The following is a 72,089-nucleotide window of genomic DNA, read 5'->3' on the forward strand; positions in this document are numbered from 1 at the left end:
TTGCTCATGTTTTTCGAGAATGATATATAGTGGCTGACGCTTTAGCTATAAGTGATATTTACAGAGATAACATTATAAATTTCGAAATGACCCAGAAATTAACAAAAAGAATTAGAGGTTTAACATAATTAGATAAGGTGAGTCTTGGCAATATTAGAATTTGTCGTTATTTTGTAAATAGTTGCACGTTTGAAACTATCTTGCATTCATATAGTTAATGACATATCCAAAAAAAACCTGAGTTTGGGAAGGGGCAACTCTTGAAGGGAGGGGAGTTAAACCCTTGAAGATTCAACCATTTCTTACATTTATATATTTGTTACGGCATTTTAAGTTTTTAACTAATTCTTAGTAATAATAATAATAACTCTCTATTGCTCCCTAGATCACCGCATATAGCGTCCTTAGATATGCATTTTACAGCCTGTGTAAGGCTTGTTACGTCCCCTTATTTATTTTCATTAATTTTAATAAATGGTTAGGGGTCTACCTAACCTCCATTTGGTAAAAAGATAATAATAATAACAATAAATTGGCCCCAAGGCCTACTGATTTACACGCATTTTATTTTCATGTTTATTGGTTTTCTTGATTAATTAAGTCCGAGGTCCACAATCCGAAGTCCGAAGTCCAAAGACCAAAGTTCCAAGTCCAAAGTCCGTATAGTCATACGTTTTCGTCAAGTTACCTTACTCACGTGAGTTTGGTAGGATAGGTTGAGTAAGGGATCGTCCAAACCTTAGGGCTCGAAAAAGGTTCACAAATGGAATTACAACTTTTGCTGAGTAGGATTTTTAAGTTTTTTTTAGTTGGTTTAATTAATTTTACAGTAATGCAATTAATGTAAATTACTACGGTGATTTTGATGTAGGTAAACAAAGATGGAGAAACAGGGAGAGAGTTAATCATGCTCATGCAAGAATCGTTTTTCAACAGTTTACTACCACATCACTACATCTCTAATTCGTCTCGTGTTCGGAGACAACGTCGAGTATTGATCCCTAGCGCATGCCCACATCTTTAGGCCGCATTGCACTAGCATAAGGAGTTTAACTAATATCTCATTTCTGGTATATTATTTCGGCTCTTGGCTCGATTTCACATCAGCTAGACAAAATGGAGAGCTGTCTGACACCAGAGAGTCGCGCGCGAGACATTTTAGGTCGCGCACGAGACTCTTCTGGAGCATCAGCACTCCAAATTGGTACAGTCTCAGTCATTTTGGGACCGAATGTCTAATCTATGCCTAAATCCTAAGTAGTGATTCTAGAATATTAAAGAGTCAATCCGGATTTTTACACGAAGCGAAGATAACCCTCCCCGAGGGGATTAGCTCATGGTCATAGAAGGAATAATAAAACTTGTTGTATACATTAAGTAAATAAATGCAGGACAGGAATTAAACTAGAAAAGAAATTACTGTTATTAAGGGTAAAATAACTTACAATATTTAAGCTGCTGGAATGAAAATGACAGAATGTAAGTACTGAAAGAAAAACGAACTAAAGCTAAGCGGATGATAAAGCATGCACTACAACAAAAGGGGTTTTTTGCAACGCATTCTTTTGCAACACCAAAAAAATTGTTGCTACAAGTCACCAATTGCAACGCCTCTAGGGGCTGCTAAAATTACACCATGTTATGAGTTTGAATTTATCAATTGCACCTCATGCGTGGCAACTAATGTAATTAAATTTTTAGAAAAAAATAAATGCAATTTTTTTATTGGGACTTTATCAATTAGGACGCCACTTTCGCTACTAATGTTACAACTTATAATTTACCGCACCTCCTTCGTTGTTATAAGGTTGTACCAATCTAAAAGAGGTATTTGGTATATCCCTTTATTGTGACGAGAATGGTGTTGCTCTTGGGCATTCTTAAGAGCGGGGTATTTTCATTTTTTGGCGCTCAAACAAAAAACTAAAAATTGAAAAACCCTAAACACTTTCTTTTCTCAAACTTTTCCTCCAACCACCAAAGCAACAAAATTGACCACGCTTTATTTCTCTCTCTCTTTTTGCGGTGAGTAAGTTTTTTTTTCTATCTCTTTTTTCGCTTGAGAAGCTTCAAATTTTGGGTGTATTGCAAAGCCTAATTTTGGTTTTATGTTTCCTTCAAAGCTTCAACTTTTGGGTTGAGCTTCAAAAAATTTCAGGTTGGCTTAATTATCTTTGGCTCTTAATTAATTTATTAGGTTAGATGCTGAAATTTCTACTAGAGGAAAAAAGTTTGATGCTTTAATTTTTCAGGTTCGTATTCTTCTAATTTGTAATTGTTTGATTATAGATGGTTTTGATTCTTTCCCAAATGGTGTTGTTTTGATGTTCCTTTGTTTTTCCCCTTTTGTTATGTTTCCTTTGTTTCCCCCCTTTGTTTTCCCCTTTAGTAAAACATAGCTTTTGTTAGTGGAAAATTTGTTGTTATGCGCCATTTTAGTGGAAAATTTTCCTTGATTAAGTGTTGTCAATTAAAGTAATTAGATATTACTTCCAAAGTTCTATGTTCCATAGTTGCTACTAAATCTGCTACCGACTTTATACAAACTCAACCTTTTTCTTTTACCATTTTTTGCACAAAAGTAGGATTTGAACTTTTTTTCTTTACCATGTATTGTATACAAACCTTTAAGTTAATAAATACATTATAATGGAATGTTTGTGCCATTTGTTTGGTGGAATTTGTTTCACCTTGTTGTAGTTGTAATCAAGTGTTCCCTCACTTCTATGAACTATGAAAAATATCACTAGACTGTGTCCAGACCTTTGAGTGTGTACTTGTTAATCTTTAGAATAGGAAAAATATCACTAGATTGTGTCCAGACCTTTGAGTGTACTTGTTAATCTTTAGAATAGATAAAATTCAGTCTCGTTGTTCCTTAAATTTTTGTGTGGCTGTACTATAAGTTCTGGGTTGATAGTTACATTATGAGATATTCTACTGGGTAAATGTTTGGGTTGATAGTTACATTGCCTTATCGGTAGTTCATTTTGTTATGTGGATGTAGTGGTTGGATTGGTGTTAAAGTTCTGAATTGTGCGTAGGTTAGTTTATACTTGACATTGGGTAGGTTGCTTTTATACTAAAGTTCTATGTATGTCCAGTAGTTGTAACCTAGAATGTTTTAAACACACACAAATGATGCTTGCTTCATTTTAAATGCTAACACATCCAAAGCCAGCACTACTCTAGATCTTCTTTTGGCTAGTCTTAGAACTTGCCTCAACATTTAATTTAGACTATTCGTGTTTTGGTGGTTCCCATGTTGTGTTGATGTGGACTTTTGGTTTTCTGATTTCTTTCCCCATGTTTATGTCAGTAAATAGTTCTGGTAAAAACTAAACTTATAGGTGAGTAGTCCAATCTTCATTTTCTAGTGGTAGAAACTAGTGTTAAACTTATAGCTAGGTGAGTATAAGCCCTAGTCCCAGTTACATTTTCTGATTTGACCTTTTTTTTTTTTTTTTTTTTTTAAACTTGACTGAGGAAGAACTGCAGAGTTTCTCCAAACCTGATGAGGTAGGTTTGTCTTATTAGTTCTAGTGTGTTTTGCTTTAGTGGACGAGCTCCTAATCCTTATAGTAAAATTATAGGTGGTGATATTCTTCATTGCACGTACATGGAGTACCAGTTACGTATGTTGAGGATGCTCGAGATCCATATAGAGATCAAATGGAGGACTGCATCAAGCTGATCATGCAGGAACTGAAAGCTAGAGAAACTGCCAATAACCATACTCTTGCTTACCAAGTTACTAGGACATCTAAGTTTTAACTCTATTTTTGATGATTTCTTTTGAAAGTATTTTATTTCATTTCTTCTCACTGCAAACTAAAATGAATTTGATTATTCATTTTTTACTTCCTTTAATTAAATCAAAGCATTTTTGTTTGTTGGAAAGCACACACATTTTGCTTTTTCTTAGACATTGTTTTTACTATCATGCAAGGGCCCTTTGTTTTTGCCTTTTCTTAGATTGAGCTTAAGAAAATTTCACTCATAGCATCGTACTTCTAAAAAAAAAAAAAAAAACATTATGTCTCTTTGAGGACTTTAGTAACTTATCCAAATAATGTACAAACTTCTTCAATTTTGTGAATGGAAAAACTATCCTCTGAGTTGTATTTCTTTCATCAATTATCGAGAAGTAAGTTTTCTGAATTATAGATTTGTTGTAAAATACAGGATCCCAGTGCTTTTACTCAGATCTAAATGTTATAAGCTACTCTTCTAAGCTAACTAAGTAATAACTTCTTGTGGTTTATGAGCAACATACTGTGGTACTATACCTTTATGAATTTCTATTTCAGTTATATAATCTAGTAACTTATATACTAAGGGATTCTGATTTTCAGAGTCGATTGAGTTGGTCATGTACAATGGTTGAAGCGTTATACTGATGAGGTTCTTGTTGATATGGGACAGAACGGTGTAAAAAATCTCCTTGCAGTGCCCGTAAGGTATGTTTCTATGCTTCTGGATAACATGAGAGTTGGTGATCATTTTTAGTTCTAGTTAATGTTAGTTGTTAGCAAAGTGTTGGTACTGAACGACATTCAGATACATTTTCATGCAGACTTCATCGCGTCCTTCCGCGTATAGGTGACTATTTATACTTTTAAATTGTAGCAGTAGTGAGTTAGAACTCAAATAACTATGACCATGTTCTGTAATTATATTCCATAACAAGTTGGAGAGGAGCTCGAACAGAGATGAGCTTGTCTGATAAGAACAAGATGTGCAGTAGAGTCTATTACCACATTTAATGGAGGTAAGTCAAATTTGAACTGTAGCAAGTTTTGGTGCAAAGGAGGAGGGCTTACGAAGCTAAAAAACATAATGAAGAGCTAAGAACTAAAGTGGAGGAGATGGAGGCATGTCAAGCTAGGATGGAGATTTGGATGCTGCAGTTGAGTGTCGGTTCTCAATGGTACGTAGCTTGAGAACTTTAACAAGTAAAAAATATGGATATCTAATTTTCTGTTATTGCTCTATTATATTGATGATGCTCTTTGAATTGGATATGATGCAGTTTTGAGGCTAGTATTCAAATTGTTTAGGTTTTGGTGGAATGATGAGGGTACCATGAAATGAATAAAATTGTTATATAGTAAGTAGTAAGCTATTGATAAGTACTCTTAGATTCTTTTTGGTTGCCCTTGGGATTTTCGTGGATACACTACGTTTAATGGGGACATTGTTGTTAGTAATACAAGCTGTTGGAAGGATATTTTCAGTAGCTTATCAGGAAACTAAAATGAATATTAACTCTCAAGTTTGATTATGAGAAAGAGCTTGAGTTTTAGCACTCCCTCGCAACTTAAAGACCGAGGTACAAATTGTTACTTATCCTTCCATAAGGTTATTCCTCAAATATTAACTCCTTGAACTGTAGAATCTAACATTACCCTTCCTCTCCTTGTTGTCACACAACCAAAATCAAAGTTTAGCTATAACTAGAACTATGCTAGAGTCAACTCAGAATGCGGGTTGGTTTCCTTCTTCACTTCTATTGTATTTCGATATTTCTGTATTGATAATCAATATCAAGTGGATTGTTTGTACCTCTCCATGTGATTTTATCAACTTCCCCTACTTGTAACAGTTGAATTTGATGAGGCGTAATGACGAGATGAATTGACATAGTAAATAAGACTTGTAATCTATAAGCAGGAATTGGGTGGTCCAGTTTAGATATAACGAACTTGTATATTATAGGTGCATAGGTTTGAGTTGGTAAAAAGGGATTCACATGCATTGCTAACTTGAGTGTGTATTAGGTTTATTAATTAATGATGTTTCAATTAAATATATTTATGTGACTTTTTTTTATTCATTGTACCAGATTGGTCGAAACTCGAAAGTAGTAGATTGATGAAGAAACTTCGAGTGGATGTGGCTAAAAGCTATAAACACCTTTTTTGCAACGCTCTAGATGCAGCTGAAGACTTAAACCTTTTGCAACGAACAAAGTGTAGTTAAAAGGTTGCTATTTACGACGCCTCAAAGTATAGGTAAAGGTACACTTTTTGCCACGCTTGATGGTGTTGTTACAAATTATCTTTTGCAACGCCAGGCATTGCTAAAAAGTTGAAATATTTTTAATATCAATTAAATTTAAAAAATAGAAGTAGCAACGAGGATACAATAGTAGCAATGACCAATGGCGTTGCAAAAGACTGGGAGCTTTTGCAACGCCATACATTGCGTTGCAATTTATCTTTTGTGACCCACTTTTTAAATACTGGCCTTTGACGCGTGTTTACGTTGCAATTGGTCTATTGCAACGCTTTTTAGGACTTTTAGCGACGGTATATGGCGCTGCAGAAAACCCCTTCTGTTGTAGTGATGAAAATGCTGAAGGGGAAATAATGAAAGTGACCCCCTCATATATATAGGCGGATGTCTTGTGAAGCCTTAATTGAGTTTTGTTCGTTAGCTAATTGAATTGTTCAAAACTTTGAGAATCAAAGTTTTGTTTTCATCTGTTATAACTTTTGTCTTTTACTTATTAAGTTTTAGTCCTTTTATGTTTTGTTTTAGTCTTTTTTAAAATTTCAATTCAATTCAAACATTGAATTGGTGCGTGTCTTTCCTCTTACAAGGTGGCACCAAATTGAACCCATCACTTGCCACCCCTATCTTGATTTCGTCATGCCTTTGGGCCATGCCTTTGGGTCCACTTAGTAGTGTGTCTAGTGGCGCCGATTTTTGGGCGTTTTACGACTTTACGCCCTTAGCGAGTTCGTTAAGCCCGGTCGCTAGGGGCAGCTTCACTAGCCAACGTCGGCATCTAGATTTATCCGATTTGAGCCGGAAGTTTGTTGCTTCTTTATATGTGGACCCGCTTACGACCGGTTTTGTTCTTTTGGAAACTTCGGCTCTAGTCAGGCTTTGTTGGGCTTCACGGGAGTTGAGTGGGAATCTTCAAATATTCCAGTATTCCCATACTTCGATGCATGTTTTATCATTATATTCATTTTAATTGCGAAAACCTGCAAAAGTACGAAAATATTATTATTACATGATTATTAAACACATAATCTACCAAAATGCTATGTCTCTCGGGGTTTAATATTACAGTTTTGGGTGTTTATCACACCACTCCCAAACAACACTTTGCTTGTCCTCAAGCAAAGAAGAGACATTAAAACGATAAGTGGTCAAAAATGTGTTGTCCTAAGTTAAATCTCATTTCGCGAGTCTTGGTTGCATTGACCGTATGCAACAAGGCCTTGAACCACTAGGAATTCCCTAGTGGGCGAGTTATAACCTCGTGAGAGTTTTCCAGAGAAGATACTCACAAACTTCATTTATACTACAACGACTTAGTAACAAAGGCTTGTTTCCTTAATTAATCTCAGGTATCTAGACATCTCACTAGCGGGGGAAACAATGATTTAATTCTTTCGAATTTCAAGTTAATATACATACAATAATCAAAACATCTACGTATGAGCATACATACAGTTATCTTATAATGAAATGTATGAGCAGGGCCGTTTCTGGATCCTTTGGATAACGTCCTTAAGTAGGTTCTCACAGGTATGTGTCGAAACACAATTTCTCTCTTATTTTTCCACTCAAGCTTTCCTATCTCCAGTGTGCAGTGGGCACACATTTCCTCACATACTCAATGACAGTCAGAAGAGCCGAGGTCGAGAAGTCACAACTACTACTTATTATCATACTATCTTATTCCTAATTGAGCTAGAGGTCTTTATTAGGTGTTATGGGGATTAGGTGGTAGTGTAAAAGAAACTGGAATGGAAAATTAAAAAATAATAAGTATGAAAGAATAAGGTCTTCGAGATATTTATACTAGAGAATCCTTATTTTTTTTTCACCGCTTCTAACATGGGTTTCCATACTTGGATTTTTCAAGCTTTTGTATTCCCTTTTGATTTGATTTTTGGGGAATTCTAACCTTGATATTTCTTTTGATTTTTAGAAACATATTTCTATTTTCTTTTTTATTTTTAGTTTTTAAAACAATGTAACGATTTTGATTTGTGACAAGATTTTTCTCTTCATTTTTCTGCACTTCATCCTATTTCTCATACTCATCATCTAGGTAGGCTTATTTATTTGTGGTTACTAGATGGGTAATGATTTTTTTGGTGAAGTAGAAAGGATTAATGAAAGGTTCAGTGGGGCGACTAACGGTAAAAAATTTTTCACAGGTGTGATTTTTTGGCTATATCGATCCAAAGAAGGCCTAAATTCTCGCCTAGGATTTGGGTAGTGATCAAGTAAGTAGATGTGTGAACTTCTCTATTCAGAAGAACTATTCCTCTGTGTCATTACTCATATATCACACATTTTGAGGCTTTTGGTTAGATTCTTACAGGATATAGAAACTAAGTTGTCTAACCGTGGGTCCCAGAAACTTACTGCTGTGTACATTAAATGATAGTCAATGCATGAATGCTCATAAAAAGATGTAAAAACTATTGCATACATATTAAATTAAGTTTCTAAGAACAAGTCCTAATTCTGATGCTAGGGTGAGATTTCTAAATATTTTTCATCATAGAAAGGGAAACGAGAATTTGTCACTAAATACGTTTATTTAGATATCAAGTAAACTATATACAACTATGCATGCCTAATTTTTGCGAAAGGTTCCCACCACCCCCAAACAGTCGGACGCTGTGTCCTCAAAGTGTTCAGAGGAAGAAAGAGTATACCTGAGAGGCTTTGAGCAAAAATATAGCTGACATCTTCCACATAAATTTATTGTAACACACTATATATATCATAAAAGTAGAAGCACACTGTTAGAGTAGCACACTGTTAGGTTATTTATTTATTTCACATCAAAGCGTAAAACAAATATGTACATGCATCAACTCACATTACCCCAACCTTGGCGGGGGATAGTCCATCCTTGCCTCGTCCCTCAGTAGAAATGTCATTCCTTTGCATCCCACCAATCTATCATAGCTTTCCGGACTTCACTCCACTTCCTCTTCTTTGCATTGTCTAGATGAGCTATCATTTTATCATCATTAGGGAAAGAAACGAACTTTCTTAAGATACCTTGCGGCGTCGCCATGTCCTAAATCGTAAAGAATGAATTATCTTGTTTGTTGGACACATAGAGTTAGACCTTTACCCAAATCTGAAAGGTGGCCGCGAAACCGAGAGGAAGTCGTCCTCACTATCCTCGCATCTTTAATGGCGGTAGGGTGATATAGTGTTGCCGAAAAGACCGAGCCTTCTTAAGATTCTCAATTACTAGGTTTGTAATGTCAAAGGCGGTATGTTGCTGAGCCAATGCATGGAATGTCTTACACGCTGACTTTGATGCAGTGGAAAAATGCCAATCCCCCATGATGTTCAGAAGAATAAATAACATGGCGGTTCCAACATTCATGGTCCTTGGCTAGTGGAATAGTGAAGTCCGGCCATCGGCCAGCTTCGGCACGTTCTTTGACGTGGGCAAGGCCATCGTCATACCGGGCAGCAAAATCTTCCCTAGAATAGTCATTAAAGTCATTCTCTATCATGTATTGAATGGGGAGATCCGGTGAAGAAGAGGAGGAAGGTCTAGAGCCATAGCCACCGTTGGCTCATAAAAAGCGTGTCGGGTGTTACCAATACGTGAGTGTAAAACCATTCAAAGGGAAACCCTGGACAGCTGGTAGATCTTCCATGTGATCATAAAAATAAGTTGCCAAACCTAGGGAGTATGTCTGCTCCGGGTGTAGAATAAGTGAGTTCCAACCAACTTAAGTGATGTAGTCTCTGAAAAGATGTCCATATCTTGGGAGAATTCAGAACGAATGGAAAGATTGTTCGGAATCATCTTTGGAGCTTCCATTGTAGAAGATGTGTGAAAAAAAGTGTGACTGTTTAGACAAGGATAAACAAATATTAGAGTATGATGAGAATAATTAAGTAAAACAAATTACCATACGAAAATTAAAAACTAAAAAGAAAATGATAAATAATATAAAATTGCAAAATTTAAATGGTTTCATTGGCCCAAAATGCTAGCGAGGATCCTTTTGTGGGAAGGATCCGTTTATAAGATTTTCTATGCCGTCAATCCGTTACAACGACTGTTGCAACATTTTGCTTTCGTCATGCGGTAAAATCTAGGCGTGGTTCTCCATTATGAGAGTGTGATTTGCCAAGAATTGGTTGTGGTGCAAGAATTGTGCTTGTTCATCTTCGTTTATTGTCCATGAGGTCCTAAAATTCAAGAAGGCTGGTGATGATAATGTCATCAGTCCCTTGTTGAATTAAGCGGCCCTTCTATGGGATTAAATACGTTGCATAATGCATTTTAAGTGAAGATGTTGTCGGTGGAACCATCTTCGCGGTTTACTGCACCGACATGGTTCTTTCTGCAACGTCGGGGTTCGAGAATCCGTTCATACATCTTGAGTGAATGGTAAGAATGTTAGTTGTTCAAGAGAGGTGTATGAGGAGAAGTACTAGAAAAACCCAATGTATCATGATAAGTGTCGCAATGGTTGGTAAAGGAGCTGCCTTTTTTCCCGGCACGTCTTGATCGCATTCGAGAAATTTAATAATGCAAAAATCATTGCGGTTACTCTGCAAGACCGAGTAAATGGAGGAGGGGTTTGGTTATTTCGAAGTCTTAGGCGTGCCTAGGACATTATGAGCTACCCATTGGATCACAGATAATTGGTTCTTTTGCAAAGATCGTTGATAAACAATACGGTTTTCGGTTGTATTAGCCGTGAAGGATAGTTACAAACATCGGATGCCGATATTATCGAAAGGTGAATCCTCGAAGGTGTACTCCTTGGTTTGTAATAGGAATTTGAAGTACCTCGAGAGATGATTTCCATAGTCAATTCATGCTCGCATCCGTTAGCACGGACAAAAGAATTGTCCGTTTTGGAAATAACCGCTTTTATAAAATAACAAGGCCAATTCTGGGAATAAAATGCTTGCTTATGGTGTAAAAGAGGGTACCATCCTCGGCGTAATATTTGATGTCAAAAAAAGGATGAAAAATACCATTTTGGAAATTTTCCATAAAATTTTGTTCGGGGCGAAACTTCAGTGAGGGCCATTAAAGATGGAGTGGTGAAGAAAAAGATTATTTTGGAAAAAGGGAAGTTAGATTTTTGAGGTGTCTATCCTTGTTATAAATAGGCACCCATCCAAAATATAAAAGATACGTTTCGAGGCGTCACAGGGTAGTTAGACCACGTGTATCTTCTAAGATATGCGCAAAAGTGGATGTAGTGTAGATGAGAAGAATGGGGCATGTGACAAGGAGTGCCCTTTTTTTTTTTTTTTTTTTTTTTTTTTTTAATAACGTAAGTATAAGGACAAGGAAAATGTAGATATACTATCACAATAAGATGTAAGAACGTACAACGGTATGGAAACACAACATAATGATACGAGGAATTAAATACAAACCTAAATATTAGATAGAACTATATGCCACATTAACAACATGACTATAATAAAACAACCAAGCATGAAGACTTGAGTAGCATATTCAATCTCCTGCTGCTCAAACTTTTCTAGTGCATCCATGAATCTTGAAACTTGGAGTGATCTAAAAACGTTTTTTAGAATAAGAAGTGTAGAGGGAAGAATATGAAATGAGTGAATATGGAGGAAGAGTTGAACTTATTTATAGAAAGAAAATTGTCGTTTTCTGACCGTTTTTTAGATGTGGTTCATGACCGTTTTCTGACCATTTTTTATGCGTTTTCATTATCGTTTTCTGAATGTTTTATAAAACGTTAGTTTACGTTAAAATTTGTTGTTTAAGTATGACATTTAAAATATATATTTATATATATGTATATAATTTATTATTACCAATATATGTTCCTACCTATATACTATAATATTAGATATAGCTAATATATCAAGATAGAAATTTTTAGGGAACAATCTACTATTAAGCTGGAAAATGCAAACACGTAAATAAAATATTTGATATAAATATTATACAAGACCGAAAAAAAATCTAGCTACTCGATGATCCTCGGTCTTTGTAGCGAGAATCCTCGGGTCAGAAGAAGAACCCGGAATCCTCTGACGTCGTGCGGCAAGACGAGCTCCCGTGAAGGCTAACTGCTCTGGATATCACCAAAGAGTATCCATCACTTGAGCTCGAAATCGATCTTTGGCTCGCCATGAACATTCATTTGAACCGGTTATGGCGAAGTAAGCATATGGTCTGAAATGTAGTCATTGAAGCTCTCATTTCCTGTTTGGAATTAAGCCCATCTTTGTCGTCATTGACTCGTGGCGAGTGGTCATATCTGTCTTTATTTCGCCCAAGGTACGTCTCATCGATACCTGGCGAGTGTACATGTCTCTCAAACCACTGTTCACAACACGTAAGGCCTCTATGGGATGGGTCATCTTACTCATGCTTGATCTCATCAAAGTAGGGTGGGTGAGATGACCCCTACGCTAAGCGTGCTCAGCAGCCCTAGGTTATGTGGGTTCCCAAGGGTCCAGGATGCATTTCTTGAAGACAAGCATATTCTCATATTGTGGTATGGGGAGTAGTGGGGTGTGTGAAAAAACTTCAGATTAATCATAACTTGCGTTACTAGAAACGGCAAGAGGGTGACCTAAGAAAGAGTGGCATGTGTGATAATATCAAAAAGAAAGGTAACGATCACGAGAAGTTACCCTTTCACTCTGGAGGATCCAAAGAAGGTGGAGGAAGGTCTTTGTTGATGTCGAAGGCTTCGAGGTGCCAATGGCGTTCGATCCCACCATTGAGTCACGGTCGGTTTGGTTCCGTTCGCGACCGAAAATGACGATACAGCGCAATTCCGTCGATGTTGTACTCTCCCTCGATTAAGCGTGTTAAGCATTAGGTCGTAAGTTCGTGGGTACATGGACTGCTGCTCTTGGGAGATCAATCGTGGTCGACCGGAGGAATGCCCGTGATCCCCGAGAGCAACACAGGTGTGACTTAAGTGGCGCACCCTCGGCGGTGACCCAAAATGGTTGCCATTAAAGCTCCCATTGTCATAGAATTTCATCACCAAATCCTTGGAATAAAGCCCTCCATTGGCATATAACAAACTCTCCCATCCTCTAGAGTGAATTTCATGATCAAAGAATGGAGCAAACATCCCGTTTTCAAACAAATTTCCAAAAAAACACAAATCCGCTGTTTCCGGCCATTACTTGGTCTTAGGGAGAGGATGGCTATTGATTCTTGATGAGGGGAGAAATGGGATGTTACGACGGAAGGAAATCTTGGTCGGATATGTGAGGGTCTCATGTGAGACCCGGTTTTAGTGTGGGCCTATCTCGTCGCGAGACTAAATCGAGAGGGGGCAAGATCCGGTTTTTAGGAAGAAGAATGATGTAAATGTGGACGCTGTGTTTTCTGGTTTTTGTGTTTAAATGGACCGAAATTCGATATTTTGGTTGGGCCAAAAATTTCCCAAGCCCAAATCAAGCCTAAAGCCGATTTAAGCCTAAAAAATCTAAATGCTTACCCACGACTTCGTTTGGACTCGAATGAATGAGATATCGAAATAAGATATCCCAATTGTATGAGTCATCCTCAAAGGTCACAAGAGTTTTGAAAAGAAGGAGGGTGTTTTATTTATAAACCAATATTTTATTTATATACAAAGGAGATAAACGTGAAGAACACTGGATGTCCAAAAGAGTCACCATCTATAATCATAGACAACTGTCATGTCGGCTCTGGAGCGAACCCAATCCAGCCAGACTGTGGCTTTACCTTTATGTATTATGGGGTTAGGGGCAGGACGGTACCATCCTGGACCATGCACGCTACGGTCTAATAAAATTGCCCTTATTACATACGGCTATCCTCAAACCGCCCCAAGGGAACTCAAAGTAACCAATTCTAGGGTTGGTCTGGTGGAATCCATTGCCCGTTTATGTTCTAAGTATGCGACATCCGAGGTTGGACACGAATCTCATGTGCAAACCTTAATGCAAAGGGAAAAGGAAACAATATAAACATATCTACAAGATGAGTCTTTTAACGTCAGATCCTCAAGACGAATCGAGTCTTTTAACGTCAGATTCTCAAGACGAATCCCAACCTGTGGGAGAAACGGCACAAACGGCGAAGATTATCATCGCGGCTAGTGTTAAACAAAAGTATACCTTAAACCGGCTCTAGTATCGGATAGGAAGTCAAGTCAAGACCTAGACGGAAAGGGTGTTTGGCAATGCATACACCATCCATCATCCTTCGCCGCGTCGTTTACGAGCAAAAGAACTACTGACCATTCCCTATTCGTGATGAGTGAGACTTACACCAAATGATTAGCTGAAGTTCAAGTTAGGTAGAGTAGAAAAGGGGGAGAAGGAAGGAGGTGAAATTTTAGGTACCCATCGTTTACTAAAAAGTAGGTTTTCTCGTGTTGCGAGAAGACATTTATACTCATTTCTGAAAAAGAGTTTTCGTGGACTAAGGTTCCGGCGCTTGCAACCACACACTTTAAAGAACTTTGGAGATCATAAGATAGATGATGGGCCCAGCTACCAAAATGGTGTACCCTCTATAGAAACAAGATTGAGTACGCCAAAAACGAAACATCTAGTCAGTGTATCTTGGATTCCCTGAAGAAGTCCCGCTTAACATCCGTGAGCGTAATTGCGGTAATGTTTTAGGTTGTCCATTGACTTGAAATTTGCTGTTATCTTTTGGATTAAGCAAAGAAATTGCCCCATAATGTTTCACAAATGACCTGATAATGAAAGGACCGGACCATCGTGTTTTCAATTTACCGGGAAAGATGTGTAATCCGAGGTTGTCAGATAAAAAAATTTTGGCCAATTTTGAAATCCTTACACAAAATGTGCTTGTCGTGCACTCTTTTCATATTAGCTTTGTAGGATTTCGAGAGATCATAAGCATCACTCGAATCTCCTCCACTCATTTAATTGCAGTTTTAAGCTTCACCGCCTGCCTTGATGATATTGTAATTAAGGCTTTTGATGGCCCAAAGGGCACGATGCTCAAGTTCAACCGCAGATGACAAGGTTTTCCAAAACAATGCGGTAAGAAGACATCCCTATAGGTGTCTTAAATGCTTTGTTCGTATGCCCACAAGGCATCCGATAAGCGGAGAGACCATCCTTTCTTGATGGGTTGGCGGTTTTTCTCTAGAATAGACTTTATCTCTCTGTTGGAGACTTCCACTTGGCCACTCGTTTGTGGGTGGTATGGAGTAGCAACCTTGTGAGTAACTCCATATTTATTCATTAAAAACCCAAAAATTTTGTTACAAAAATGTGTACCCCCATCATCATCGATGATAGCTTTGGGAACACCAAAACGAGAAAAATGTTTTCTTTTACAAATCTCACGCGACAGTCTTATGGTCATTTGAGCGACATGCGAGTGCCTCAATCCATTTGGACACATAGTCTACAGTGACTAAAATGTATAGAAAACCTTGAGAAATAGGGAAGGGTCCCATAAAATCAATGCCCCAAACATCAAAAATTTCCACAATCAAGATAGGATTTAGGGGCATCATATTTTTTGTTTGGTAATTGACCTAGGTGCCGACAATGAATACAAGCTATGCAATGTTAGGTGTGCATCGCGAAAAAAGGGTAGGCCAAGAAAACCACATTGTAACACCTTGGCCGCAGTTTTCTTTCCACTTGAAATGACCTCCGCAAGATTGTTCATGGCAAAAGGATAATCGTCGGTGTGTTCCCGGTCGGGAATGAAGCGACGAATGAGTTGGTCGGAACAATACTTAAAAGAGGTAGTAGGTTCATCCCAAAATAATATTTTACAGATGGATAAGAACTTTTATGATCGGGGCGACCAAAAGGAGGGGACTTCCTCAGTAACTAGGTAGTTAACGATATCCGCATACCATGGAGATGAGAAAATAGAGTACAAATATTCGTCTGGGAAGGAATCACCGATAGCTTCGGAATCACTATCGATGTCACCAACCAACCTTGATAAATGGTCGGCTACGATATTTTCGGTTTCTTTCTTGTCTTTGATTTCCAGGGTGAATTCTTGTAAGAGAAGGATCCAGCGGAACAATCGTTGTTTTGCGTCCTTTTTCGCGAGTAAGTACCGAATTGCGGCATGGTCAGTATATACGATGGTCGATGTTCCAACTAGATAGGGGGGAAACTTATCCAAAGCATAGACAATAGCTAGGAACTCTTTCTCAATTGTGGTATAATTACGTTGAGCGTCGTTAAGAGTTTTACTAGCGTAGTAAATGACAATGGGTTTGTCGTCACGTCGTTGGCCTAGTACGGCGCCAATAGCAAAGTCGCTAGCGTCACACATCAGTTTGAATGGTTGAGAGCAATCAGGGGGTTGAATGATAGGAGCAGTAGTCAGAGCGGTTTTTAGAGTATCAAAAGCTTGTTTGCAATTGAAATTGAAGTCGAATCTGTATCCTTAAGCAGGAGATTGGTTAAGGGTCGAGCAACTTTAGAAAAATCCTAAATGAATCTCCTGTAAAACCCAGCGTGGCCTAAAAAGGCACGGATATCACGAACTGTACGTGGGAAAGGTAGCGAAGAAATTTTAACAATTTTTGTTTTATCAACCTCTATCCCGTCTTTTGAAACAATATGACCTAGAACAAGTCCTTTGGTAACCATGAAATGACACTTCTCCCAATTTAGTACCAGATTTTTCTCTTTGCAACGTGTTAATACTTTAGAAAGGTTGGATAAACAGTCGTCAAAGGAATTTCCGTAAATGGAAAAGTTGTCCATGAAGACTTCCATATAACGTTCCACCATATCACTAAAAATTTGAAATATGCAGCGTTGGAAAGTGCCTGGGGCATTACAAAGACCAAAAGGCATTCGTCTGTATACAAGGGTTCCAAAGGGACACGTGAAAGTTGTCTTTTCTTGATCGGCGGGATCGATGACAATTTGGAAGTATCCGGAATAGCCATCAAGAAAACAGTAGTAAGCATGACCGGCTAAACGTTCTAGCATCTGGTCAATGAATGGGAGAGGGAAGTGATCTTTACGGGTTCTGGCATTAAGTTTGTGATAGTCAATGCAAATTCTCCATTTCAAAGGAATGCGAGTGGAGATGCACTCACCATTTTCATTTTGTACAACTTGAATGCCGGACTTTTTGGGAACAACGTGGACAGGACTAACCTAATCACTATCAGAGATAGGGTATATGATACCCGCATCAAGTAAACGTAAAACTTTCTCTCTCACCACTTCCTTCATGGCGGGATTAAGGCGGCGTTGTGGTTCTCGCGATGTCTTTGTGCCGTCATCGAGATGTATGAGATGCGTGCATATGCTAGGGTCTATTCCCTTGATATCATCTAATGACCATCCGATAGCGGAGCGGTGTTCACGAATGACATGAATCAAACGTGCCTCTTCGTCGGTAGTCAAGTGAGCAGAAATTATTATAGGGTGACTACCATCGAGATCGAGATGCACGTACTTCAACTCAGAGGGTAGAGGTTTTAAATCCGGAGTTGGAGGATTAGGGATCAAGGATTCGTGAGGGATCATCTCTTCAATGGAAAGGAGCGAATCCGGTTCTTCTGAATTAGTTTGCAACGCAGCATTAGGGTCAAATAGTGGTACTGACTCTAATAATACATGGACATCCTTTATGTACGAGTCATCGTCAAACTCCGGATTATCAAAAGAAAGAAATTGGTGTATCTCGTTGGGGGAAAAGAGTTTGTGAAATAATCATGTTCCAGACTATCAACCAAAGCTAATCTCGCCCTCCATTATAGGATCGGAAACTATTTCATTAATTTGAACACGTTGAGTTCGACGAAAAGGTTCCCCGAAAGACAATGTCATTGAACCGTCCGACAATTTATGAGAAGTTGGCGTTGCAAGAAAAGGGCGTCCCCAAGATGATAGGGATGGAGTCACATGCTACTTGATTATCTAGAATGACAAAATAAACCGGGTAGTAAAAATCTTGGACCTTTACTATAACGTTCTCTACTATGCCTTTTGGGTACTTGATGGAGCCGATCCGCTGAGTTGTAGAGTCATATTGGTAGGTTTTAATTCATGAAGACCTAACCGCTTAAATAAGTAGTAGGGAAGTAGGTTAACACCGGCACCTAGGTCTAAAAGTGCGATGGCGGTATACTTGTCGCCCAACGCATGGTACAGGTTAATTGGTCACGGTCTCAGACTTTACCACACCATTGGTAGGTAATCGTAATCGGGAAACCGCTTTCGAGGAACGCTTGTTGAGGTACATTCGTACGTCGTTTGGTGGTGCACATGTCCTTCAAAAACTTGGCATTCTTGGGCAAATGCTTTAGCGCGTCTAGGAAAGGTAAGTTTATAGTCAAATTTTTGAAGGTTTCACGGATCTCATCAAAATGTTCATCATGTTTGTTCTTTACCAAACGGGCAGGGAACGGAGCTTTTGGGCGGAATTGCGTATAAGGATCAGTGGTATCTTTTCCTAGGGACGTGGGTGTAGATTTTGAAGGTACAACTTTGTCCGTTATAGGTTGCGAGGTAGGAGTTGGAAGGACGTCAGTCGTGGCTTCCGTCGATTCCTCGTCTGGCATACGTATATTATTGTCGATGGTTTGGCCAGAACGAAGAGTGGTAGTGGCATTTATCTCACCCTGGCTTGGATTACTAGATCCTGGTGCATTGTTGAGTTCAAAGGCAGTGTTTGTAAGCTTAGGGTTTGGAACTGCTTGCCTAGGGAACACGCCCTTTTGACTTTTATCCTGAGCTAACAGCTAAAGAGACTGTTGGATAGAAGCTAGGATTTGATTCTGTTGATTCATGTATGTAGGAAAGTTTCAGCCGTTTTATCGGCTGTGGATTGTACCAAAGGAGTAGCAGGAACTAGTTCACGGTTATTATTCACGGGTTGATTTTGGTAGCCATATCCTTGATTAGCGGGAACAATGTTGCGGTTGTTTTGGTACCCTATATTTGCGTTGTTGGGAAAATTACTTTGCCCTTGCTAGAATTGTGGAGGATTTCCTTGGACGATAGGAATTGTAGTTCGCGGGTGGTCGTCACAGAACGTTGTTGCCACCGAGGAGCTTGTTGTTGGACGAGGGGTGCCCAAGCTAAATTGGATGTTGTCGCCAAGGTGCATTAGGGATGTTGAAAGCACAAGCCTCTTCGAAGGTTGGGGAGGACACTTTCGTATACCAAAGGACAATAAGAATCGGGCGTGCTTTCGGGACTTAAGCAAAGAGGGCATGGGGAAGTGTTGGCAGCCATGACTGTTTGGGTTTTTGTTCATTTACTTGTACCGAAAAGAGCATCAACCTTTTTGTTTAGGGACTCGATTAGAGTTTTTTAATTCGGATCGGGTTTGACCTCGAACATAGACGTAACTTTGGTAGGAGTGTCTTTAGAAGATCTAGAAGAATCAGTGTTTCCCCAATGGGTGCCGTGAAAGCTTTGTTTCTCAAGAAAAGTGTATGCTTCATGGCGCCCTTGTCCATGAAAACAACCGCCGCTTCATGATATCTAATGTTTCCTTTTGATGGTCGAGAGACCATTAAAGAATGAACGGACTAATACATCGGTGTCGAGTTGATGATGGGGACATTCAAAGTAGATCAATAAATCTGCTCCCACGCTTCGAAAAGGATTCCCGGGGGTCTTTGGCGAAAAGAATTGAATCTTTTGAAGCATTTCGTAGTTTTCTTACGAGTATAGAACTTTATCATGAATGCTTGAACAAGTTTGGCCCATGTGTCAATGGATTGATTCGCGCTTGTCCGCGAGCCAAACCGAAAGCTTTATCGGCTAAGGTGAAGGGAAACAACCTAAGCAAGACTTGTTCGTTGGTAACGGTCGGATGGCGGAAAGTGGTGACTACTTGTTGCATCCGACGAAGATGATTGTAAGGTTTTTTATGGTCTAAACCATGGTAAACAGGTAACAAACCGAAAATGTTTGGCGGAATACGAAAATCACCTACAATCGCATCGAGTTTAATGTAGGAAGTAGGTCCTTCCTGTAAGGCAGTATAGAAATCCGAAAGGGGTTTCTCGACTGTGAGATTTTCCTCAACCATAGTTAAAGGAGATAATGGCAACGGAGATGTTTGACGAGGTTGATTTACGGAGGAGGGACTATGTCTAGGAGATAACATAAACAGTTGTTTCTTGTATTTTCGACGATGATATGTAAGTTCTAATTCCTTATGTTTACCAGACCGGAGTCTCATACAAATATAAATTTTAATTTAAGGCTCATAAGGAACGAATAATGACTGGAGGTTTTAGAATTTAGGAAGGAGGGAGTTGAAGCACGTCTTCGAGCTATTGCTAACTCGCGGGGGAAGCTAGGATAACGTGTGAATATTCCAGCAGCCAGGTCACCTGAGAGAATTGAGGGAGGTTGTTCGTGCTAGCACGTTCCTTAATTAGGCAACCTCAATTTTTTTCAAGTTTCCTAGGCACTGATGGAATAGGATGATGATTTATGATGGTGTATTATGCGAGGTGTTATCAAGATAATTTAGATGAAATTTTTAATTACTATGATTTTTTATTTTTTTTATTTTTATTTTTATTTTTATTTTTTTTTTTATTTTTTTTGTTTACGTAATTAATGTATTATGGAGACGTGATTACGAAATATGCAATTAAAAACGATAGATGCCAAAATAGAAACTAACTAACATATACTAGTTTACGCAGAAAGTCTACCCATGCAAATCTATATTACCTATACGTGCAACTATATGTAAGTTATACGTGAGCTAGGGAATGTCGAGAATGAACTCATGCAATTGAATACCGCGGTAATGCGTGAATTGATGTAACATACACATACAAAAATATTCTAAGCAGATGGTTTGACGCCACGCATATATCAAAAATATATTTGAATCATATTGTGTTAACGCGTGAATATGTAATGACGAACCACCTTTACATGCAAGGAGTCCTCATGCCAACATACAAATATCTGAAGGTAAAACAAGTTATAGCAAATAATATCCTCGACAAAGTTTGAGGAGTTTAAGAGTTTGAAACCAAGGCCCCGCGATTCCTCGTGATAGCGATCGACTAACTCCCGAAGCTTATGCTTACTAGAAAAAACAGGGACTAGAGAGCCCAAAAGAGTACCAAAAGGAAAGTGGCATGTACCTGAAAACCGGAGTGTTGATACTCGAGTTAGTCTCAAGCGTGCTACTAATTCAGTCTCATCCGAGACTCTTTTGTCCGTTCAAGATTTCAAATTCCTACGGAGTACTTAGATCGTGCTAATGAAAATAAACAAAACTTGGTTCACGATATTTGTTAGTAGAAAAAGTTAGGGTAAAGAGTTACGTAACTTGTTAGTATTGTAACGTAAAATGAAAATTTAAAAAGATGAGGAGGTAGGGGAGGGTTTTATAGATGTATTCCAGGTTATTACGTTAAGTCCGAGTCCTTCGAAGCGGCGCCATTTGATAAACACACTTTTATACACGTTTATTGATTTCTTGCTTATTTATTTTCTTAAGTCCGAGGTCCACAAAGTCCAAGTCCAAAGACCCAAGTCCAAAGTCCAAAGTCCAACGTCCGTATAGTCGTACGTTTTAGTCAAGTTACCTTACTCACGTGGGTTTGGTAGGATAGGTCGAGTAAGGGATCGTCCAAACCTTAGGGCTCGGATAGGTTCACAACTGGAATTACAACTTTTGGTGAGTAGGATTTTTAGGTTTCTTTTTAGTTGGTTTTAATTAAATTAACGGTAATGCAAATAATGTAAATTACTACGGCGATTATATGTAGGTAAACAAAAATAGAGAAACAGGGAGAGAGTTAGTCATACTCATGCGAGAATCATTTTTCAACCGTTTATATTACCACATCACTACATCTCTAATTCGTCTCGTTTTCGGAGACGACATCGAGTATTTATCCCTAGTGCATGCCCACATCTCTAGGTCGCATTTCACTAGCATAAGGAGTTTCAATAATATCTCATCTCTGGTATATTATTTCAGCTCCTGGCTCGATTTCACATCAGCTAGACGAATTGGAGTCGGCTTGTCGACACCGAGAGTCGTGCCAGACATTTTGGTCGCTACGAGACTGTTTCCGAGCATCGCCAGATCCAACTTTGTACAGTCTCAGTTATTTTGGGACCGGATGTCAAATCTAAGCCTAATTCCTAAGTAGTGACTCTAAAATATTAAAGAGTCAATCCGGATTTTTACACGAGCAGCATAACCCTCCCCCTGAGGGGGGGGATTAGCTCATGGTCATAGAAGGAATAATAAAACTTGCTGTATACATTAAGTAAATAAATGCAGGACAAGAATTAAACTAGAAAAGAAATGACTGTTATTAAGGGTAAAATAACTTACAGTATTTAAGCTGCTAGAATGGAAATGACAGAATGTAAGTACTGAAGAAATAAACTAACTAGGCAAAAGCTAAAGCATGAAAATGCTGAAGGGGTAATAATGAAGGCGACCCCCTCATATATATAGGTTGGAGACTGAAGACGGTTTAATTTAATTTGTTGTTGTTTGAAGACTGAAGTTTTGTTTTTTACCCATTTGTTTTGTCCTTTTCCGTATTAAAGTTTCGTCTTGTAGCTCATTTCAATTCAAACCACCTGGTTTGAATTGGTACGTGTCTTCTCTCTTGCCAAGTGGTACCAAATTGAAACCATCCTTTGCCACCTGCCTATCTTGACTTCGTCATGCCTTCGGACCAGCAGAGTGGGTCCACTTAGTGTGTCCATCGGGCGCTGATTTTTTGCATTTTTACGACTTTCGTCCTTTACTTGCGGGAGTTCGCCGCCGGTCGCTATGGCAGCTTCACTAGCCAACATCGGCATCTAGATTTATCCGATTTGAGCTTGGAAGTTTGCTACTTCTTTATATGTGGACCCGCTTACGACCGGTTTTGTTCTTTTGGAAACTTCGCTCTAGTCGGGGCTTTGTTGGGCTTCCGCGGGGGTTGAGTGGGAAACTTCAAATATTCCGTATTCCCGCATTTCCGATGCATGTTTTATCCCTATATTTATTTTAATTGCGGAAACCTGCAAAAGTACGAAAATATAATTATTACATGATTATTAAACACATAATCGACCAAAATGTTATGTCTCTCGGGGTTTAATATTACAGTTTTGGGTGCTTATCAAGGATCCAGGGGATCAACCTCTATTTTGCATCTTTTTTCGCTAATAGGTAACGAAGCGCCGCATGGTCAGTGTAGACTATTGTGGAAGAACCAACTAGGTAATGACAAAACTTATCCAGGGCATATACAATGACGAGAAACTCTTTCTCAGTGGTGGTTTAGTTTCGTTGAGCTTCATTAATAGTTTTACTAGCGTAGTAAATGACAATTGGCTTGTTCTCTTGGTGTTGCCCTAGGATAGCTCCAATAGCATAGTCACTCGCGTCACACATTAATTCAAAAGGTTTAGACCAATCAAATGGTTGAATTATAGGAGTTATAGTCAGTGTGGATTTCAAGGTCTCAAAAGCTTGTTTGCAATTGAAAGTGAAGTCAAATACGGCATCTTTAAACAGGAGATTTGTTAAAGGTCGAGCAACCTTTGAGAAATCTTGAATAAATCTCCTATATAACCCTGCGTCTCCTAAAAATGCACGTATGTCGCGAACTGCTTTTGTTATAGGAAGGGAAGCAATTTTTTCAATCTTAGCTTTATTGACTTCGATTCCGTCCTTTGAAACTATATGACTTAGAACTAATCCTTTTATAACCATAAAATGGCAATTTTCCCAATTAATAACTAGATTTTTTACTTCACAACATATTAAAACCTTTTCAATATTTGATAGACAGTTATCGAAAGAATTACCATATATTGAAAAATCGTCCATAAAGACTTCCATAAAACGTTCAACCATATCACTGAAAATGTGAAGCATATAGCATTGGAATGTACCAGCTGCATTGCACAGGCCAAAAGGCATTCGTTTATATGCAAATGTACCAAAAGGACAGGTGAACGTTATTTTTTCTTGATCAGCAGGATCTATGACTATTTAAAAATATCCTGAATAACCATCAAGAAAACAGTAATATGCATGACCCGCTAACCGTTCAAGCATTTGGTCGATAAAGGGAAGTGGGAAATGATCCTTACGAGTGACCACATTAAGTTTGCGATAGTCAATGCATATTTGCCACTTCACTGGAATACGAGCGGAGATACATTCATTTTTATCATTTCGCACAACTGTAATGCCAGACTTCTTGGGAACAACGTGTATAGGACTCACCCAAACACTATCCGAGATGGGGTAAATAATACCTGCATCAAGTAACCTTAAAATTTCTTCCCGTACCACATCCTTCATGGTGGGATTTAGACGACGTTGCGGTTCACGTGATGTCTTGGCATTTTCTTCAAGATGTATGCGATGGGTATACACATTAGGGTCAATGCCTTTAATGTCATTGAGAGACCATCCAATAGCATAACGGTGTTCTTGAATGACCTTAATTAAATGTGATTCCTGATCGGCAGTCAATTGTGATGATATGATAATTGGGTGACTACCATCTGGATTTAGATGTACGTATTTTAGGTCCGAAGGAATAGGTTTTAAGTCAAGGGTGGGAGGAGTGGGGATTAAAGATTCTTGAGGAAAGTCATTTTCCATAAAGAAAACAGATTGATGTTCGTCCAAGTCGCTTGATAGGACTGTAGTAGGGTCAAATAGTAGTATTGACTCTAATAACTCGTTTACATCCTGTGAATAAGCATCCACATGGTCAAATTCAGAATCACCAAATGAAAGGAATTGGTGTACTTCATCCTCAGGAAAAGAGTTTGTGAAATATTCCTGCACAAGGGTGTCAACCAGGTTAACCTAACCATCAATGTCATTCTCTAGAATTTGTTTCATCAACTTGAAAACATTAACATCGACCGAAAGATTTCCGAAGGACATGGTCATGGACCCATACCTACAATTTATGAGAGCATTAGCAGTTGCTAGGAACGGACGCCCTAATATGATAGGAATTGAGTCACAAGGAATTTCTATATCCAAAATGACAAAATCGATGGGATAGAAGAAGTTTTGGACTTTTACAAGGATGTTTTCCACAATGCATTTTGGATACTTAATGGAACGCTTGGCTAATTATAGAGTCATCATGGTAGGTTTAAGCTCATGTAGACCTAGTTGTTTGAATAAGTAATAAGGAAGTAAGTTCAATTCACACTAGCTCCTAGGTCTAGTAATGTAGTAGCCGTATATTTGTCACCTAATATGCATGGAACTGTTGGTCTACTATGGTCCTTGTATTTAACTATACCATTGTATTTAGTGATGGACAAAAACTGTTCGGTAAGGAATGCTTATTGAGGCACATTTGTTCTTCTTTTTGTGGTGCACATATCTTTCAAAAACTTTGCATGTTTTGGTAATTGTTTTAGGACATCGAGAAAAGGTAAGTTGATTGTCAAATTCTTAAAAGTTTCTCGAATTTCATCAAAATTTTGTCAGGTTTATTTTTTGCCAAACGGGCAGAAAACAGTGCCTTATGACGAATTTGGCATAAGGATCCGCTTTCTCGTTTCCCAATTTTTTAGATAGTGATGTTGTTGAACTTGGTGTTGCCATCATAGGTTCATTCTCAGAAACAGATTCATTGGAACCTTTGGTATCTTTTGTTTGATCCTTTGGCAGACGAATTTGATTGTCAACGGTTTTGCCAGATCGAAAAGTAGTTATTGCATTCACCTCACCTTGGTTTGAAGCATTTGTACCAGGTGCATTGGTGAGTTCAAAGGTAGTGTTTGCTGGCTTAGGGTTTGGAACTGCTTGGCCAAGAAACACGCCTTCCTAGCTCTTTTCTTGCACTAATTGTTGAAGTGATTGTTAGATAGACGTTAAGATTTCTGATTGTTAGTTCATGTAAGCGAAGAAAGTCTTGCTTGTCCTATCAGTAGCGAGAGGCGTAGGTTGTGCAACAGGGACTAGTTCATGATTATTGCTGAGAAGTTGTTGATTATAGCCAGAATTTGGATTGGCTAGAACAAGGCTGCGGTTGTTTTAATAGTTAGCATTGGAATTACATTGAAACTGATTTTGACTTTGTTGGTATTCCTGATTATTTCCTTGGCGGTATGGAATAAAGTTGTTGATTAGTTGAACAGGTGGATTGGCGAAACTTAAAGGAGCCATCTGTTAGTTATTCGGGCGCCAAGCAAAATTTGGATGTTGTCTCCAAGGTGCATTAGGAATGTTGAATGCACATGCCTCCTCCGATGTTTAAGTAGGGGGATATAACAAGGACAATAAGCATCAGGATGGTCTGGACTGAGACAAAGAACACACGGGGAAGTGTTAACGTTCATAACCTGTTGTGGAAGTTGATCATTTTTACTTGAACTGCAAAAGCATCTACTTTTTTAGTGAGGGATTCTATCAGCTTTTTTAATTCGAGATCGGGTTTTACCTCAAAAATAGATGTAGCTTTTGTAACAGCGTCCTTAGATGACCTAGAAGAATCAGTGGTACCCCAATGTGTACCTCTTGTTGCTTGTTTTTCAAGAAAAGTATATACTTCAATAGCTCCTTTGTCCATGAAGCAACCGTCGTTCATTATATCTAGAGTTTCTTTTTTATCATCGGAAAGTTCATTAAAAATGAAAGAACAAGGACAGCGGTGTCGAGCTGTTGATGAGGACATTCTAAAAGAAGATCAGTAAATCGACACCATGCTTCCGTAAAGGATTCATGAGGATTTTGACAAAAGAATTGGATTTTCTGAAGCATCTTAGTAGTTTTCTTCTGAGTATAAAATTGTAGCATGAAAGCTTGCACAAGTTTATTCCATGTGTCTATGGATTGTGGTTGTTGTCCTGCTAGCCAAACTGATGCTTTATCAGCTAAAGTGAAAGGAAACAACCGAAGCAAGATTTGTTCGGTAGAGATGGCTGGATGGTGAAATGTTGTGGCTACTTGCTGAATCCTACGGAGGTGATTGTACAGTTTCTCATGGTCTAGACCATGATAAACAGGTAACAAACCAAAAACGTTAGGCGGGATTCGAAAATCGCCGGCAATATTCTCGAGTTTGATGCAGGAAAAAGGTCCTTCCTGTAATGCTGTATAGAAGTCCGAAAGGGGATTCTCAGCTGGTGGAGTTTTGGTAGCCATAACAAATTAATGTAATGGTGGCAAGGGAACTTGATGATTTTTATTAATAAAAGAAGAACTACACTGTGGTGAGAACGTACGTAATTGCTTATTATTATTACCAAACCTTAATCTTTATTATTACCAAACCTTAATCTCATGCAAACATAAAATTAGATCTTCGGCACACAAAGAACTTATTATTACTTTAATTATATTATTTTCTGAGGGATTCAAAGTGAACAACGTAGGCCTAAGCTGCTGCTAACGTAGCAGTAAAGCTAGGAATACATGTACATAAACCAACAGCCAGGTCACAAGAAGAATGAGGGAGGATTTCCGTGCAAGCATGGTTCTAATTAAGTAACTTCAATCTTCCAAGTTTTCTTGACACCGTTGGAATATGTTTAAAATTTATGGAATTTTTTTTTTTAATTAAAATTTATGCAAGGGATAAAGCCACTACATTATTATTATTATTATTATTATTATTATTATTATTTTTAAAATTTATGCAAGGTCCCTTTTATTATTATTATTATTAATTAAAATTTATGCTAGGGGTAAAGTAAAATCATGCAATCATGGAAATACAACTCTTACGTATAGAATTGAAGTCTAATCATTCAAATATAACTAACTCATACATTATCAGATACAGTAGCATGTGAAGATGCTCTACTCATACGCATAAAAATACTTATAGGCAAGGTTGTATCATCGATAAATACTTCAATACGTACAGGCAAATACACATCAGTAATACATATATGTAGGCTAATTTGTAAATAGATATTACATAGACGTATATCTACAGTAACAGGCAAATTGTAATTACTCATACGTTTTTAGATACGGTAGCATGTGAAAATATTATACGTACACGTATATATACTAATATGCAAAATCGGAAAAGATACGTAAAACTAAGCAGGCAATGTAGTGTATATAAAGTAATGTACTACTCGTGTTTGGCATAATAATTCGATTTCGTCAATACTCATTGAGATTGCAAATGTCATATAGAGAGCAGCTTCACCCTGCAGGGTTTAGAAACAACTTACCCAACTCAGATTTTAACCCTCGTTGGAATGTTCTCCTCTTTCATGATAAAATCGACTTATTAAACAAAACAGTTTACTCCTATATAGATAGACACTAAACATACAACAACAGTCACTTATATGTATAGATAGATATAACCATGCAAAACATTACCACGGGCATGTATATATACATTAATATGCATTTCATAATCACTTAACCGTATATATATATTAACCAGCATATTCACATGATTCATACAAATTTCTAACCTAATACGTAAATAATAGTCCATTACCTACGACATCATATAGAACACATGTGAAGCATACAATAATAATATTAAAATGTAGAACATGTTAGTGTCCCGCAAGTCCGTCTAAGAAATGAAACAGTCGTTTCAACCCGTGGACATCCCGAACACCAAAAGGAATTTGAAATAGCTGTTTCAAGATCATAAACTTAGGCCCTATACTGGAATGAAATAGACCAGTAGGTGTTGCTGATGAAAATCGAGAAGGTTAAGATTACAACCACTCGCGTGCGCTAGGGTATGCTAGCAGACGCTAGTCCAGTATTGTGCACGCGTAAGTATTGTCTGCAGTAAGCTCAAATTTTTATAGGAGTCTTACGTCAGTGTGTAGATTAGGCTCCAAGTCCTAAGTTTTGGTTCTTGCAAGTGCCACCAAAAATCCAAGTTGGGATCAGTACCAAAATTGCGGAAAAATTTCAAAACAGAAAAAAAAAAAACTGACAAAAACACAACAAATGAAAATAATGAAGGGAAAAATGTTGGGGGGTTTCCCCTTGGAGCAATTCCCCAGCAGCGGCGCCATTTGATATCTACACTTTGCGGTATAAAGATTTGAATTCTTGTTTCCGTTCGGTGTAGACTCAAGTCCTTACTCACGTATCTTCGTGCGTTTAATCCGAGTAGGAATTCGAGCCAACCTAAAGTCTAAGACAGCTTACCACTTTCTTATGCTCTAAGTCAGGAAACTAGTAAGTAAGTTTCAATTTTTATTTGCTAGCCAAGATGTGCTTTGTTTAAATCCTAACAGATGCTTAAAATGCGAAATACCAAAAAAAAAAACGGAAAAACTAAGATTTGAAACTTGTAATTTAAAGAGAAAGAAAGAATAGAGGATCATGATTTTCATGCAAGGACTCGTTATACTCCCTAAAACTTAGATTAGTACCATCTCTAAGCTGTTTTGGGTTCATTATCAAACCCAAAACGGATAGAACGCCGATCTCTAACGAGATGAACTCATCTCTAAGTCCATTTCCCTAGCATAAGGAATTGAACTGGGATTTCAGAGATGAAATCCCATCTCAACTCCTGGACTCATACAACATATTCCTGTCAACTATGAAAATAAAAGGTTAGAGAAGACCCGCGCGCGCGACTATCCCAGGCATAAAAAGGGAGGTGCACGCGAGTCCTTCTTAATTTCCAGGTCTCAAGTTTGGCTGGACACTACCATTTTGGGGTAGTGTGCTATATGTGTCCTTAAGTCTAGGCAGTGAACCCTACTTCTAAGAAATTTCTACGAATCCTCACGTGAGCACCATTAACCCTCCACCTTGAAGGGTTTTAGCTCATGATCCTTGAATTGTTGAAAGCTAATAAGGGAAAGGAAGAAAGAAAAGTAAAACTAAGTACTGATTTACCTAAGGAAAAAGATGAAATTCATTCAAAAACTAAAAGTGTTCCCCATTAACACTATTACAAGCTTTTTTTTAGTAAAACAAAAACTAAATTAAAACTACAAGACAAGGAAGGAAAAAGTAAAGCCAAAAAGTAGAAGTAAATGAAGTGCCTCCCCCTTGTTTTGTTTTCTTGCTCTATATGAGAGCATTTTCCCTCCATCCCACATGAAACACAAAACACATTTATTTTCATCTTATCCACCAAAACCAAAACAAAGTGACACCTTGCTTGGTTTACACTATTAGCACCTAATCTTATCTAACTTCATTAATTACATGCAAGGTGTCCACTTTACTCCAATTATTTACTCCTTTTGTTTTGTCTTGCATGATGACTCATCAAATCTTGCGAACCCGCATGGTGGGTCCATGTGCAGTGTCTAGTGGTGGTCTGGTCTTTTGGCATTTTTACAACTTTCCGCCTATGCGTAGAGTTTGTCGCACTGATTGTCGGAGCAGTTCACTTGTCGCATTCGAGTCCTGGTTCAAGAGATATGAGCTTTGGAAGTTTAATGCTTCTGTGCACGTAATCCTGTTATGACTTGATTCTGTACTATTTGAGTCTTTGGGCTTTAGTCCGGATTTGTTGGGCTTCACATAGGCTTAATTGGAAAGCTTATATATACTCCTTATTCCGTGTTTAATTGCTGGCTTTATCATCATTTTTACGTTAGTTGCTCCAACCTGCAAAAACACGAGAATACGATTATTTCATGATTATTAAGCACAAAATTAACCAAAATGTTACGTCTCTACGGGGTTTTATAATACAGTTTTGGGTGCTTATCACTTGTTGATTTCGGCTTTGTCAAGGAGTCTAAATAAAACTTCCGCACATATGATGAAAAGGAAAGGCGAAAGAGGATCTCTTTGCCTAATTCCTCGCTCTAGCTTAAGGAAACCAATAGGAGAACCATTCAGCTTAAAAGAGAGAGAAGTAGTTGAGATACACTATTTAATCCAATTCCTCCATTTCTCGCAGAAGCCAAAAACTTCTAACATTTCTAAAAGAAAAATCCATTCAACTCTGTCGAAAGCTTTGCTCATATCTAATTTTATGGCCATACAACTAGATGCACCTTTCTTTCACTTGAGTGTCATGATAATCTCATGGGCTAGAACAATATTGTCAAAGATTTGTCTTCCCTTGACAAAAGCACTCTGGGGTGGAAATATGATCTTCTCGAGTAGAGGTTTGAGGTGGTTTGCAAGAATCTTTGTGATAATTCTAAGACTGACATTGCAAAGGCTGATAGGCCGGAATTGGTTTAGATTTTCTGGGCCCTAAACTTTGGATATAAGGGTGATGTTTGTGTGGTTTAGCTCAGCCAGAAGATGGTTAGAAGTCATAAAACTTTGCACAGTATGCAAGAGATCTAGGTGGATGATGTCCCAATATTTTTGGTAGAATAAGGGAGTAAAATTGTCCGGTCTTGGTGCTTTATGAGGGTCCATAGAGAATAAGGCGTCTCGAAACTCACCGATAGTAACAGCCCGAGTGAGATCAAAATTTTCTGCATCAGTAATGGTAGACGCAATTATGTTCAAGTCGGTAACATGGATGTTAGGGTTTGAAGATGTGAAGAGGTTTTGGAAATGCTCAACAATGGTGTTGCTAATCTGATCTCTTCCTTCTACCCAGTTTCCAGTGGTGTCTCTAATCTTATTTATTGCTATGCGATTTCTTCTCACCACCGTGGACATGTGGAAAAATCGAGAGTTGGTGCCATCACAATGAAGCATGGTATCTCGTGATTTATCCCTCCAAAGTTTTTCTTCAAGTTTCAGAGCTTGACTCAAGTCTTCTTGTAGCTTGCTCTCTTCTTTGAAATCATAGTTGGGATTCTGCTTACAAATATTTATATCTTCTCTTAGTTTTCTAATCCGGAAGTGAATGTTGCGGAACACCTTACGATTCCAGACTTTTAAGCTTTTGAGAAAAACAGTAAATAAGTATAGGAAATAAGTATGGGAGTAGCTTCTGGAGTAACTGTTAAAATGATTGAAAGGAATACCTGTACCACGCTTGAGTTATACATTGGTGAATGCGCGTTTGAATTTCTATTGATAGCAAATATTTTTGTCTGTGAAATCTCTATCTAGCTTCCACGCCTCAATGTAGTACATATCAAATACACAAAAAAAAATAGTATTTATCCGCACGGCAGTTTTTTTTGGTATTTATCCGGTTTTTTATCATGTTATATACAAGATTAGGGGCCCGAACAGTAGGTGCTATTGGAATAACCTACTATCTTGTGTTGCTACTTGTGCGATCCTTAGGATGTGGAGAGGGTTCTGCGTCGCATCAGCAATTTCAGTCGTTTTTAGTGCCAACCTTGGTCTCATGGAATTATATAAGTATTGCCAGGCAGACATCTCAGATGGGATGATTAATGATCATAATTGAATCCTACAAATTCTGAGAGCCCAGTGAACCCGTTTCACCAGATACTTCCCTGGTGTTATGCTTGTTTTGATTTTTAAGCACTTCTAGGTGGACTCCTTTAGTCTGAATCCCGTATCGGCTACTGAGAGTCGGAAAGTATGTATGTTCTGAGAGAGTTTGTGATAGTATAAACTTTTCTCTGTGTAATTATTTATTATTAATTGGGAGAAGAATAATAGTATATTTTATACTATCACAAACTTCCAATTAATAAAGGTGTGCATTACTCGACAACAACAATCTAGCAAAGCAGTTGTGAAAAGAATAAAAAAAAAAAAGGAAGGATAGATCAACCGCCTTGGCAAACTGATTCTGCATCTGTAAAGCCACTGAAATCTTCTACATCCTCACTTGCTTCCCCCCTTGTAATGACGACACTTGATGATGCAGAAGACCCGCCAGTTTCCTGATGAAATGATGCCTTTCTCTTGCTTCTGTGCCTGTTCCTGCTCCTTCGCCATCTCTCTAAGGACTCTAATGCCTCTCTGTTCCCTCTAAATCTATTTTCTTGCTCTGCAACTTCTTCCACAAATTGATTTCTCTGATTAAAGAAGCCAACACGCATTGGGAAGAAAAGCGGTCTACAGCAACAGACAACCACCACAAGAAACATAATGTACATATACAGGGAAGTCCACACGTAAAACGTCCATTTCCAGTTATGCGCAAATTGCTTCATGTAAGGTAACTCAGATTTTATGACAATCTCAGATGAGTAGACTTGAGGAACACCTGATGTTCCAGCTCGCGGTTGCAATTTAACTCTGATTACCCTTGTTCTTGGATTTCCTTCCTTGTGTTTCAATATCGTAATGGAGATTGTCTGGGTTTCACCTGAAATACCTAGTAATAGTGGTACACCCATAATAAAGGTGTGCATTAGTCGAACTGGAAGGCTTCTGAACTGAAGTATGCACGGCTGGCTCGATGTTGCTAGAGTATTTCCCCTAGTAGATATAATCTCTGCTGTCACCTATATAATCACAATCTTGCCAGTGATTAGCTAGCAGTAGTAGCAGTAGTACATGCGGTAATGTTTGAACACTAGTATTGCAACTGCCCAAATTGAGGTTTCACCATATAAGTTTTCTCACACCACTGTTAAATACTATATTGAGAACATGAATCCATCTACAATGTACCCTTTTATCGTGATTTTGTTCTCAAATGTGGTTAGGGTTAAAAACAAAAAAACATGTACATTCTAGACGGACTCAGAATCAGCTATATTTTTGTTCCTACCAGATCAGTACGCTTTAAGTAACAATTGCCGCTGGCCACTATATCATTCATATCCCTAAAAGTACTGGTAATATGGAGTTAGGGATGTAAGTTATGGTGAAAACCATCATTTTCTGGAAACAAAATATACCGAAGTAACTATGATGTCCAAGAACACCTTTCTTAAATGTTCTATGATCACACAACCTTACTAATGAACAGAATGAATAAAGAGAATGAAAGATGAAGATGAATTGAATCAATAGAAGTTTACAATCTCTCTCTCTCTATTTATCTCTCCTCTTTCTAATGATTTTTCTGACAATCAACTAATGACAACCCCTTCCTCTTGCTCTTCCCGTCCTTATATAGTATCTTGATTTGGCTTTGACCCAGTCAATTTTTGACACGTGTCCCTTGTCTTTCTTTCTCATTTCGCGTCTTCTACTTGCAACACAATTCAAACACCCACGAGATTTACCGAGTTCTAAAATACTGAAATGAACATATTTATAGGTACAATATTTGCCCACTACATCGCCCCCTCTCGAAATGTTGAAATTTCATTTTAAATTTCAAGTTTTCGAGAAGCCGATATTAGGTAATTTTTAAACTTTGGGCCCAAATAAGGACCCGGTCCACTGTTTCCAAATTATAAACTTAAAACTGAACAGTTTCTCCCTTTTTAGCTTCTTCAGTACACTTCTTTACCTGACAAAATCTGGTCTCATCGTCTTCCCATTATCATCAAGCTCAATTCGCTCTCCTAAAAAACTCCTGCTCTTGGAACTCCGCAGGTACGCATCTTTTTTTCTGCACTTTATTAATCTTTCTATACCATGGTACTTATCTTAGACACGATAATTTATCTTAACTTTAGTTGCTTACATTTGAAACCTTTAATTTTGCATATACTTGTGTGTTAATGCTTATGTACTGTCATACATTATTACTTTAAACTTCAAAACATGTAAAAGTTCGAATCTTTTTATTCATAACCTTGTTTTCATCTTTTTCTTTGTTCTGGCTTTACTATCGGCATGCATCTATATTTCCGATAATCCAACACTATATTATTCTGATATGAGTCTATACATCGGTATTTCCGATGATTCAACTCTTATAACGACATTTCCGATACTCTAATGTCATACTGCTACTACTGTTATATAATTCTTGAATTGACGATATATTAAAAATACCTTTGTCATCCCTTCTTTGTGTATAGTCGTTTCAATGGCCAGTGAATATACCATTTCTGATGCTAGTCTCCCTTCTGAGGACACCATATCGGATGATATCCTTTCTGACGATATACTTCCTGATGATAGACCTTATAGCCACAACTTTGCTTCTACTTCAACCAATAAATCTCGGCCCCAGATTTCGTGGGACTTATCTTATGTTGTAGGTGTTCCCTGCCATCCCTTTGAAACCACTAACTCTGAATCTGAGTGCGATACAATAGAAGATACTAGCCGATGGAGCGAAGGACTTTGTGGTTTTTTCATCAAGTGACCAAACCTAGCTTTAGTTCAAGCTACCTATCAAATTCCCTCCTCCCTTTATTTATAATATTACGCTGGTACTCGAGCTTTTACTCAATGTCAGAGTGGTACCAAGAATGGAATCATTGTTACTGTCGGCCAACTCGCCGCTGGATTGAGATTTCCCTTATCCAACCTCGATCGTGAAGTACTGAACCATCTGAACATTTCCCCTGGTCAGGGTACGGGTAACTTCTCGAGGTTAATGTTTGTCTATAATTACTATAATAGCCATCTCTCTCCCGATAGATATGAATCCGACCGAATTAGACTATCCGATATTCTTATGCACTATAGATTTTGTAAAAAGATTATCGGATATTTTTATCCCAAAAAACATACCCATAGAAACATTAGGGGTATTCTTTGAAAAAACCGTAACATCAACAAACAATGGACCCAGTATCCGATTGTTGTTATGGGTAATTGGGAAAGCGCCGATATCCCAACAAACCCTCTGTTGAAACATCAAGTCTTCAACTCTGCAGGTATATCCTCATTTTGATTTATTTCTTATCTTCAAACTATCAGAATTCCTATCTAAACTTAGTCTTCTTTTGTCTTTTCAGTTCTTCTTCCTCGTTTTGCTAAAAGTCGTGGAAATTTAGACAGAGTACTAAGGCTTTTAGGCTGAGTCCAATGGCTCCCTATCCCTTTAAAAGTAGAGAGTAAAATAGAGATAGAGAGTAGAATCCTTTGTATATATACATAGAAAAATAATGATAGAGAGTAAAATATGTTGACTTTAGCTCTATTTTGTTGACTTTAGCTCTACTTTATTGACTTTAACACTACTTTTAAAGGGATAGGGAGCCATTGGACTCAGCCTTAGAGGGGACTGAAGCCGATGTCGATATTAAAACGGGGGCCGATAAAGAAGGGAATCTAAAAATCACTGTTCCTCTTTCTGACATCTCAAATTATCGCGCACCTCTTTATGTACTCAAACACCGAGCACTTCAAAAAATGGGTCAGTCGCCAACTTCCACTCAATCTCCTTTAAACAATTCCTCAGACGATCTTTCCTTTCTCGTATCTTCCTTTGCCTCGCATAGCTTGCCTCCTAAACTTCCCAAAAGTTTCTATGATTATCTAGATAACAATTGTACCATGACTCCCAATCTTTTCCCTGAGATTAAAAAAGAGGTGAGGAAGATCAGCCATCGACCAAACAAATACATCTTTATTCTTCTTTAGAAACTCGATTAAATCACTCTTGATTTCTGAACTCATCTCTATTCCAACAAAAGTTAAACAACTTTCATTGTCTTGTCCGATATTGATCTTTTGCACTTCTTCCATTGTCTTACTTAGGATTATCTCGGGCTCTATCTTCATCTCCAATGTGAATCTAACATCCTCCTGATGGTTTTTGCTATCTGATTTTGGAGATGAACTTTCCATTAATTGTTATCTGGCGCCTTCCGAGACGCCCCCAGTGTCCACTTTCTTTTCTTTCATCATACCCTTTACGGTAACAAAATTGCACTTCTCAGATTCTAACTGGTCGCCTCTTATCTCATGTGGCCCATACGCTGTCGGAAATCTGATAACTTAATAAAAAGTACTTGGAACTGCTCTCATATCATGTATCCATTTTCTTCCGAAAATAGCATTATGATCTGAATGATGCTTTATGACTATAAACTTAGTCATAATAGTCTGTGGGCCTGCCCTTACTGGCAACTTAATTTCCCCCGCTGGCGTTCCATTAAAACCATACAAATTGAACTGTGGTTCTTTTAAATGGAACTCATCAAATCCGATGCCATGTATAAGCTTTCCAAAACAAAATATTTACAGAACTACCACAATCTACCAATATCTTTTGCATGTCATAACCTGATATTCTTAATGTAATCAACAGAGCATTATCATGAGGCAACATTACCTTTGACAAATCATCAGGTACAAACATAATAGCTCCAGGTATACTTGCCGATATGAGAGCAGGATCTACTAGTATCGGCTCCACATTTACTTCTAGCACCTCCTTGACTGTCGATATCTTTCGTATTTTATCCCTTATGATTATCTTTCGTATTTTATCCCTTATGATTTTCTTCTGTGGGATAACCCCCCTTATATATCATAACGGCTTATCATTCATCACCGCCGCTACCTCTGGTCTGGCATCAGCTCTAAACTCCCTGAGCTTTCCATCTCTCATTAATCGATCTCTTCCTCGAAAGCAATTGAAGACATTTGTTTGTCTCATGATTCTTTACCTTGTGAAAATTATAAAAGGGTTTATCTTCTATCTCCTGAGGCTTATGAGTCAGATGTTGGAAATAAGGCTCTTTCCCAACCCTTCTCAAGATGTCTTCCAATGTAGTATTAATAGTGATATAATTGGATGGATCCAACTCCTCTCTTAATGACCTTTCGAATTTCTTCTTTTGTGAAGGTTGACCTTCGAATTTCGAATAAGAATCATTCGCCTTTCGCTTAACGGATTTTATGATGGGTCTCTTCTTTGGCTGAATTGCTTTCGCCTCGGATACTTGTAACACAGGTTGAACTAAAGCTGATAGAACACCCTCTTCAACTTGTACGTCTTTCTCGGCTTTATCATAGAGCTCTCTCAAAGTCTTAATATCCTTTCGAAGCATATACTTGTGCATATCGGACGCAGAAATGAAACCTGTTTGAAATGCCATTACTGCTGTCATCTTAGACTCATCCAAATGTTCTACCAATTGCGCTTTTGCCTTGAATCGCGATAAGAAACCTTTCAGAGATTCTTTCTTTCCTTGCTTCAGTTGGAACAAAGCCGACACCTGCTTTGGTTTCACACGCTGATGCCCATAATTGGTCAAAAAAATTTCTTCAATCTCCCTATAACCTGATATTGATCCCTCTTGTAAAGAACAGAACCACTTGAACGCCTTCCCCTTTAGACTTGAAGAAAAGGATTTGCATAGCAATGAATCCCGATATGCAGTTCCCTTATATATCGAAAACTGATGTCGGTATGCGAAGAGATGGTCCATCGGATTCGATGACCCATCATATTGAGTGAACTTAGGCAGTTCAAACTTCGGCGGAACTGGCATCATCTCGATACTTTGATGTATCGGATTTCTACTAACATCATCCGCCAATTTTCTTATTGACGCTGAAGTCTTCTCGAGCACTTGATTTCCCATTTGCTTTATCATCTCCTTGGTTATGGGCAGTGGTATCAGCATTTCAGCTATTGGCGATATTTCTGCCCCTTTCTCATTTCTTATTGATGTCTTTCCCCTATCACGACTACCCAATTTAGAACTACATTTCTCCTCTTCTTCCTCCTGAAAATCCCTAACTACATTACTTGGACCACCTTTCTTCATCTCTCAATTCTCCTTTAATAAAATAGCATTCTGCTTCTCTAACTCTTTCAATTTTTTCAACACTTCCTGAAATGATACTTCTACATTCACATTTGTTTCCAACTCCCTTCGACTTACTGAAGCTCTTCTACATTCACATTTGTTTCCAACTCCCTGACTTCATCCTCTTTGTATTCCTTGTATCTGACTGATTATCATTCTCCATTCTCTTACTATTTGCTTTCTTCCTCGAGCCATTGTAACCGAACTCAGATTCTTCTAACACACTTCCTTCACTCAAATCTGTAGAAACCCTATGGATTCTGGGTCTTAAAAGAAGAAAATCGAAAATTTTCTTGTTCTAGATACACAGACAGCGCCAATGTGATGTCCAAGAACACATTTCTTAAATGTTCTAGGATCACACAACCTTACTAATGAACAGAATGAATGAAAAGAATGAAAGATGAAGATGAATTGAATCAAAGTTTTATTGATTGGCGATAGAAGTTTACAATCTCTCTCACTCTATTTCTCTCTCCTCTTTCTAATGATTTTTTTGACAATCAACTAATGAATCCCTTCCTCTTACTCTTCCCGTCCTTATATAGTATCTTGATTTGGCTTTGACCCAGTCCATTTTTGACACGTGTCTCTTGTCTTTCTTTCTCATTTTCCGCCTTCTACCTGCAACACAATTCAAACACCCGCAAAATTTACCGAGATATTGGCCTTTATGCCAATATCTCGAGTTTTAAAATACTCAAATGAACATATTTATAGGTGCGATATTTGCCCACTACAGTAACTAAATGACAAGTACGGGAACTCCAAGTTTCGCCAAAAATGTATTTTGTTGGATCTACAAACCAAAAGTCAAATAGATCCAACTCTTTGTGATAACTCTTATTCACATTAGTCCCTAGAAGACCAGTATTACGGTTAATGGGGCCAGGGGATGAAATCATGAAAGCCATAGATCGTAGTAAGCTTCTTTGGACTACAGTCAGAAAACAGAAATCTACCAAATGGCAAGTCCAAGTTGGGGCAGACTAATATGCCATTCGCAAGCTATTAAAATGTACAGAGATATAAATCATACTTTGTTGAACAAACTTGCGTGCGTTCCATACTATTGTGAAAGTTTTTCTTCGATCCTGATGCAATTTTCTCAAACACATGAATCAATCTGTTATAGGCGATAATTTATGTTTTTATTGCGTCCTGATGCATCAACATATGATAAATCTATCTTTAAGGTCAATTTGCAGAAAAATGTGTTCGGCATAGCATTTTTGGCCTGGGAAGGCAATGTGGCATACATGCAACTCTATAAATGTCCAGTCTTATTAGCATTCCCACTACTAAAGCATTCCTAGAACGAAAATGACCGAATATTAGTTTCAACTTTCGATCCATTCAATAAACAGGTCAGGTCTAAAAAAAATGGTACCTGAAAAACACCAATGTGTCGATTGTAATCAGAATCAGGCATCAATAACACAAGAGAAACATAATAGGTATGACCACCAGGAACAGGCCACTTCTTTTTCCCCACTTGCAATCCAGTACTCGTAAATGGAAACACAGCTGTTGGGTGAATCTCAGTGTAATCAAAGTGCACAGATTCGCTAACTAAAACAGGTTCATCGACCCAAAGCCGAACCAAACCAACACCCAGTATCACAGACAAGATCAGAACAGCTATGAGAATTATACATGCATAAAATGCACCTAGACATCCGTATCCTATTTTTCTCAAGAAAAGCACCCCGCCTTCTGCTACCTTGGACGGAACACGAGTAGCAGCAACAACAGTCTTCTCGACACTTTCTTTGGATTCTTCAGCAAGATGGAAAGATTCAGAAACCAAAGAAAAGAAAGGTGAGAAAAGAGAAATGAGGAAGCTGGTAATGAAGTCAGCTTGGAATGATACGATTTTCACTAAAAGGGAGTCTTTCTCTTGTTCCGCAGGAGGAACAGGAGAAGTGATGAGTGTTGACATGGTTTGGTTTCGGGTTTCTTTCATTTTGCATTTTGTAAAGTTTTGAGAGTTGAACAAGGAGAAGCTGAGAAGTGGTGGCAAACTGAAGTGAGTAGCTAGCACGTGTTGTTTTACAAATAGACGGACAGGAGGTGAGAAAACCAGCAATAAATGGATCCGTGATCCCGAATCCAGCTAAATCTTTGTCAGCATTAAGGCCCATGGACCCTTGAAATATGCCGCTTATTGCAGTGGACTGAGATGTTGAAGCGAAGACTAGAGGGTAGTTCTGGGTAAGGCTGTCAATGGGTTTCGATAATCTGATAACCAATCCGAATCAAACTGATAAAAAATGGTTTGGGTTTTGATATATTGATTTGGTTTTAAATTTTGCCTTCCATCGAATCGATATGAACTTGAACGGATAAGATAGCATTTTAGTAATATTTATAATTAATTTTGTATGTGTTTATCAATTGTGTCGTTAAAATTAATTAATTTAATTTAAGATTTAATTGAATTTTATAGTTTTCAATTCAGGTCGGTTCGGATTCATTTTGTAATATATTTTAAATTAGATGTAATATTATCAGTTCGGTTCGGTTTCAAGTTCCCAATTTTTTTATCGGTTCGGGTTCAAATTTTCTAAAACCCGACCCAAACCAATCCATTGACAGCCTAGTTCTAGCCTTCTAGTGCCCCACCTAGTGTCGCTCAATGCAATTTTATAATAAAATACAAGCCACAACGGTATTTGCAGAACAAACAGATAGAGCGTTACAAAATTTTCCAGTCATTCTTTTCATTACATCCAATTTTTATTGTAGACAAAGTTGGCTAAAATGCGAAGCTTACATTTTTTTTCTTTTTTCTTCGTAACTTAAGCTTTTTGAGCTGTATCAATGTCCGGTGGATAAACAAACTCCATAACTGTAATCTCTTACAAGATATCAAGTAGAACGTCACTCAAAAAACTTGGATCAACTAGATTTCAAAACTTTTTGCGATCTAGTGCAATATCAAGTAGATGGATCCTCAGTTGCCTTTTTCTCCCGTTGTTTCTCCCTTCGTTTTTTGTTCCTCAATGCGTTTTTGCTCAATTCTCTAAAGAAATAAATATGAAAAGTAGTTAATAGAAATGTCCTCTAATAACTGAAATCTGAACCCAAGATTGAGGGAAGTAATTTATACTGAAATGTACTTACTCAGTAGGGCCACCTCCTCCAAAGAGCTGCCATAATTGTCAGAAAACACCAACAATTAGTTTCTTACAACTCACAGAATTAGTACTACAAAGAGGCAAGAATAAATGTCATAATCAGATTCTCGTGCTCAAAAGAAATATGCAGAGAAGCCGCTTCCCTCTACTGAGCATACCTCTCAGCAGTAGGCACTCAATATTGGAGTGAGAAAGACAAACATTTATGAGAGAGAGAGTTCACTGCCTGCAAACTCCCTTTTCAAACCACCAAATTTCAGTGCACTGGTTCTCATTCAGCACAAGTAACAAATAGATATCAATGAATTCATACTTTGGACTTGCGTGGATGACTTGTAAGAGATTCAAGATAACAAGATCGATGACTAGCAACTAAGTAAACTCTAGCCACAGAAACTTCAAACTCAACTTGGATATGTTGGGACTGGACAAATGGTTAAATTCTTGACTTTTATGATCTTCTACATGCATATATTTATAAACAAATAAAATGAAAATGAAAATGAAAATAAAAAAATAGTCTTTATGGTTATGCAGGTGTGGAAATACATAGGGATTGGAAGTTTTACGCAAGCGCATTAATTTGTCTAACACATTCTAAAGCCTCTTTTTTATTCTGACACTCTTTTTTGTTTCCTGTATCTTCAAAACTAGAAAAGGATAGTATGATATAGACATTAACTGGGAAGGAGCCCAATCATTACGGAGCCAGCTTTAAACTTGATATGAATTATGAACTGGGTTTGAGTTGAATCTTTCATCAGTATCGTTATCCACATTCATGGATTCGCAGAGAAAATAGTAAGCCCTTTCTCATCTGTAACAGTTTTCAGTTACTGAAAACATTGATGATCCAAAATAAATGGGAACCACCTTTCTGACAGGGATAAACCTAATTTCACAAACAATGACTCAAGGAAATATAATGACACTGCATAATAGCATCATTCATGTGGAATACTTATTGCCTACTTGCTAGTAATATCCAAACAGCAGACACCCAAAAGATACACGTAAATCAATAAATCAAGGTATTAGACAGAGACGATGAAACAACCAATATGTTTAACCATACCTGTGCCTGAACTGCAACAGCAGCCTTAGCATGTGGTGGCTGATAAGCGGAAGGTTTTTGCACAAGGGTGTTGGGGGCACTGGTACTGACAGAAGGTTGTGTGGACTTTGATCCTTTTCCTGAAAAGAATAAAAGAATCTGCAATGAGGACCAAAGAACCCAAAGGCACATAGTATCCAACTGCTGTCAGAAATGGAGAATAACCTTGTGTTTTCGTCGCTTCAATTTTTAATGAGCCAATAGATTGTACAAGTTCAGCTATATCACTAAATCTTTCAGGGGCATCTGGTTTCCATTCAGCCTGAGCAAGCAGCAGGTAGAAACCGTTTAGTAGAAAAAAGAAACAAGATGGTTTGTCTCAAGTCTGTTAAGGACACTGACCTGATATAACTTATCAAACATCTTTTTGAAGTGCAATGACCCATCATGGTGGAAAATTTTAATCCTTCATAAAACAACAGAAGTTGTGAACAAAAAACTCCAAAGACAAGGAAAAGAAAACTAATAAGAAATTAATCAAATAAAAGAAACAGTGATTTGATGCTGTTTAATAACAATAATAACGATAATAACAGTAAAGCAAATGTCCTTTGAATAGGCATTTATTATGATTCCAGTATATGTGAAGAAATTGTCTGGTTCACTAGCAAAATACAAATACATGTCCGGGTAACTACTGTAATAAATTAACGAACAATCAAAGAAATGTCTACTTTGAATCACCAGAAAAATATTCCTTTTTAGTTGCATGAGACAATACCCAGAAAATTCTTCCAATTCTCAAGTTCCTTTCTCCTAATAAGTATTTGGAATATTTCCCCATTGGTGCTCTTAAGCATTCATGTACATAAAACTCGAGAATTGGCAATTAGGTCCTTGTGGGTGCCACAATGGAAAGACACACATAGGATCCTTCTTCTACCAATAGCTCTCTGTTGAAGCGGCACAGCTATCCTATTGAAGTATGGAGAGTATGGGAATTGAGAAGCACATGTACTGAAGTAAGGGAGAATGAGAAGGCATGGAAACTGCCATATGCGTGGTATCAGTCTTGATAAGGCTGGGTATAGAGTAAGATGTAGCAGGTATGACAAGTGAACTCGCGGTTGTAAGCGACAACCTAGTATTTTCTCTGTGCTGAGGCTGAAATGGTCTCTTTACAAGTTGACCTCTCTTCCATTGAAAATGTGTTATCCTGATGTTTTAAACAGAGCTAGATGAGGTTGTACCTCTATTTCTTTGGTAGAGTAGGTGAAGTACAAAGACCTAAATGACAGGTTGGATATTGTTGGAAGAAGTTACCTCAACAGTAGTCAAACCAGTCCAACTTTGTGCAACACTTGGGAAAGGTAATGACGAAAACCATAGTCAGTCACATTCAACATTCAAGTAACTGAATATTTCTACCATATACAAACTTCAAGTAACTGAACATTTCTACCATTTACAAACTTCAGCTAAAGCAACAATCTAATGTGTGTTTCAATGCTAATCATCAAGTGTGTCTTTTGAGACTTCATAAGCTGGAGGTCACATTTTCATGTACTTGAGACCATGGACCAAAATATCACCGATATATTTATCGGTATTTTGGTACACCGACATCGATATTTCCGACATATATCCACCGAATATAGAACCCTTTTTTTCCGATATATATCAGAATTTCCGATATAAAACTTTATATCGCCGATATAATCGATATTTACGATATTTACAATATATCGGTTGACTTTTTTACCATTTTTTAATATAAATCCGATATTTCCGATATATTTCCGATATTTTAAATAGTTTGGAATGGTCACTAAAATAATGGATATATCCGATATATATCGGTTTTTGGGTACACCGATATATTGATCGATATCGATATTTTGGGCCTTGCTTGAGACATAAAGATGCACTTACTTTGGTGAATAGATTTTTTCTTATTGTTTTGGATTGCTTAAGACCTACGTAACATGGACACTTCATATTCTCGAAAAAGAGTCATGTCCAACACGTATACATGTCGGATATGCAGACGCGATATGCATGTTTTTAATTTATTTTATAATTTCATTGCATTCAAGATAAAATATTACATCAGGTTACATACTACAATATATGAGTCTCGAGTAGCAAGGCGCTACTAGACCACTCAAAGTGAAAACCACATTTATAAGCATATTATTCAAACTACGGTTTCTTTTAAACCCTAAACGACTGAGAACACAATCCATTTACATAGTCAAAACTCCATGATATGCCACTTGCATAGTAATATTTTACAAGGAGGCACTTTGCATTCTGTAACTAAAGAATGGTAATAGTTTAGTAATTAGCTGTGTCCCTGATCCTCGTATCTTACTTATTATATGTCGTGTATCGAGCACTTCATATCTGTTTCAGATACCGATACACAACTGTGTCAATTTACCTAGCTTAAGACAATGTATCCCAAGGCATTGTTTTTTGGATCAGTAATCCAGGCCTCCAGGGGAATGAAATCTATCAATCTATCATAACTGTGTCTCCACAACAGATAACGAGCACAATGTGCTTGTACGTGAATCACTTATTCTGTTTGTTTGAATATCCCGTTTGGAAGCTCTCTCCTAATTCAGCTCTAAGTGAGCATGCAGATTCACTAAGCAATGTTTTCCATATTACCATTGAGCTCCTTTCAATGATGATATTATAGCAATATATACAAAAGTCATACTGCTATGTTACCTATCACTTAGCCTTTTGATAATCATTTTATTTTGTTTTTTTAGTCAATTCCCCAATAACAACCTCTACTCTAATAAATCTACACAGTATTTGTGCATCTTCCAATCGCATATCCAGGGCAAGCATTCCCCAGTCACCACACCCACCCACCCACCACCACACATACAAAAGTTGGATGTAACATACCCGTTGTCAACTTGCAATCTTGGAGCTGTTGTGGCAGTCATGAAATAGCGGCCGTCAGGAGACCATTCACTTGTTACAGACAACTCAGCTTTTGTTGTTCCAACCAATTTCTTCTCTGTGTAGTCCCAAAATGCCTAACGATAGTAGTCAGACACATGGAATCAGAACCAGAAGATGAGGGGAAATCAGAAACGAAAGAAGTGGGAGAATGACTGAATGAGGTGGGAGCAGCAATTGGTGATATGCTACCAAGTTTTCATATCAAAGTAGGACATAAACTTCTAATAAAGAAAAAATAAAATTGTCACGCAACACTGAAAGCTTTGCAAAACAATAATGAAAGCTTGCTTCGTAGATAATTTTTGTAGCAATACACTAAAAATGAAAAACAATACACAATGAACAGCCTTAGAAAATAAACGACTTAAAAGGCAATCACAGCAATTCTTAACGAATTCAATTCTTGTGAAATTAGGGACATGGGGCAAATTCCTTGACAAATACAGCAACCCATGTCAAGGACTCAAGGGAGACATTTGGGGATTCAAAATGAGAGATTTTTTATTTATTTTTTCATTCACTAGGTTGATAATAATATATAAATATATTTATAATTACAAAAAGAGAGATGCTGTTGTGGCATTCTATGGCCTGAAAAGTCCACGTAAGATGGATTCATGTAAGTCTTATTCTATTTCTTCTCAGTTTAGGGAGAAAAATAAACAAACCTATTGCGTCAGTGGGTGTCCATGCATCCTCCATAAGTATGTTGAAGACAACTTCAAATATGAAGAGTCGATGTTACAGAGATTATTCTAGAGGAGCTTTTCAAAGATTCCCGTTTCTTTCAATATGCTTTCATTTCTTCCACTCTCTTTCTTTTTTCCTTTTTCTTTTTGGGTTAATCTGTTTCGGCTGGACTATTACACTGGTTCTATATTACTTAGAGTTAGCTATATTGTTGCCTTCAGACAAAACATTCCGTCCGTTGCTCGTATATGTGTAAAACAGACTGCCAACACTATTTACTTATTCTCACGTAAAAAGATTACTGGTTTTTTTTTATCAGTTTATCTATATACACACACAAAACATGTGTCCAAATATTTCCATCGCATACATCGTAATGGTGCAGTACATGTCTGGTAGACAAGAACAAGTAAAACCTTAAAAAGGGAAATGACATGTAGATATAAGAGGAAATTAACCCACATACCACATCACCAGGCAAGTTACCAAACCCTGCCAAACATAGAACTGTACACCAGAGAATTAAGGCCACAATATAAACTCATAGAAGAAGAAGTTCAGGTCACTTTAGTGTTAATTGAAATCAATAAAAAAGCATATAACTCTTTTTGAAGGATACACTTCCCCTTGGGGTTCCATCTAATGGTATTGTAAGGACCCGTTCCAAGTTCAAGTAGAGGATTGCACTTCTTGTCAAACATCGTTGCTCTTGCCGGCATAACTAAGAAAGTCAAGGAAAGTGCAATACGAAGAGAGATGCTAAGAAAAACCCAAGCCAATAGCACATAAAACTATCAACACTAATAATGCCTTATTACTCCTTCCACTACCTCTGAAATTCCAGGAGCAAATCATATGGTCATTGTGATTGGACGAAATAATGGAGGGGTCGAGATTTTGATATTAAGATTTCCTAGATATCAACATATTAACAGATTGAAAATCTCAGTTTTCAAGATTGGTAGTTAATTTTAATCTCATCAAGTCACGATGGTTACTATATATATTTTGGGTGTGAAGATATCATTGATATCAATATTAAGAGCAAGGCCTAATTTTATATATGCTATTATATGAAAGTTACAAGTTATAAGGATCCCAAATAGAGCGTAAACACATGATGAAACATAACAGCGCACATACTTGAACATAACTTTTTAAACCTGTATAACTTCCTCTCAATCAAAAAAAGTAAATAACAAAAATAAATTTAAATAGTCTTCTTTTTTCTTTTGATCTGTATAGGCTTCCAATATAAGTTCTAACAGAAAATAATAAGAAATTAATATTTTATGTATCTATCTCCAGTATTTGACAATCCAATTTACATTACATTAACTTAGTAAGTTATATGTATCCATTTTCTTTATTATGGATATATATCCAGATATATTCATATGCATGTCTAGAAATGCATAAATAATGTATCTTAGCAATATAGAATACAATAAGTTGACAACTACATGCACTATAAATTGTATATAAAAAGTTCACTGACAAGATGATCAGTGCATCTTTAACTTTCCTTCTTTTTGTTACACTTCTGAAAAAAGCACTTGTCAAAGTAGGAGCAGAGAAAAGGATACACCCATAAACAACAGCAAATTCTGAACCAGTGGAAGACCATCGAACATCATGAACAGGCCCTTCTTTACCTGCCAAAAAGTTTAAAATAAGTAGTCCCACTTTCAGACCATAAAGTAGAATACTTGATCTTACAAAGTGAACTCAAAACATACGTAGAGGCACAAGCCCTTCGTGAGCTCCATCAGTTGTCAAGTAGTTCAGCTTTGATTCTCCGTAGTAACTCTGGTTAGTTTTATCAACGTCTGATTGTGCTACGACAAGGAGTCCACTAGAACCATAATTCCAGCTCATTTGCACTGTGGAGCACCGGAAAAACCCCCGTCGAGCAACAGCTTGAGCTTGTTCATCCTTTGCACATGAAAATATTTGAATGCTGGCAGGAATCCCCTATTGGACCAAAACATTGAGTTTAAGAAAAACTTTAGCATGTTAACTATTACTGTTATCTTCTAAGGTGGAAACCAACATATTCCAACATAAAATTGGCATTTGCACTCATTCATGAGACCTAACTACATGGTAGTTAATTTATAAATGGAACAAAAGGTGTGTTTAAATGCATGGGAAATTTTCAGGTGTATAACTGAGTTTGTAATAGAAATTTTTCATTAGATGTGAAGCATATGTACTATATATTCCCCCGTCAAGAACTTTAATAGGTGAATTTTCATGGGAGAACTCATACAAGGAGGCCATAGGAGAGAGTGAAAAGCAAAAGGGAACTTCCTCTCTTGCGTAAAATCCTAACTAGAAAGTGGGATTTACCCATGAATATTCATCCGTACAATCAGCCCTAAAATCAAACCATTTTGTAGCCATCGGGTAATTTAGATATTCCAGTTCGGCTCATGTACTCAAAGTTTATCAGCATTCAGATGTACTATCCAAAGTACTACCTATTTATCTATGTTACATGGACACGCCATAATTTGAAAACAATCCATGTCGGATACAATTTTGATATTTCACCGTGTCAGACACTTCGTATCCGTGTTCGATACGGACACACCTATCCGTGTCAATGTAACTTAGCTATTTATGTTTCCCCGAATTCATCCTGTATTGAAATGCTTAACATTTAGGTGTTTTCTAATACAAAATTATATTATAAACGTATCTATGAATTTGACAAAAGAAAATGTATGCATGTCCACAAACTCTGTCTTCAAAGACAACCTAGTTTTCAACTTTACCAAGTAACATAAACCACTCAGCAGGATACATTTGGACAAAAAGAAAACAAACCTTGGATTCTGCAACAAACGCTGCAACATATGACCCAGGTGCCTTAGAAAGCTCTACAGCAGCTATGCCAGGGATTCTAAGACGATAAGTGAAACCTTTTGAAAAATCCCCAGTATCAAAAAACTGTATCTCATTTGTTGCAAGCCGACACGCAACAGCTTCGTCAGAGCTAAATTGGATAGACGGCCTGTACAATCAAACTAATTAATATAAACACACCTCAGTTAGTCAAAAGTGAGTATAAAATAGTTGTCGAAAAAGTTACCATGTAGTTTTAGACATGTTTTTCTGAAACAATTGATAAACAGGAGTACCAGTGTGAATGTTCCACAAGACCAAATTCTTTTCCTGTGGTGTGGAGGATTTCTGAAAAGTTTGTAGATAAGTCCCACGTGGAGATAAAGTAGCTGCAAGAGCATTGGGGATTGCAAAGGATCTAATCTCAGAGTAAGTGGTGCAATCATATAGGCCAATCGTAGAGTCAGGTTTGATGACCATAAGTGTAGAACCATCTTCACTGAACTTTGAATTGGAGCAATGAACTTTTTCAAGCTTCATACTTGGTTGACCATTGTTAAACGGGAGTCCAGTCCAGAGACAGAAGCCGTCAGGTTCTCGGGCTGTACATTTATAAGAAAAGATTGTTTATTTATTCAAAGAGATGTGGGGCCATGTGGGCAAAGGTTAGTAAGTACCTAGAATCTGTAAAGGTGGTGAAGGATCGCTAACAGCCATTATAATAAGCTACCTGTAATAATAATTAGCACATAGAAAAGGAAAAGAAAATGAGAGTAGCAGTTTTACAGGTGAATGGCTGAACGCTGCTGATGCGGCGGACAGTGCGTATCTCAATGAACTCACACCAGAGAACCATCTACTTTAACTACTACTGAGTTTGCACAACTCGAAATTTGGGATTTTTGCACTTTGGTCCTACTATTCGTCTTGATTTTCGTAAAACCACAATTGCCCTTAACACGTGTAGTGCACGTGAATAAATCAACGGCTATGAATTAATCTGCTGCTTTGAATCTAATGGCATGTTTCCCACCACACAATTGACCATAGATTAATACACCAGGACACAGATTGGGGGAAATAGAAACTCTGTAGGACACTTTTTTTTTTAATTACTCACAAGGACGGGGTGGATGAAAGTTCAAGTATACTCTTGACGCGAAATTAAAAACAGTTCAGGTAGATGAAACTTCAAGTATACCCCTAACATGAAATAATAAACGGTCCGGCCCAACCGAAACGACTCATTATATATAGTATGAACAATCATTGTTCATACCTCAACATAATATATGATCAGTAAAAATACCTATTGGAATATGAACAACAATCATTGTTCTTACTTATTGTTCATATGAACAATCAATGTTCATACCTCAATATAATATATGATCAGTAAGAACACCTATTGGAGTATGAACAATCATTGTTTATACCTCAACATGAGCTATGAACAATCATTGTTCTTACCTATTGTTCATATGAACAATCAATGTGCATACCTCAATATAATGTATGATCAGTAAGAACACCTATTGGAGTATGAACACTCATTGTTTATACCTCAACATGAGCTATGAACAATCACTGTTCATACATTAATATATTGTATGCGGTACGTTCACCTATTTGGGTATGAACAATCATTGTTCATACATCAACATAAGGTATGAACACTCATTATTTATAGCAAAATGACAAAAAGAGTAAAATCGGAAAATGTTTACTGAAAATTCGGATTATTTGTCCTTAAAGGTTATTTTCACCCGAAAATTGGTTTTCAGGGTTATTTTCACTCGAAAATTATCCTTGAGAGTGATTAAAAAAAACGTTGGTTTTGATAATGATTTTCACTTTGGGACCAATTTCTTGTTAACACACATATACACGTCTCGCATTCTTATTAGAATTCATCTTCTTCCTCACAATTATTCGTCACGCACCACCACCACCATTTCTAACCACGAACTTTTGCATCCACCACCACCACCATCTTCTTCTTTTTTATTATATTTTTTCTCAAATGTTGAGTGGAGAGCATTGGGAGTGATAAGACTAATAACCAATTTCAAAGTCTATCTCATGTATTCCCAAAAGTTATCTTGCTTTGATCCGATCTGAATGAGAATGCCTCGAGCCAAGACGACCGAGGAAACAAATCCTACTTTTATAACCGACAATAAGATCGACAATGACAGTGGCGGAGTAATTGAATGATCCTTAATTAGTCAATATATAAGTTCGATCTAAGTTTCTTAATTAGACTTCGTTGGACACCTGATCATGTGCAATACTACTTGCAATTCATATAAAATGACAGTGATGCGCTCCAATTCATGCGTAGAGTAGGGGGTAGATTGATCAAATGCCAGAGATTCATTAAGTGTACAAAGAAATGGCCATGAAGTTTGAAACCAAGGATATATATGTTTATCAATGAGTTCATGGGAATTATAAGTGTAAGCAAATAAAATAGGTATTGAGTTGTGAGCAACCTAATTTTAGAACTATACATATGCTTGTTGAGGCGAAGTTTCCTTGTCCGTTCAGTTTTGGTGGTGGTTAATACTCGATCTAGAAATCCAAGTAAACAACATCTTAGAGAACTTCATCTGTGCAACTCAACCTGATGGTCTTAAGTACTTGAAGGAATACATATGAAAGATTGGGAACTCAAGTATAAAATGATAGTCCGTCCATGAAAGTGGCGGCATCATCTTGGAACAATATTCAGATCGAACATTGTTTAATTAATGAAGGAAGAATAATGGGGAATGCATAACCAAAAAGGAGAATTTTATTCACATTGGATTATTTAATGGGGATTTTAGGTCTTGGTCCTAATAATAATAATAGTTGGTTTATTAGGGTTTGGTCAAGAAAATCTTGAATATTAGGTTTTAATCCTAGTTCTCGTAATCGACTGTGAGTCAACTTAGTTTACTGTAGTCAATCTGTTTGTATTTTGCATATGACAATAATACCCTTGTGTGCCAAAACATTAGAGATGTTGGTGGTGCTCTATATAAGAGTTCAAATTCATTTTTTGCAAATCTCACTCTTCGAAAATCATACAAACAACAGAACTTGGAAATATGGGTAGAGCCTATGTTAGTACTTTTGCGGCACCATAAATATACTTTTCCCACACCTCTCCACCTTACTTCAAAACTATAATGGTTGACAAGTATGACTAAACTATAATTTGTCAAATACAGTAAGGACCATGTCCTAGAAGAGGACATTATTACGTGTATCAAAGTCTACCCTGGGTTTTGGCAAGCGAGGGTATTATTGCCATATGTAAAATACAAAAAGAATGACCACTATCAATTGAGTTGACTAATAGTCAACTACCAAAACTATGATAAAAACCTAGCTAATATTCAAGCTTTTATGGACCAAACCCTAGTAAACCAAATATTATAAAGACCAAGACCTAAAAACTCCTTATTTAATACATCAACCATTATGGTTTATATAAGGACCAAGACATAATAAGGAAAGTAATCCAATCAAATCAATTAATTTATTATACTCAAGATCTCTAAGATATTATAATATCTATAGGATCTATAAGATATTATACTTCTAACACTCCCCCTCAAGTTGTTGTGAATATATCATACATACCCAGCTTGCTAACAATTGAAGCAAAGGAAGACTTATGAACAACCTTAGTGAGCACATCCACAAGTTGATGAGTGGTGGGAACATAGGAGGTACAAATCTCTCAAGAAGTAACTTTCTCTTTGATGATGTGACAGTCAATCTCAATGTGTTTAGTACGATCATGTTGGACTGGATTGTGAGCAATACTAAGAGCAGCCTTGTTATTGCAATACAAGGACATTGGACATGGGAAGGAGCAGCCTAATTTAGACAGTAAAATACGAAGCAATAATAACTCACAAATACCGTGTGCCATAGAGCGAAACTCTGCCTATGCACTTGACCGAGCAACTACTGATTGTTTTTTGCTAAGCCAAGTGACAAGATTACCACCAACCATTAGACATCAATAACCTAAAGTAGAGCGTTGATCAGTAATAGAACCAGCCCAATCTGCATCAGTCCAGGTGATAACCGTAAAAATAATAGAATCCTAAATATTAATGCTACAAGAACACTAATACGTAATCCTACCGTTCTTACGTTTAAATCAATTCTTCTTACTCTCAAAACATAGTCATGCAATAACGAGTAAGGATTTAGTTCCACTCTTAAACCCCAACAAGACTTAAATAGAATTCAATTATTCAAACACAAGGAACAGATGAGAGTGATGTGTTTGGTGTTTAAAACTAAAACTAATTATAAATTTAAGACAACTAAATCTAAAGATTCTAACTTTATGAAATTTAACAAACAATAATTAAAATCTAACATCAATAACTACGAAATGACTAACAACCAAGAAATGAAATTAGATCTAAGCAATAGATAAATGACAAAATCGAATTTGATCAATAATAAACTACTTGATTTATCTAATGAAGCAATAATAATATTTTAATACTTTAAATTAAAACAAGGGAAATGAAAACTAATAAAAATGGAGATTCAAAACTAGATCTAGATCTAAAAACTAATCTAGATCTATCTTTTTCTAACCCAAAACTCCATTAACATTAGCTTCCTAACCTAACTGCCATTAACAAAGAGTCAAGCTTTTGTTTTTATATTTCTAGATCCAAAAATCGTGCATGGGCTTGGAGCCATGTTTTGGGCGGAAAAATCGGGGCAAAACCCAATTCTTCGATCAAAAGGCCTCTTCAGCTGCAGTTGGCTTCCACAGACTTTTCGTCCACTTCTGCTCCTCTGATTGGGTCAAGGCTTGGACCATTGCAAAGCTCTTTCCGAGCCGGTCGTTTTGACATAAGGTAGGCCTCAATCCGAGGTCTGAGTCCAAAGATATGGCATTCGGAAGTTCTCACGACTTTTTTGCTCCTTTATCTCGCTAAAAGTGGCACATTTACGCACATAATGGACCTTGAAGCCTAAATGCATAAAACACGTAATCGATAATTAACTCTTACTTATTATTCACATAATTGGTCTAACAAGATGATTATTAAGGGGTTAAAACTACAGTTTTGGGCTCTTATCAAACCACCCCCAAACAGCATTTTGCTTGTCCTCAAGCAAAGATGAGAAATTAGAATAAGTGACCAAAAATGGAGTTCTAACTACTCTCGTTTCGCTGAGTGCGATTGCATTGACCATATGCAACAAGGCCTTAAACCATTAGGAATTCCCTAGTGGGACGAGTTATAGCCTCGTGAGGAGTTTTTCGATGAAGGTACTCACAAACTTCATCTATCTTCAACGACTAAGAAATAAAACTATTGTTTCCTTATTCATGCTCAACTATCTATACATCTCTCTAGCAATTACATAAGAATAACCCAGTCAGAACCCTAAGCTAATATATGCATAATAATCAATCATCTAAAATAAACATATAACAATGAGTAATACTTATGAAATGTAATAGCGGTCCGTTTAAAACTTCGGAATAAGCGTCCTTAAAGTAGGTCCTCACATAAATGTCAAGACAAAACCACTCGATTTTTTTCCACTCAAGTTTAAACTACTCCGATTGTGCGGTGGGCACACTTTTTACCTTACAATCTCAATGACAACAAGGAAGCGGGGTTCGATCAAACACATCGCCACTTTACTATCACACTAACCTATTCCTAATTGAGCTAGAGGTCTTTATTAGGTGTTCGCGGGGGATTAGGAGATGGTTTAAGAAGGAAGGAAATGGATATTCTAGAGGACAAGTCTGAGATAATAGAGTCTTCATATTATGTAACTAGAAAAACCTTGTTATTTACTTTTTTGCTTCTACACTTTGTTTCCATCCTTAGCCATATTTTTTTTTTTCTTTTGGCCTTTGACTCCCTTTTATTCTATTTTTTTTGGAGTTTTTATTTATTTCTATTTTTTTTTTTTTTTTTTTTTTTTTTTTTTTTTTTTTTTTTTTTTTTTTTTTTTTTCTCTTTTGGATGGAAACTTCTTTTCTTTATTTTACGAAAGCAACTAACTAATTTTTGTTTACACGGGTTTTTCTTCTTCTTTCTTCCCTCATTCTATTCTCGGACTTATTCTAAATTGGGTAGGTTGATTTTTTTTTTTGTTTTGTTTTGTTTTTGTAACAGGGTAAAAGGAATTGTGGTTTATGGAAGGCTAAAGAAAAGCTCGGAGGCTTACTAAGCGGAAAATAATTCATAGGTTTGAATTTACGGCTATATCGATCCAAAGAGGGGCCTAAATTCTCGCTTAGGATATGGTTTAGTGATCAAGCAAGTGGGCGTGTGATTTCTCTATCCGGTTTTACTTCTCCCTTGTGTCATTTCTCAAATGTTTATTTCATATAAGGCTTTAGGCTATATTCTCCACGAGGATTTGTAGAATAAGTACTCTAGCCTAGATTTGAAAACTTACTCGCTAACAATCATAGATACTCATGTAATAAATTTATAGATAGATGCAAAGATTATTACCTACATATTAACCTAAGTTTCTAACAATTATTACGATCAAAAAAGCTATGTGAGACTTCTAGATTGTTAAGAGCATGGAGAAAGAAAACAATACCAATATTCCTAAGTGTATAGCATACTTTTTTATTTATATTTTTTGAATTTTTGAAATTTTAACTAGAAAACAAGTGCACATTATACATATCTATATCCTAACGGATGCCTTAATTACCGTGTTTCTATGCCCCAAACAAGAAGCATGCTTTGTCCTCAAAGCATTTAAATAAAGAGGGTAGAAAAATACCATGGAAATGCGTGAAATTCTGGAACATCTGCAAAACAAGGTTAGAACATACTAATATAGGAAATAAAAAAAAAACGCTAACTCTATAAAGAGTTCCACCCATTATGGGGTTAACAGAATTAAATTGCTTGGGACATAAGCAGACACTAACTGAAACTAAAAACTTACCTCCACTCCAGCGTTTACTCGTCATCCTCCTCTTCTATAAAGAAGTGAGGTTCCTTCGCGTCCTGCCATGCCATGATAATTTGCCATGCTTCCACGCCATTTATCATCTATGATTGCTAACCTATTAAAAGCCACTTGGTGGGATGGGGTGTAAGGTGCAACTGATGAGGTTGTATCCTCCACCCTTGCCAAGTCATTACGCGGAAAGGTCGAATAATAGAATTGGTGGGTCTCTCAATGTCGTCATGAACCCGATCCGTGAAAGGGGCACAAAAAAAGGGGAAGAAACATAGTATAATCACGGCAAACTAATATAGGCATAAGAAGATACTTATGCCTCATGCTATGGGCTCGTGCTAAACTAGACATTAAGGTCTTAGGAAGGTCATATAGCGGTTCCTCGGCTAAAGCAAGGAAAACATCGCAAGTGGCATTATTCGCAGAAGAAAAATGTCACTCCCCACAATATGTTTAGCATGATAAAGAACATTACCGTATCATATTAAGGGACAAGTTACCAAGGGCTACATTATATGTCCCTTGGTCCTCTACACGGAAATTGTCGGACCCATAAGCCTCATGCAAAAAGTCATAAGTGTAGACATGAATATTATCTACCCAATAGCATCATGGGTTTTGTATTTCAGGGCATGGCAAGTCCAAGAACAAATGCTTGCAAGAACCATAAGCGGTTCCCAAACTACGTGTGTGATCACCTCATGAAACCAAGCACCATAAGTAGTGCTTTGAAACAAATCTTGAAAGATTGTTCCGGTATCAATGTAGGAGATGTCATCTCAAAATTACGCTCTGGAATAGCTGTGAATGATCCGAAACTACCCGAAAACTGGAATTTGTCCGTCCACGGAAGTCGGAACCGCTGGCGCTTAATTATAGAATTCGCGAAGGCCAGTCGCTCGAAATTTTAGCGTTTAGCCTGGGTCCAGTAGATGAGGGCGGTCGGTCCTTTCGCTTGAAGCGGCGCGGCTAACTCTAACTAAATTTTCAAAAATGTGAAGAAGCGGCTTGAAGGCCCGCTCTGATGAATAAACCCGGAGTTTAGATGAAAAAGAAAGTAAAACTTGGAGTGGATGGTGCGGGATGATGGTGGAATGTATTGTGGTTTGTTAGTGTAGAAAGAAGGAAGTTTATATAGGTTTTGAATTGTTAAAACGAATGGGTAGGTTGCCAAAAAACTTTAAAGGCAATTTCCGGAAACAATAAAATTTCCGAAAAAAACGAAAACAACTCATATTCTTAATTCTATAACAACCCTAATATCTTTCATCTTTGGATTTAGACTAGTAACTTCTAAACTCTCTTAGATTTCATCCTACCACCACATCTAATCATAGGTATGCCAATTCGACAATATTCTCAACCTTCACTCCAAAACAAACTCTAAAATGGAGGATCTTCTACAAATCATGATATAATAAATAATACCACCCCCAAACAATTCGGGAAGGTGGGATTAACACTAAAATCCATGCACAATTTGAAAAGAACCACATTATATTAAAATTGAAATTCAAACAACATTTAACTACCAAATTCAAAGTTAACTACGAAATTTAACAACGTAATATCCTATCTACTAAAAATAATAAAAACAACATCAAAACAACAAACAAGAAGAAATCTAGCTACTCTTCAAGGGAGTGAGGTGGGGGTAAGAATAGGAATTTGAGTGATCAAGAATGGAAAAACCAAACACCCCACCCCCAAACAAATTTTTGAAAACAGGTTTGTAAAAAATTTGTTTTAAAACGTCAGGTCTTTTAAAGTCGATTCCTAGACTTAAAGTGATATATATGTATTTACATGCGGTTTCCCATATATCAATAATCTAAACAATTGTGGATCTTTCCATAAATAGTTAACATGGAATGCACCACCAAACAGAATCAAGCTCCAAAACTTCCTCGACTTGACTTAGTTGAATAAGAAGGTGTCCAAGTGAATGATCGTTGAGTAAATGAATGGTTTTGGAAAATACTTGGAATGTGGATAAGTGTTAGAAGAAAAGAGGGGAAAAATGGGAAATGAAAAAGTGTCGGGTGGCTTGTCCTTGGGTGTTACTTCTTCACCAGTTGGTTTTAGATAGTTATGAAGCATAGGAGAAACGCCAAGGTCAAGTACAAACTCAATGGTTCTTTGAAAAGGTAGAGGGTGAGGAACATTAAGTGATGGAAGGTGAATGAGTGACATGAGGATGTGAGGTGGGTGAATGGTGTTCAACTAGTGTTCTTAGGTCTATATCATCGAGGAGGCCTTGAGATATGCAAGACATTCCTCAATAGGTGGGTAAGAAGAATCACTTTGGGATAGAGGGCTTAAAAATTCATCTTCCGTCATGGCATCAAGAGATGAATGGATGTCATAGGAGAGAACTTCATGAGGCAAAGAAGGGGTTGCAAAAGAGTCGAAGGAAATCCTCCTTGATGTTATCTACATCTAGGGAGTAGAAATTGTGATCCTTGTCTTCTTCCATAAGAGTGTTATCTACTAGTGTGGGGACTAAAGTGTCACCGCACTAATGTGAGGTACAAAACTCTCCGATGGACTTCACTTCACCTTCTACAGAAAAATCTAGTTGTTCATGCGGTGTTTTATCCCTATACCTAATATGAGGGGAACATATTTGTTAACCGTTGCTTTATCTTTTATCACTTTCCAACTAGGTTTCCATATTTGAACCTCTACAGGTGTAGGGTCTTCAATTTCTATTATTGGGTCTTGTAATGTTTTCCACTTTTGGTTGTGGTTTAACCGGGTACTTCTACAGTTGTAGGGTCTTGATTTCTATTATAGCATTTGGTATGGCATTATTTTTAGTTTTGCGGGTAATCATTAGGCATAGTCACTTGGTTATCAACTACTGCATCACGAATGAAGGGTAGTGGATCACCTGTAGGTCCCCTTTGGTTTATATTACCATTCACAGTAAATATCTTTTTATTTCAAAGGCGGTGTTTGTTGACTAGGATTAGGCATTGCTTGACTTGGAAACACGCCGGTTTGGTTATTATTTTGGTTAGAAGACATGTCAATAACCTTTTGGCACAAAAGACGCATCATTTGCATCGTTTGTTTCATCATATTAGAGTTTTGATCATCTTTGATCTTTCATCAAGTTGGAGTTTTGTTGCATAATTTGATTTTGTTTCTCCAACAAGGTCACTACTACTTTGTGTCGTAGATGGTTGTATTGGAATTAAAAAACTTGTTGGCGTTCATGTCTTGATGTTGATAGTTATGGGTTATGGGTACTAAACCTCTATTCTGGTCACCAAAGTTCTCTTGTCCTTGATGTTGAGTTAACTGGTTGAAGTGTGATGGTTGTGGTGGTGTTTGTGTATAGACAAGAGGACAATAGAAGTCGGAATGCTCAAGACTACAACAAACATTACAACGAGTAGAGTTAATGTTCATGGCTGGAGTGGGTTGTTGTTGAACAGAGATAGCATCTACCTTCTTAGTGAGGGCATCGATAAGAGTTTTAAGCTCGGGATCATGTTTAACCTCACGAGAAGAAGGAGAGGAGCGGGAGGAATCATTACCTCCCCAATTGTTGTTCATCTTAGATTGATCTTCTAAGAATTTATAAGCCTCTAAGGCTCCTTTACTAAGAAAACTACCCCCGTCATGATATCTAGAACCTCCTTATGATAATGTAAAAGCCCCTTTGAAGAAGGCACGAACAAAAAGCGTGTCTTTTGCAAGATTATGATCGCGGGCATTCAATGAGAAGATCGGTGAAACGATTCGAACCTCTGAAAAGGATTCATGAGGATTATGGTGAAGAAATGAATCTTGTGAAGCATTTCATCTCTCTTAAGTGGTGGGTAAAATTGTTCCATGAACAATTGAACAAGTTGAGCCCATGAGTCCACGAGTTTGGCGTTTGGGCAGATTAACCAAGACGCCGCCTTGTCGGCTAGGGTGAAAGGAAACACCACTAAGTTTAACTTGATTCGGACTTCGCTAGGATGATGGAATGTAGTGAGAACTTGGTCTATCCTCTAAGTGTCTTTGGTAAGGCTTCTCGGGTCTAAACCATGAAAAACCGGTAACAAGTTAAATATATTAGGGGGATTTGAAAATCCCCACTAGGTTTGGTGAAAACGATGCGACTTAGGGCCATCGTTTAGGGCTTTATAAAAATCGAGAGAGAGAGTCTCTTGTTCTTTAGCCATTGATGCAAGTGTAGTGTGTGAAATTCTAGATAGGCGTGTTGTATTTATTTCTATGAAAAACAAGCCTGATTATACTAAATTAAAACTCCTCTGACAGAAGGAGGAGGAAGAAAGGAATTACAGAATGCCTCCTTGCTCAGCGTTTGAATAAGCGTCTTGTATCTGCGATTTAAGTGTATTTAACAAGTTAGAAACACTTAATAACTTTAAGGAATAAAAATATGCATTTACCTATGAAAATTGGGCTGTTCGGATGAATTTTCCTTGTTGGGCGCGGGTAGGGCGCGGGTTGGGCGCAGGCGCTCAAAGGTAAGTTGAAATTACAGTGAATAAGGGCGGGTCGCGCTCAACATGGGCGCAGGCGCGCTCCAGGGTTTTCAAGTTTTAGGCCTTTTATCGTACTCCAAAAATCTGAAATTTTTACAGTAATTTGCTAAGACGTCTATCAAGTAGCCTGTAAAATTTCAGATCGATCGGAGCAGTGAAAGTCCCTCTACAGCCCTCAAAGTTTGCGAAACCGTTTTTCGGACACAATACAAACAACCGAATGGTTAACCCATCAAAACAAATCCAAAATTTCCAAATTTTTACTGGAGACTCCTGACAGATTCTAGTTGTTCCTGTAAAAATTTAGAGCAATTGGATGTCTACAACCTCTCCTTATTGGATGGTGTTCCAGATATTAAGTGTTTGCAACACTGCAGAAACACACTGGAAACACTCTACTATTTAGGAGGTCAAAACAAATCAAAAACTCATCAAATTTTTACTACAAACTCCTGGATTAGGATAGATACTCTTGTAAAATTATGGAATTTTTTAGAACTCCCTAAGTAACCTTATTCGTCTGTTTTTCAAGAACATACGGTGTGAAAACTGAAATGCAGCACTGTAAAGATCGTATTTTTTTTTTCACAAGGTAAAACCAACTTTGAAAAATCTGAAAATATTCTAGTAAATCAACAACACATTAAATATTATGTATGAATATTTTCAGAATTTTCGAAAATTTAGAAATACCTTCACCGCAGTGTTTTTTCTCTGTGAATCCATGACCCCTAAAGCTGAAACGATTGAAACGGTTCGAAAATTCAAATAAATAAGAATGAAAAAATTAAAAGGTGGGTGGGTAGAGAATGGGGGATTGCCCCTGGATTCAAGCAATTGAATTCTTGTCTTGAAACGAGATTAAGATGGCAGCGGCGCCATTTGATAACCGTAAAATAATAGAATCCTAAATATTAATGCTTCTGAAGAACACTAATCACGTAATCCTACCGTTCTTACGTTTAAATCAATTCTTCTTACTCTCAAAAACATAGTCATGCAATACAACGAGTAAGGATTTACGTTCCACTCTTAAACCCTCAAGACTTAAATAGAATTCAATTATTCAAACACAAGGAACGGTGAGAGTGATGTGTTTGGTGTTTAAACTAAAACTAATTATAAATTTAAGACAACTAAATCTAAAGATTCTAACTTTATGAAATTTAACAAACAATAATTAAAATCTAACATCAATAACTCTGAAATGACTAACAACCAAGAAATGAAATTAGATCTAAGCAATAGATAAATGACAAAATCGAATTTGATCAATAATAAACTACTTGATTTATCTAATGAAGCAATAATAATATTTTAATACTTTAAATTAAAACAAGGGAAATGAAAACTAATAAAATGGAGATTCAAAACTAGATCTAGATCTAAAAACTAATCTAGATCTATCTTTTTTCTAACCCAAAAACTCCATTAACATTAGCTTCCTAACCTAACTGCCATTAACAAAGAGTCAAGCTTTTGTTTTATATTTCTAGATCCAAAATCGTGCATGGGCTTGGAGCCATGTTTTGGGCGGAAAAATCAGCCCAAAACCCAATTCTTCGATCCAAAAGGCCTCTTCAGCTGCAGTTGGCTTCCAACAGACTTTTCGTCCACTTCTGCTCCTCTGATTGGGTCAAGGCTTGGACCATTGCAAAGCTCTTTCGAGCGGTCGTTTTGACATAAGGTAGGCCTCAATCCGAGGTCCGAGTCCAAAGATATGGCATTCGGAAGTTCTGCGACTTTTGCTCCTTTATCTAGCTAAAGTGGCACATTTACGCACATAATGGACCTTTGAAGCCCTGAAATGCATAAAAACACGTAATCAGTATTAACTCTTACTTATTATTCACATAATTGGTCTAACAGTATGATTATTAAGGGGTTAAAACTACAGTTTTGGGCTCTTATCACCAGGCCTCCACACACATGTGTCCATGGTTTCGAAAGAGTAATCCTTTACCAAGACACCTTTTCAAATAGCGTAAGACACGTAGAGTTGCATCAAAGTGTGTGGTACAGGGAGCATGCATAAATTGGTTGATAACACTCACTGCATAAGCAATGTTTGGTCTAGTAAGGGACAAATAGATCAACTTCCCCACTAATCGCTGGAACTGACCAATATCGACTAGAGGCTCACCTTCAGAATCACCCAACTTATGATTTGACTAAATAGGGATGTCACTAGGTAGAGAACCAAGTTTACCAGCTGAATGAAAAAGATCTAACACGTTCTTACGCTGAGAGATAAATATACTAGCTTTCGACCTTGCCACCTTAATCCCCAAAAAATACCGTAGATGACTGTTAAATTCCATGTTAGTGGTGATGCTAGGAGAGTTGTGATATTGATATATTGAGAGAAACCAAGAAGAAGAACAATAGATTGAGAGATTGGAGATTGATTAAGGTTAGAGTGTTCTAAGTGTTATTGTTATCTACCCAGAGTTACATATTTATACTAACCTACTTTGGCGTGGGTGTGAAGTAACCCAAAACATAAGAATAGAAACTACTAGATATGGATGTCCACACTTATAGAAACGTGGGACTTTACATATAGGACATATTCTAATACTCCCCCTCAAGCTGTAATGCCGCAAACTATGCAAATTACAGCTTGAATGGCAGAAAGAAAAGATAAGAATACAACTCCCCCTTTCGTATAGAACTGCCTTTAGTTGAAGAACTCAAACAATTGTTGAGACGAGACGTTCTGGAAAGTGAAATTGTCGGTGTAGACAATGGCCTAACCTAAAGACTGAAGTTGTACCATTGGCACAAACTGGAAACAGAACACCTGTGAGATGACTGCAACTTGAGAGATGAATCTGAATAGTGCAGTGATGATGTGGCTACAACCTGAGAGATGAATATGAATAGTGTAGTGATGATATGACTGCAACCTGAGAGATTAATATTGAATAGTGTAGTGATAATAGGATTGCAACCTGAGAGATGAATCTGAATAGGGCAGTGATGATATGACTGCAACCTGAGAGATGAATATGAAGCTCATGCTTTTCAGCCAAAGAGCTCAACAAGAGATAATAAAAGTCAATGAAACACCTGAGTATCGAGCACCACTGCGGCATAAAAGGAATCAAAACCTGAAAAGCTGAACCATCAATGACAGCAACATATAATAAGCTCCTCAATAAGAAGGCTAAAACATAAAGTCGGTGAAACACCATAGAACTCATAACCATGACATGAAAGGGAGTCAAACACTTATAAAGGAAAGAACTTATCAACCAACTAATAATCAGAAATTCCACCAAATCATATTAGCTGAGACGAGGAGAAATTGGCGTGAACAATGAGATGAACAGTATCAGTGAATAGTGTTGGTGAACAGTACGATTAATAGTACCATGAACAGGAATAATGAATAGTAACAATGAACAGTATCGTGAACAAAAACGATGAATATTACCGTGAACAATACCAGAAATAGAAGAAAGATAATTCTTCGTGATATACTCGAGAGCGCGTGCGCGCCTTCCACTAGAAACTATGAGATACAGAGATATAGAGATGAGCGTGTGCGCCCCTTGATCAATACGGAGACAGAGATTACAGAACCTTGAATACTGACTTCAAACCATGGAGAATGATGAGACAGAGAGAATGCGGAACCTTGAATACTGACTTCGAACCATGGAAAATAATGAGATGAGAGATTGCGAAACCTTGAAAACTTCTTCTTGTGAGTTAGATTGAAACTTGAATTGAATACTAAAAATTGAAAGAAAAAAAATGATTTTGATTTTGATTGTTAGTGAGGGATTCCTCTCCTAGCATACCACTAAACTTTGATTTGAACCTGACGCTCTGATACCATGTTAAATTTCATGTTAGTGGTGATGCTAGGAGAGTTGTGGCATTGATATATTGAGAGAAACCAAAAAGAAGAACAATATATTGAGAGATTGGAGATTGATTAGGGTTAGAGTGTTCTGAGTGTTATTGTTTTCTACCCAGAGTTACATATTTATACTAACATACCTTGGGTGTGAAGTAACCCAAAACATGAGAATAGAAACTACTAGATATGGATGTCCACACTTATAGAAACATGGGACTTTATATATAGGACATATTCTAATAAGGACTGAGGTCTTTAACCTCAAACTGCTGACTCAATAACTTTTTTAACTTGTGTATCTCAGTAGGGTAGTTGCCATTAATAACTATATCATCAATATAAACAATGAGTGCAGTAATGTTCATCCCAATTCATTTAACAAAGAGGCCGGGTGTGATCAGCTTGACGCTGGCAATACCCAACTCCAAGCATGACATTGCTAAAACGCTCAAACCAGGCATATGGATACTACTTTAGACCGTACAGTGACTTCTTTAATAGGCAAACTTTTTCTACAACATTAGAAAAAGTGATACCAGGTGGAAGGTCCATGTACACTTCTACCTGCAACTTGACATGTAGGAAAACATTCTTGACATCCATTTGATGAAGTGGCCAATAGTAGCTTGCTGCAAGAGAGAGCAAAACACGGATGGAGCTCATCTTTGCCATTGGTGCAAATGTCTCCAAGTAGTCTATGCCATAAGTCTAGGCATAACATTTACTTAGCGACTAAGTGAGCCTTATACTTGTCCATTGTACCATCTGGTTTATATTTGATTGTGAACACCTATTTGCACCCTACAAATTTTTTTTTCCTTGTGGTAATGACACATACAAATTCCCAAGTACCATTCTTTTTCAATGCACGCATCTCTTCGTCCATCGCTGCTTTCCATTGAGGAATGGATAGAGCTTCTTTTACATTTTTAGGAATGAAAATAGACGAGAGTTTAGCTACAAATGAATGATAAGACACAGACAAAGCACGATATGAGACAAAACGATCAATAGGATGTTTAGTACGTTCTCCTTTGCGTTGAGCAATAAGAACATCCAAATCATAAGTGGTAGGGAGAGAGGAATTACATGTGGAATGACTTGGTTCCTTAGAGATGTGGTAAGGTGGCTCCGTGGTGACCTTTTTGGGGTGCCTACAGTATACTTGCATTTCTTTTGCTGCAGGTGGTACCGCATCTAAAAATATTGGTGTGCATACCACATTATCAAGGACAATGGAAGACTCCAAAAGGATTGGTAAGGATAGGGGAGATGATGGTAGTGAGTAGTGAGGAGCTCATCATTAGCGAGTGTATTGAACCACTCCCCCTGAGCAAGATTACGGTCAGGGTCCACAAAGAATGACCAATCTTCAAAAAAGGAGACATCCATAGTGACAAATCGAAGATGAGTACCTGGATGGTAACACTTATATCCCTTTTGAGTCCTAAAGTATCCAAGGAACACACACTTTAATGTTTTTGGATCTAGTTTATTTCTGTTTGAATAAAAGACGTGTGATAAGCACCGAAAAATGTAGTTTAAGCCCTTTAATAGTAGTCTATTTAGGCCAATTATGTTTATAATAAATAAGAGTTAGTATTGTTTACGTGTTTTTATGTATTTCATGGTCTTAAAGCTGTTTATGCACTTAAATATGTCATTTTGCATGGAAAACGAGTCAAGATGATTGTCGAGGAAGTTCTACGTTTAAAGCCCAAGAATCATGAAAAAAAGCTTTTTTCAAGCCCAGTCAAAGCTGGGAATTCAAAGTCAATTCGGGTAGAAAAAGAACGGAAAAGTTAACAGAACTTCAAATGGGCGTATCTTTGGACTTGGGCCTCAGAATTGTGCCTACTTTATATAAAAACGACCGGCTCGGAATAAGATTTCCAATGGACCTAGCCTTGACCCAATCAAAGTTGTAAAAGTGGACAAAAAGGGTATTGAAGTAATTTTCAGTAGTTGTGGCCTCTTTAGACTTAACCTAATGGACTTTGGGCTCACATTAGAGGCCCAAAGTCCTCCTTTTTAGCCTATGCATGAAAATGTAACCCTAACCCTCTCCTATATAAAGAGAGTTAAGGCTAAACTTAATACTCCTTTTCCAGTGCCTCTTTCTTTAGTGTAGAGTGTTTAGTTTAGTTTAATATTATAATTAGGTTATAATAATTTAGTTTAATTGTAGCCTCCATTATTCCCCATCAATAAAAGCTTTAGTTTACTTTCAATTATTGTTCTTTAAATTATGTCTTCTATTCAATCTTTAGTTAATATGATTCCTATGATACAAGGCTAAACCTCTATTAGAAGAGGTTTATGAAGCCATGTAAGGATGATTGGTAATTAGTTTTGTCATTGTTTTGCAAAAGAGTTTTAAGTTTGATTCATATGATTGTTTAGAGATAAAGATCATAAGAGTTGAGCTAGAGTTTAGAGCCACCATCAAAGAGATTTGTGGTGGAGCAAAACTCTCATGCTAGTGAAGCCTTGATCCAAGAGGGTTTAGTATTCACTAGGGATCAACAAGCAATTCAATAACCAACCTAATGGTTGATCGAATTGCATGGTAGATTGAATCTTCTCTATACCATTTCTCATCATTTAATCTACTGTTTCGTATCTATTATTTACTGTTTTTATAGCATATTATTACTCTCTCATTAGTGCAATAGTTAGCTAGTCTAGATTCGTTACAAGTACATGCAAGCAATAATGGAGAACACGATTACTCCCCTTTATCACATGATATTTGAGAGTATTATTATATATTGATATGCATGATTTAGTACTATTTTAAACACTATTTTTACACTATTAAATCTATAGTTATCAAATGGTGTTGCTTGCCATCTTGTTTTGTTACGTATTGCGTGTTTAGATTAGCAAAATTGTTTCCACTATTCACAAAAACTAACATTGAAAACACTGTTCGTGATTTCTTCGATTTTTTCTGCTACTATTTGAGAACAAGCATACCAGTTGTTCAACCAACTCTTTGCCCTCCCGTGACCTGACCCTAACAGTTTCAACCCTAGTTATTAACTTATGAGCGTGCGCGCCTCAGATTTGCCTTCATTGAGCGCGACCCACCTTCTACATCTTAAGAGCGACCCGCGCCCAATTTACCCTATTCTTAAGCGCGCTCGCGCTCCTTCAAATTTCTGAGAAAAAAAAAGTACAAATCACAACCCACGCCCAATTTAGCCTATTTTTTAGCGCGTGTGTGCCCTAACTTAATTAGATTAAATTACTTTTTTTATATTAATTGCAATATTACGTCCTAGGTACAATACAGTATTCGTATGCCCAACCACTCCAGTAATTGCATAATTTTTTTTTCATACTAAACGGTGTCTAGAAAACTCAAAGAATTGGGGTTATCTACTTAAGGAACATGCACGCACGGACAACCTCTCTCAATTCTTAAGTGGTCTGGCCGTTGGTTTGAATTTTTTTTAGTAGACGTGCTTCAAGACTGTTGAAGGTGTTATTTATACGCGTAGCAAAGATGCTCCAGGTAACACCTCTATACATCCTCGAATCTACTGTCAGATGATTCTATTTCTAGTAATAATTAGGCTAATTTTTGGATGCTCATTAGGAATTGCCTATTAGACTTAAAACTTGCATGAGATTAAGATCTGGAATGCATAAACCTACCACATTAGTTTATCATAGACGCAAAAATAATCACCTATCTAGAAATTTATAGTTACAGTTTTTTGTATATTAATTAACATAGACTATATCTTTAAAACCAATATGGCATATCAATATGTAGACCAACAATCATGTGGTTATTATGTAGACCCTTCATTATGTTCATGCTGTGGTAGTCCTTTCTATTGGGCTTCTCAGTGCCCATCATACCAAGAGTTTTAGGCCTACTATAGAATATAATTATAATTATGAGCCTCAATTTTCAAACTTTCATAGTAACCCATACAATCAAGAGTTTTCTAGTCATCCAAACTATTCATGGAGTTCCACCAAAAATGACTATCAAACACCATACCAACCAGAACCACACAACCAAGCTTCCCCTCCACTAACAACATTTGACAAAATAGTGACCCAAAACAAAATAATACTTCAGAACTTAGAATATACAAGATTGATGCTAACCTCACCTATACCAGACCTTTCCACCATGCTAGAAACCAACCACCCATCTAGTTCGCCACCCTTCCCAGACCAAATTTCCCAACTAGTAGCCGACTCAACAAAAATATTTAGGGAACAAAAGACTGACTCAAAACAAACATTTAATGAACAAATAGCCGACTCAATTAGGGAACAAAATGTCATCACCCAAACTATACTTCAGAATCTAACCCAGATGATTTCCATGATCCCCTCACCTAACACAGAACTTTCAACATTGCCAGAGATCGACACATAAGTAGAACAACCTATAACCATAACCAAACCATTCATCCTAGTTGAAACCTACCCTGAATATCATGAACCATTACCTTCCCTTGACCCTCCCATTAACCATTGTATTGACTATACACCCTACCTGGATACGGAAATTCTTGAAGACAACTCTTTAGGACATGTTTTGGATGACCACTCAATAAATTCGAACGATGCCATTGAGGAATCTTATATTATTTTAGAAGACGAGAGTGAGGAAATAGAAATTAACAATTACAATTTAAGGCATGAACAAGTTAATGTGTAAGAATTAAAGGAAGTAACTTCTTTAGTGCAATGTAAATTAATAAGAGACCAAAACTGTAGTTTTAACCCCTTAACAGTATTACTTTTAGACCAATTATGTGATTAATAAGTAAGAGTTAGTACTGTTATCGTGTTCTTATGTATTTCAGACATTGGAGTCGAATATGTGCAAAAATGCGCCCCTTTTGCGAAATAATGGAGCAAAGATTGGTTGCTAAGAAGTTTTATGATTAAAGGCCAAGATTCAAGGGAAAAAGCCTTTTTAAAGCCCGGTCAAAGCTGAAAAGTCAAAGTCAACGCGGGTAGAAATAGCGCACAAAAGTCAACAAAACTTTCGAAAGCCGTATCTTTGGACTATCATACCTCAGAATTGGGCTTATCTTATGTCAAAATGACCGGCTCGGAAAGAACGTTCTAATAGTTTAAGCCTTGACCCAATCAGAGAAGCAAAAGTGGACGAAAAGGCTGTTGAAGTCAAATCCAGCTCAAAATCCCTTTTTGGGCTCGATTTTCCGGCCCAAAACATGGCTCCTTAGCCCATGCACGAATTTGTGGATCTTGTCTCCTCCATATGAGAGACAAAGACTTAGCTCTTAAGCTATCTTAGTTTTTACTTAGGGAAGGAGGTTTTTAGTTGGTTTTTAGTTAGTGAATGATAAAAATACTTAGTTTTAATTCATTAAATTAGTTTTTATAGATTAATCTAGTTAGTTATCAATTTTATTAGTTGTTAGAACAAGTTTTGAATTTTAGAATAAAATACTTAGTTTATATTTCAATATTTAATTTCGAATTCAATCTTTCATTCATAGATTTAGTTGTTTTAAATTGATAATTAGTATTCATAATCTTAATTCTAAATTAGTTTTAAGTTCAGTTTTAATCCATTTTGAATCTTAGACTATTGTTAAATTAGATTAATAAAGTTAATTAGTTATTCAATAATGACTTGTTTTGATTGTTCTTATTTTAGAAATGATAATATAATGATTCAAGGCTAAAACCTCCATTAGAAGGGTTTGAGGAAGCCTTGATGAAACTTGATTGTTGTTAGCGTAGAATTGTTTGTAATAATCTATTCTACTCTAGAAAACAATTAGTTCACTATGAGAATGGGTTTGATTGTTTCACATGCTAGTTGTTAGTTGGTAGAAATTACCATGAACAATTAGGGATTAGAAAGACCCAATTGCTATGCAAAAGCATTACAATTCGGATTATGACAATTCCTTGCTAGTTAATTGAGTCGAATCAAGGTGGAATCAAATTCCCTTAATTCCTCCTCATATTGTCAATTTAGTATTTCCGTAGTTTGAATTATCGTATCTTGATTAGTTGAATTACCATCGTAGTATAATTTCCATCGTTACTCTCATTGACTTTGATAGACTAATTATCGTAGTTAACGTAAATTCTAAAGAACTAGGAGTGGAACGAATTCTCTACTCTAAATATATTGCATTGATAACGAGAGTAGATAACTTTGATATATAGAATAGAAAATAGTTTTAGTTTGACTTACATTTGAGTTTCATCGCTTATTCGTAGGTAAAACTATCGTTTTACATTTTATCAAATGGCGCCGCTGCCATCTTAGTTCTATTTAGATTTGTTTTCGTTCGTATTGTTAGTCTTCCCAAAGTCCCATTAAACCCACCCACCCTTGTTTGGTTCTAACAATGATTGTTTGGTTCAGAAACTAAAAAAAAATTCCAAGAAAAAGCGGAAGCGCCTCTCCCATCATCCAGGCAAAGTTTGAGCACCTAGCTGACACACGCTTGGAGCTCAAGTTACACAAGGAGCGCGACCTGCGCCCTATCTAGGCTACTTGTGAGCGCGACCTGCGCCCTCTTATGAACAACCCGATTTCACTGGTTAGTACAAACCTCCATTTCTTAAAGTTATTCAATGTTTCTAACTTGAAAAATACACTGAGCTAGTGTATACAAGACGTTATTTATAAGCGAAGCAAGGAGGCATTCAGGTACTTCTTTCTTCCACTCCTCGCATCCCCTGTTAGAGGATTTATACTAGATTTATACTAGCATATCAGGGTTGTTTTGACTATTGTTGTATTTCTTCAATATTGGACTTAGCCTTGCATGAGATTAAGATCAGGTAGAGAAAAAATGATTAACGTAATCTATCTTGAACGTCAACACACAAACCTATCTAGTATACCACACACTACACCTGAAATAATGGCTGAAGAAAGAGAGTCTCCTCTCTCTGACTTTTACAAAGTCTTTAACGATAGCCCAAAATCTTGCATTGTTATTGCAAACCCAGTGGGGGATTTCCAAATCCCCCCAAATATATTTAATTTGTTACCCGTTTTTCATGGGTTAGACCATGAAAAACCTTATCAGCATATGCGTAAGATTGAACAAGTCTTTACCACATTCCATCAACCTACAGTTGATGCGGAACAAATTAAACTGGGGGTGTTTCCTTTCACCCTAACCGACAAGGCGGCGTCTTGGTTAACTGCTCAAGCGTCTAATTCTGTGGACTCATGGGCCAAACTTGTTCAACTATTTATGGAACATTTTTACCCACCCCTGAAGATAGATTAAATGTTTTTCAAGATTCATTTTTTTCAATAGAATCCTCATGAATCCTTTTCAGAGGCTTGGAATCATTTCACTGACCTTCTTATAGAGTGTCCACATCATAACCTTGATATAATGAATGGGGGTAGCTTCCTCAATAAAGGAGCCTCAGAGGCTTATAAGTTTTTAGAAGATCAAATAAAGCATAATAATAACTGGGGGGGTAGTGATGATATCCCCCGCTCCGCTAGTACTTCTTCAACAGTTAAGGCTGCCGGTATGTTTGAGACTAAACCCGATCCTGAGCTTAAAACTTTAATCGAATCTCTCACTAGAAAG

General features: G+C 37.2%; 2 protein-coding genes across 2 annotated transcripts; both read right to left on the bottom strand.

The window, feature by feature from the left end:
- Positions 1-32,066: 32,066 nt before the first annotated feature.
- LOC147498474 (Putative adipose-regulatory protein (Seipin)) lies at positions 32,067-40,681 on the bottom strand. The gene is made up of 2 exons (XM_086560457.1): positions 39,821-40,681; positions 32,067-33,258 (listed from the first exon to the last, which is right to left on the bottom strand). Exons 1-2 carry the CDS (start codon positions 40,394-40,396, stop codon positions 32,575-32,577), a joined length of 1,260 nt encoding a protein of 419 aa, XP_086416583.1. The 5' UTR covers positions 40,397-40,681; the 3' UTR covers positions 32,067-32,574.
- Positions 40,682-41,123: 442 nt separating this feature from the next.
- LOC147498475 (Eukaryotic translation initiation factor eIF2A family protein) lies at positions 41,124-50,044 on the bottom strand. Its single transcript, XM_086560458.1, has 13 exons — positions 49,827-50,044; positions 49,397-49,751; positions 49,132-49,318; positions 48,039-48,273; positions 47,886-47,954; positions 46,919-47,020; positions 46,766-46,806; positions 45,550-45,683; positions 43,027-43,090; positions 42,850-42,946; positions 42,646-42,764; positions 41,557-41,582; positions 41,124-41,455 (listed from the first exon to the last, which is right to left on the bottom strand). Exons 1-13 carry the CDS (start codon positions 49,864-49,866, stop codon positions 41,371-41,373), a joined length of 1,554 nt encoding a protein of 517 aa, XP_086416584.1. The 5' UTR covers positions 49,867-50,044; the 3' UTR covers positions 41,124-41,370.
- Between the last annotated feature and the right edge of the window lie 22,045 nt (positions 50,045-72,089).

This window comes from Coptis chinensis, chromosome 5, assembly GCF_015680905.1.
Source record: "Coptis chinensis isolate HL-2020 chromosome 5, ASM1568090v1, whole genome shotgun sequence".
In the NCBI taxonomy this organism is placed as follows: Eukaryota; Viridiplantae; Streptophyta; class Magnoliopsida; order Ranunculales; family Ranunculaceae; genus Coptis; species Coptis chinensis.

What these genes read in the sequence shown, in the direction of transcription:
- LOC147498474 (XM_086560457.1), bottom strand. Translation starts at nt 40,396, where the DNA reads ATGAAAGAAACCCGAAACCAAACCATGTCAACACTCATCACTTCTCCT. An exon ending in GACACATTGGTGTTTTTCAG is followed by an intron (nt 33,259 to 39,820) that starts GTACCATTTTTT and finishes GTGATTATATAG; the next exon opens with GTGACAGCAGAGATTATATC.
- LOC147498475 (XM_086560458.1), bottom strand. Translation starts at nt 49,866, where the DNA reads ATGGCTGTTAGCGATCCTTCACCACCTTTACAGATTCTAG. An exon ending in ACCACCTTTACAGATTCTAG is followed by an intron (nt 49,752 to 49,826) that starts GTACTTACTAAC and finishes ATAAATGTACAG; the next exon opens with CCCGAGAACCTGACGGCTTC. An exon ending in TGAAGCGACGAAAACACAAG is followed by an intron (nt 42,765 to 42,849) that starts GTTATTCTCCAT and finishes TATTCTTTTCAG; the next exon opens with GAAAAGGATCAAAGTCCACA.